Genomic DNA, 72,089 nt, shown 5'->3' with positions numbered 1-72,089 from the left:
GTCTTGTTCCTAATCTTAAGGGAAAAACATTTAGTCTTTCACCATTAAGCCTGGTGTTACCTGTGGGTTTGTGTGTGTGTGTGTATGTGTGTAGATTATTTTTACCAGTTGAAAGACATTCTTTGCTATTTCTAGATGCCTGAGTGAATAGAGTTGGAGTTTTGTCAAATTTTTTATCAATTGATAACATCTTCTGAGTTTTTTTCTCTAATCTTTAATCAATGCATGAACATCAGACTAGCCTTACGTACATTTCCAGAATAACTCCACTTGATGTGGTATATTATTCTTCCTCTCTACAACCTCGGTGAGTTTTCCTCACGGGATCCCCACTTCCCTGCTTTCTGGCTAGAAAACCAGGGCTTTATTTTTCCCATTCTGTTGCATACTTCTGATATTTGTGACTGCCTTTGAGATCAAGTGGTGAGAGGACGGAGAGAGAAAAGAAAGACAAGCAGTGAAGATTCTCTCCACAATGTTAGCACCATGGTTCTTCCGGACAGAGAGAGGGTTCATGTGTCTTAGAGTTTCGAGATTCTCTCCACGATGTTAGCACCATGGTTCTTCCGGACAGAGAGAGGGTTCATGTGTCCTAGAGTTTTTGTTGCCCGTTCAACTATTGATTCTATTGCTGCCACCAGTACCATGGGAATGCCTGGGGCTGGAGCAGGGGAGAATGGATGAAATAAAAATATAAGGGGTTTTCTTCACTCTCTCTTACCCACAGTGCCTTCCTTTCCTACTATTCAAAGAAGAAACAAAGGCTTCCTTGGCATTCTTTCTGTGTGCAAATAGTGAGCAGTTAAAGAGTTCAAGTTTCCTTTGAGTTCAGCATGGAAGACACCAGAACGTAAACTGGGAAGCTTCCACCCAGCGGTACCTTGAGTTCTGGTTTCCTTCTCCAACCAACTGCTCCCATTATTTTTCAGAGTCCTCAGAGGACCTCTGTGTGCATTGTATTCAGAGATTTTAGTTGCATTTAGGAGGAGACACAGAGTGGAATGTTCTTTCTTACTCCATGTTACCCAGAACCAGAACTGACAGGTTTGTTAGGTAAACAGTAAATGAAATACCCTTCATTCCCCGGTTAGAATATATTTGCTGTTAAGACTTTAACTTAAATACGTTTTGATTTTCAAAATTAAGGTGGCCATCACTCTGTAGAGTTGAACTGTAGAGTTGAACAGATTTTTAACTTGCAAACTTCAGTGCTCAGAAATTACAGTGGGGAGGGGCGCCTGGGTGGCGCAGTCGGTTAAGCGTCCGACTTCAGCCAGGTCACGATCTCGCGGTCCGTGAGTTCGAGCCCCGCGTCGGGCTCTGGGCTGATGGCTCAGAGCCTGGAGCCTGTTTCCGATTCTGTGTCTCCCTCTCTCTCTGCCCCTCCCCCGTTCATGCTCTGTCTCTCTCTGTCCCGAAAATAAATAAACGTTGAAAAAAAAAAAAAGAAATTACAGTGGGGAAAAAATGCATACCATAGATTTTTAAGTAAAGACTGAAATAAAGCCATAGGTTAGACTACATATGTAACAAAAAATCTGTCTACTTTGTAGTGTAGGAGTTTGAAAATAATTGAATTTCTCTGAATTCTCATCAGCTTTATGAGTCTGTCATCAGATGCAGCTCATTATGTGGCCTTGCATTACTTTTATCCACTTTTTCTCAGCATAACTTATTCTTAGCAGGGTTGGAGCTTTTGCATTGTCGTCATCCAAGTGCTCTGTGTGGGGTAGCAGGGTGATGGTGAAAAGAAGCAGTATGTTTGGAGTGTGAGCAAACACATAGACTTGAGTTTTACCTACAAAAGGACTTGTGTCTCATCTGGCACCTTTAGCTAAAAATATTAGATGCTTGTTTTGACTATTCCCTCTGTTGCTGAACATTGAGTAAAGAAAAAAGAAAAGTTAGGTATCTGCAAACTGGAGGATTTCTAGGTTCATGGGGACTACGAGTACCTGAAGAAATATTTGGTATTCCTCTGCCTAAAATGTCCAGGATCTATGAAATACCCATGAGCAAGACTTCCTGGATTAGGCAGCACACTGCTGGGCAAAGAGAATGGGACAGAAAATCCAGAACTTCTAGGTTTTAGACCTGGTTTTATCCTAGAGCAATATCTTACCTTTCTATCATTGGTAGAATTTTATAACACTTTAACTCTTCATTGTCTCATTTGAGCTGCCCAACCTGCTGTCCACTAGGGAGTACTCCTGTTATTTTCCCGTTTGTAGGCATGGGAAACAAAGACTCAAAGAAGTTAAGATCTTCTACTCTCTGTCAATATGAGATTCTTCCCACATAAATGTCATTAGTCAGCTGGGTTACTAGGAGATTCAGTTTCTTGATCTATAACATTAAAGATTTTTATTCAGTTTTTTTCAGGCATCTTTTCAAGTTTGATCTAGTCATATTTGCATATTTTATTTTTATTTTTTATTATTTTTTTATTTTTTTCAACGTTTTTTATTTATTTTTGGGACAGAGAGAGACAGAGCATGAACGGGGGAGGGGCAGAGAGAGAGGGAGACACAGAATCAGAAACAGGCTCCAGGCTCTGAGCCATCAGCCCAGAGCCTGACGCGGGGCTTGAACTCACAGACCGCGAGATCGTGACCTGGCTGAAGTCGGACGCTTAACCGACTGCGCCACCCAGGCGCCCCACATATTTGCATATTTTAGATACCTATCAACCATAATCAGTTACTATATAAATGATCTCTTAGGAAATTTTTCACAGTTCTTCAGTCTACAAAATAGTCTCTTATTCTGTCACTAAAATGAACAAGTATTTCTTTTGATCACACTCCAGTGCATAAGCACTGGCTCTGGATAATAGCAACAGATATCTTAGCATAGTTGAATAGCAGCTGATTTCTCATTGTGTTTATAGAATTATTTAATTTGGGAATTGTGATCTATTTTAAAGGCTGTTAAATTTTGTGGATTCCAACCACTCACCCAAATTCTTTCAATCTAATTTGTCTCATTAATATAAACATTCAATAGAGAAGCAAAGGATATAAATAGAGAATTCACTGAAAAGGAAATATAATTAGACAAGTTAAATAGATAGATATATAAATACTCAGCCCCATTAATAGCCAAGTAGATGGAAATTTAAATAATGAGACACCATATTACACATATCAGACTGGAAAAAATTATAAAAGATTAATAACATACAGTGATGATAAGGATATAGGGAAATGGAAAACCTCATATTCTAGATTACATCAGTTAATATTTGTTAAACACTTTATAGAGTGGCATGTGGCAAGCACTTAACATTTCTGCTTAAAAATCAATGAATAAATAATTAAACTATTAATGCAAGTATGAAGTGATTCAAATCTTTTAGAAAGGAAGTTATCTGGAAATACCAATCAGCATTAAAAATGCACTTAAACTTTGAGCACTGCTACTTTTGAAATAAGAGTACCAGTATTTAAGAACATATGTAGCAGGATGTTTCTTTGTGCACAAATACTGAAACCAAACTGAATGTTCATCAGCAGAGGAACAGCTGCATAATATTATCATAGTCCAAGGAAATAGGTAAAGTATGATAATCTGAGGAGAGTTTATACACAAAGGGAATATACATGTGTATATATATGTACATATATATGTGTATATATGTATATATACACATATATGTGTATATATATATATGAAAACATGTGAATATATTAGCTTTTTATTTTAATGTTTCTACAGAACATTTGAAATATGTTAGGATGACAAGATATAAAGATTGTGATAGTGCTTAGTGCACTTTGCATGTTCATGCCAGGTGATTGGTAATACAGATTCTGAGATGGTTGATATGGAAAGATATTTTGTGCATAATTTGCATAAACTAAATTTTGCTTTGTGATATGAGTAGACAAAACAGTGCACAGATACATGAACCTTCAGAAAGAGAAGATGGCAATTCTATTTTTTACATATCCATCCATATGCATACTAGGATCTCATATACTTTTGAGCCAGAGAAACCTAACAATCATTTGTAGGCAACTCCAATGTGATGGAACTCAATGAGGCCCTTAGCTCTGCAGAAACTTAGCTCAAAGTTAAAAAGGTACCCTAATGTCTGGAACATTTGTTAGATAATAACACATCTCATATCTTCTGTTCAACTGGGGCGTCCCTAAATATTTGGGAATTTTTCTTCTTTACCGAAGGATTTTTGTATAAACATCCCCTTCCCCATTTTTAATAGGTTCCTGTGTTTATAACATGTTTTCCCGTTTTTAAAGTTTTTTCAAATGTCATTGACTTTCAAATATTACCTTTTCACAAAGCAATTTACAGACCTTGTTGTTTTAAAAACACATGCCAGACTTGAACTTGCTACAGATAGCACACCACACTTGCACAGCTGTTTCATCAACCTTACCTGGGATCATTTTCAAAATTCCAGGGCAAGACAGGAGTCCCACAGCCAAATGCCTGGAACACAGCCAGTCTCACAGCACTGAGTCAATATGACACACAAACAGTGAGTCAAAGCTATATTTGTTTCTTTGGGTCTACAAGACATCAAACAAATCGTGTTCTCTCTTTTCTCTCTCTCCCTTTATCTGTGTTTCTCTGTCTCTGTTTCCTTCTCTCTCTCTCTCTCTCAGTCTCTTTCAGTCTTTCTCTCTCTTTGAAAGAAATATGGATGCTCTGACATTATGGGCACAGAGTCTATTGGAAGGCTCTGTGGGAAGGAATATAAGTCACACTTGAGTCTTTTTCAGGTATGGCTGTACATGTGGAGGGCATTGGCTGTCATTAATACTGGCTTCAGTTGGGAAAGGTAGGAATTATGTAGCTGCTTTTTAAAATAAAACAAATTTTTGTGTGGCAAAGAATTTGCTAGGAAGATATAAAAATATGACCCTTACTTTTTAATCCATAAGAGCGGCACCTTATGCTTAGGATGTTTTGTTAATATTTAAGCAATGACCTGTGTACATTAGCCCAAGGAGCATTTTCATTGAGTATAAATTATGATCATCTAAAGTAAATAATCTACCAGAGGGAAATTATACCCTTGACATTGCAGAATTATAACCAGAACTAAGTAGCTCAATATTAGTGAAATCTGAACATTGTTTTTAATCATAAATTCCATATAGCAAACTAAACAGCAGTAATATTGAACAAGCTAATCTAATAATTTCTTATTCTGTTTTCATAATCTATTTTTGTAACCTTGGGTTCTTGAAGATGGTGGTATAGGTAGGGGTTCATAAAAGTGCCTGAAAGATTTCAAGACAAAAAAAAAAACCAAACAGGTGATTATTACTGAAAAACTTGCATAAAGCAGGTAAAGTTTGAGAATCTCAAGGTCTTCCCAGTTGTCATTATTTTAGCACATAGGAGGCTTCTGTGCCAGTAGGAAATAAAGCAGGAAATAAAGCATAAAAACAGAGCAAAACTGAGCAATAAAAAGTCCAGTGAATAGATAACCAGTGAGGTAAATCAATGTCTATTTTGTGATGTTGGGGAAGGCAGAACAGATTGGTAACAAATGATATGACAGACTTGTGAAATATAGCTCAAAATAATTACAGGCTAATACTATAAGTGGGATGCTGGCCAAGGGATCTTTGCCTGAGCAGGAATCTTTCAGCTGGTTTCTAAGTACCTAGCGGATCTCAGTCCATTTTCCTCTTTGTTCCTACAGTGTCACTAGTAAAGAGACTGTACCAAGCAACAGTTTTAACAGTGTCATGTCACAGTATGTTTGCAGATTGGAGCCTACAGAAAATACTCTGTGAACTAATGATAAATCAGTACTGGTAGTCCATGACTTAATAATGGCCTCTGGATAATAATGGCCTCAGTCATTGTCCCTATTGCCTCTCAGCACCACTGGTTTTCTTTCACTGTCATTTGCCCTCTCCCCACTCCTTCATGCTGTGGTAGCTGTAAAGGAAAAGCTAAGCGTTTGCTACCCATTAGGGGACTTGTGGATTAAGAAATAAATATATTAGAGAAAGTAGAGTTTTGTACTTCTAGACTGGGCTGATACGCCTATTCAGTAACCTACTGCCAAAACTAACTTCTTCATGAGCTAGCTGAACTTTTCACTTAGCTTCATATTGGGTCAAAGTTCAAGGGCCTCTCGCTAGTTTCAAAAATTAGCAGAACTGCCTAATACCTGTTGAGTGGCTGCCAAGAAGCATTTGATAGACATTTTATTCTCGTAATCATCCTGTGAGCTATGATACTATTATTCAGATTTTAGATATGAAGGAACAAGGGCCTAGAAAAAGGTTCAGTAATTCACCAAAACCAGAGTGATGGAACCAAAATTCAAAAACAGGTATCAAGCCCCAGAGAGTATCTCTTCTGCTTCTTCTGCCATTTCACACTGCCTTCTGCATTGTTATCAGCACTTCATATTTTAATGTGATTAACTAAATCTAGCCTCATGCATTCATCCAGGATCCAGTAAGCATGTGTTGAACACCGTGTGGGGTACCATGTTACTGCCTGAAGCCTCATGAGATGAGGGGCACTGGGAAATTGAGTTTGATGTGGAGGTAGGTCAGGTGGCTGTGTGTTGACTATTCAGCAGAAGTATGGATGCGTACTGCCTAGGGTGGGCCCCTAGGGATTTTGTACAATAAGAACTTGAAAAGAACTAGATAACAGAAAATGAGTAGGTACCATTGACTAGTTTTACATTTTTTAAAAATATCTCCAGGTTTGATAGCTTTTAAATGTGTTATTATGACTGTATTTCCCAAAATTCTCTGTGTGTGTTTCCTGTTAGGGTGGGTAACAAAAATTATTTTCATGAGAGATTTGGAAGGCAAGAGTAAAGCAGCAACTCATTTTTTCTTCCTGCTCAGCTCAAGGCAGGTGCTTGTACAGCTCATGGATGTTGTCACTTACCCACTGGTTCACCTTAGGATCCAGTGGTAGCCAGGCCTACAACTGTCTCATCATCCTTTGATCCTCCCTCAGTTTCTGACTTCTGGGCGAGGGATGTGTTTGCTCCACGAGAAGGGATATCAGCTTCTCCCACAGGACACTTTATAAAGGTCAGAGGCAGTCCCACTCTGTCTTCGTAAAGGTGCAGCCAGCTGGTGCTCATAAATGCCAGCTTATCCTTGTGCTTCTTCACACCCATCTTCCCTTCCTATTTGTCTGTGGCCTATGCATTTCAAGCTTCAGCATCAGAAACAAAGGAAGTAGTCTTACTACCAGTTTCCACATTGTGTGGGGTCAAATGCCTATATTAAAACCTCTGATTGAACTTGAACTAATACACTAGGAAAGGACAGGTCTAAATGTTCTCCCTTCACACTTCTAGATTACATGACCTAACTGTATCTAATACTCTTTGAGCCTGAAATGTTGATGTGCCTCAGGGATCGCACACCTCTTTTCCTGGTTCATGCTATATAGGCTAAATTCTATATGTTGAAACAAAATTCATATATTGAAACCTAATCCCTAATGTGATAGTACTTAGAGATGGGCTCTTTGGGAGGTGATTAGGTCATTATGTATTACATGTTATGTATTATGGGTGTACCATTATTTATTTAAATTATACAAGTAATAGACACACATAATCAGGAATGTGTGCAGAAAGCTATGAAGTATAAAATAAATCAGCCTTTCCCCATAGCCTCGTTTCCATTCTGCTATTGCAATCACTGCTAAAAATTCATTATATTAGTCACACTGAGTTCAATATTACAAATTTAAATTCTGTGCTTTCCCTCTATTTTTTTGATTTGTCAACATTAAACAGTAACTAATCACTTCCTTAAATGAAGGATGAAAAATCACTGAATCTAGAACATATATTCCATTCCCTTGCACAAAGTAGATGTTTATTACTGATTTATTTTTAGCTTTCATGTTCTAATTTTAACTTTAAACTGTATTTTTAAGATTTTATTTTTCTACCAACTTTTAATAATATCTACTTATTCCCTTCTATGAAAGATGAGGAAATTAATTCACCCACTGACCTTTTCCTAGATCTTATATTTCACCATTCCATGCCTTAATTTATGTTAGCTGTAACATGATTATTACAACATCAGGATTGATAATATTGACTAGTATGTTCAGTCCCATCACTGTGGTTAAGTATGCTCTCCTTTACTTCCAGGTTTTTGTCCCAATAAATAACATTTATTATACCCACACTTAAACACACCTATTTACTGTACAACCAGATAAAATATTTGAACCAGAAAAAGGAGCAATAACATCCTATGTAACTGAAACTTCTAAAAGGCAAGGGCTAATGGTTTCTCTTTTATTTCCTTTTCAGTGTCCTTCATTTCTGGGTTGCTTTTAAATGTCTTTTTCTTGTATTTTATGTAATACATCCTTGAATCACCAGGGACACATTTGCAACTGAACAGAGTTGGATGTTCTACTTGTTGTAGCAGGGGAGACACACACAGATGGGAACTGTAAGTCATCTCATTAAGAGAGTGTTAGAATTCACTGACTATAGGATTTGGGTTTGTGTTAGATGATTTGGGAGATAGTTTAAGTAATTAGGGGTTGCTTTAGATTGCATACTTTCAGGAAATGAAAGTAACTCTATAATTGAGTATCTTGGTAAATTAAGGAGAAGATTTAATGGAGGTTAAAACCGTAATTGATAAAGAAGGAACAATCACTCTTATGAGGCAGGAAAGGAGGATGTTGGTCATTGTTGTGGTTTGGACATTGTTCATCTTTGTTTGTATTCAGACATTATGTAGTGGTCGTAATTTGCCTTGTTTTGTCATTGTCACAGAGTGGCCTTGTCTGGTGTTGATGATCTGTGAAATTGTTTATGTTCAACAGGAGAAACCAAGACTTAGCAGTGACTGCCAGGCCAGCTCAGCAACATCAAAACTTACCTGACAATGCCACCTGGATGTCAGGGGTTGCTAGCTAGCTGCCTTTCTATCTATCTATCTATCATCTATCTATCTATCTATCTATCTATCTATCTATCTACCTATCTATGATCATCATCATCATCTATCTAGCATCTATCATCTATCTACCTTTGAATCATCTATCTATCTATATATCTATCATCTATCTATCATCTATCATCTATCTATCTATCATTCATCAAGGGTTGCTAGCTGTCTATCTATCCATCCATCCATCCATCCATCCTATCTGTAGATTATGTGTGTGTGTGTGTGTGTGTGTGTGTATGTAGTTTGTACATATATATAGTTTATATATATATATAATTTTATATATACATATATTTATAGTCTTATACATATACATAAATGTGTGTATACCTGTTTGTGTATGTGTATATATACACATGTGTACACACACACACACACACACACACATAAAGATACAGGGGCGCCTGGGTGGTTAAGCGTCCGACTTCAGCCAGGTCACGATCTCGCGGTCCGTGAGTTCGAGCCCCGCGTCAGGCTCTGGGCTGATGGCTCAGAGCCTGGAGCCTGTTTCCGATTCTGTGTCTCCCTCTCTCTCTGCCCCTCCCCCGTTCATGCTCTGTCTCTCTCTGTCCCAAAAATAAATAAAAAACGTTGAAAAAAAAAAAAAAGATATCAGTGATTCCTAATTGTGGGATATTATGCTCCCCACTTTCCCACTTACTAGGGATGCTGCTGAGTATTCTGTAATGCACATGATATATCTTCAAAGCATAGAATTATCAGGCCCAAAATGTCAATAGAACTGAGGAAGTGAGGTTGAGAAATTCTGGTATATAGATATATGTATGTGTATATGTAAAATAACATATATACGTATATATTTTACATGTATATGCATGTACAGGTATAATAGATGAGAAATTTTGAGTCCCTACCTGTATTCTAATTTTTCCAAATTTATTTTCTTCTTGCACTTGATTAATAACGCGACTAGATATAAAACTGTAGGCTCAGGATTTGAAAATATTACTCCACTCTCTCCTATTGTTCAGTATTGCTGATGAAAAGTCTGGGGTAAATACGGTTTTTAATTTTTTGATGTTTTTTATTCTCCCTCTTTCTTGACTCTTTTAAGATTTATCTGTCTAGGTATGGGCTCTTTTGTAATGTTTCCATTAATTCTCTGAGTCCTTTTAATATAAATATCTATTCTTCAGTTCAGAAAATTTTCTCTTAGTTGTTAAATATTTTCTCTTCTTCACTAACCCTGTTTTCTATACTTTTTGAGTCTTTCCTCCACATATTATAAATCTTGCACTCTGTCATTTTATCATATAGCCTAGAAAAAATCTTTATTTTTTAATGTGTTAAAATTAATTATTTTTTTATTTTTTTTAATTTAAATCCAAGTTAGTTAACATATAGTGTAATAATGATTTCAGGAATAGAATTTAGTGATTCATCACTTATATACAACACCCAGTGCTCATCCTAGCAGTGTCCTCTTTAATGCTTCTCACCCATTTAGCCCATTCCCCCACCCAACACTCTATCAGCAACTCTCAGTTTGTTCTCTGTATTTAAGAGTCTCTTATCATTTGTCTCCCTCTGTTTTTATATTATTTTGCTCCCCTTCCCTTATGTTCATCTGTTTTGTTTCCTAAAGTCCACATATGAGTGAAATCATATCATGTTTGTCTTTCTCTGACTTAATTTGCTTAGCATAATACACTCTAGTTCCATATATATATATATATATATATATATACACACACATATATATATATATATATATTATATATATATACACATACCACATTTTCTTTATCCATTCATCCATCAATGGACATTTGGGCTCTTTCCACACTTTGGCCATTGTTGATAGTGCTGCTATAAACATTGGGGTACATGTGCCCCTTCAAGACAACACACCTGTATTCCTTGGATAAATACCTAGTAGTGCAATTGCTGGGTTATAGGGTAGTTCTATTTTTAATTTTTTGAGGAACCTCCACACTGTTTTCGAGAGTGGCTGCACCAGTTTGCATTCCTACCAGCAGTGCAAAATGGTTCCTCTTTCTCTGCATTCTTGCCAACATCTTTTGTTGCCTGAGTTGTTAATGGTAATCATTCTGACTGGTGTGAAGTGGTATCTCACTGTGGTTTTGATCTGTATTTCCCTGATGAGCGATGTTGAGCATTTTTCATGTGTCTCTTAGCCATCTGGGTGTCTTCTTTAGAAAGTGTCTATTCATGTCTTTTGCCCATTTCTTCACTGGATTATCTGGTTTTTATTGGGGGCGGCATTGAGTTTGATAACTTCTTTATAGATTTTAGGTACTAACCCTTTATCTGATATGTCATTTGCAAATATCTTCTCCTGTTCCATCAGTTGCCTTTAGTTTTGCTGATTGTTTCCTTCACGGTGCAGAAGCTTTTTATCTTGGTGAGGTCCTAATGGTTCATTTTTGTTTCTGTTTCCCTTGCCTCTGGAGACATGTTGAGTAAGAAGTTGCCATGGCCAATGTCAAAGAGGTCTTGCCTGTTTTGTCCTCTAGGATTTTGATGGCTTCCTGTCTTATGTTTAGGTCTTTCATCCATTTTCAGTTTATTTTTGTGTATGGTGTAAGAAAGTGGTCTAGTTCCATTTTTTTTTTTTCATGTCTCTGTCCAGTTTCCCCAACACCATTGGCTGTAGAGACTGTCTTTATTCCACTGGATATTCTTTCCTGCTTTGTCAAAGATTAGTTGGCCATACGTTTGTGGGTGCATTTCTGGGTTGTCTGTTCTGTTCCATTGATCTAAGTGTCTGTTCTTGTGCCAGTAATATACTATCTTGATGATTACAGCTTTGTCATATAGCTTGAAGTCTGGGATTGTGATGCTTCCAGCTTTGGTTTTCTTGTTCAGGATTGCTTTGGCTATTCAGGGTCTCTCTGGTTCTATACAGATTTTAGGATTGTTTGTTCTAGCTCTGTGAAGAATTCTAGTGTTATGTTGTTAGGATTTGCCATAACAGGTAGATTGCTTTGGGTAGTATTGACATTTTAACAATCTTTGTTCTTCTAATCCATGAGCATGGAATGTCTTTCCATTTTGTGTGTGTGTGTCTTCAATTTCTTTCAAAAGTTTTCTATAGTTTTCAGTGTATAGATTTTTCACCTCTTTGGTTTCGGTTTATTCCTAGGTATTTTATGGTTTTCATTGCAATTGTAAATGGGATCCATTTCTCTTTCTCTTTCTGTTGCTTCATTATTGTTGTATAAAAATGCAACTGATATCTATACATTGATTTTTATATCCTGTGACTTAACTGAATTCATGTATCAGTTCTGGCAGTTTTTTGGTGGAATCTTTTGGGTTTTCCACATAAAGTATCATGCCATCTGCAAAGAGTGAAGGTTTGACTTCCTCATTGCTGATTTGGATTACTTTTATTTTTTGTGTTGTCTGATTGCTGAGGCTAGGACTTCCAATACTATGTTGAATAAGAGTGGTGCGAGTGGACATCCTTGTCATATTCCTGACCTTAGGGGGAAGGCTTTTAGTTTTTCTCCATTGAGGATTTTAGCAGTGGGTCTTTTGTTTATGGCCTTTATGATCTTGAAGTATGATCTTTCTATCCCTACTTTCCTGAGGGTTTCTATCAAGAAAGGAAGCTATATTTGTCAAATGCTTTTTCTGCATCAATTGAGAGGATCATGTGGTTATTATCCATTCTTTTATTAATGTGATGTATCACACTGATTGATTCACCGATACTGAACCAACCCTGCATCCCAGGAGTAAATCCCACTTAATTGTGGTGAATAATTCTTTTAATGTATTGTTGTATCTGGTTTGCTAGTATCATGTTGAGAATTTTTGCATCCATGCTCATCAGGGAAATTGGTATGCAGTCCTCCTTTTTAGTGGGGCCTTTGTCTGGTTTTGGAATCAAGGTAATGCTGGCCTTGTAGAATGTTTGGCAGTTTTCCTTCCATTTCTGTTTTTTTAGAAAAGCTTCAAAAGAATGGGTGTTAGCTGCTTAAATATTTGGTAGAATTTCCTGCAAAGTCATCCAGCCCTGAACTCTTGTTCATTGGGAGATTTTTGATTACTGATACAATTTCTTTACTGGTTATGGGTCTGTACAAATTTTCTGTTTTTTCCTGTTTCAGATTTGGTAGTTTATATGTTTCTAGGAATTTTTCCATTTCTTCCAGATTGCCCAATTTGTTGGCATATAATTGGTCATAATATTCTATTATTATAGTTTGTATTTCTGCGGTGTTGGTTGTGATCTTTCCTCTTTCATTTGTGATTTTATTTTCCTTTTTCTTTTTCATTTCCTTTATCTTTTTGATCAATCTGGCTAGTGGTATATCAATTTTGTTAATTCTTTCAAAGAACCAGCTCCTGGTTTCATTGACCTGTTCTACTGTTTTTTTTTTTTTTTTTTAATTTCAATATCATCAATTTCTGCTCTAATCTTTATCATTTCTCATCTTCTACTGATTTGGGGCTTTATTTGCTATTCGTTTTTCAGTCTTTTAGATGTAAGGTTAGGTTGTGTATTTGAGATTTTTCTTCCTTCTTTAGGAAGGCTTGGATTGCTATATACTTACTGCTATATACTTACTGCCTTTGCTGCATTTGAGAGGTTTTGGGCTGTCATGTTTTCATTTTCATTGCCTTCTATATACTTCTGAATTTCCTCTTTAGCTTATTGGTTAACCCATTCATTCTTTAATAGGATATTCTTTAATCATCAAGTAGTCATGGTCTTTCTAAATTTTTTCTTATGGTTGATTTCGAGTTTCATAGTGTTGTGGTCTGAAAATATGCAAGGTATGATCTCAGTCTTTTTGTACTTGTTGAGGGTTGATTTGTGACCCAGTATGTGATCTATTCTGGAGAATGTTCCATGTGCACTTGAGAAGAATGTATATTCTGCTCCTTTAGGATGGAATGTTCTGAATATATCTGTTAAGTCCATCCAGTCCAGTGTGTCTTCAAAGCCACTGTTTCCTTGTTGACTTTCTGCTTAGATTAGCTGTCCATTGCTACAAGTAGGGTGTTGAAATCCCCTACTGTCATGATATTATCATCAATGCGTTTCTTTATGTTTGTGATTAATTGATTTATATATTTCAGGGTTTCATAGTAGGGGCATAAATACAATTGTTAGATTTCTTGGTGGATAGACCCCTTAATTATGATATAATGCTCTTTTTCATCTCTTGTTATACTCTTTATTTTAAAATCTAGTTTGTTTAATATAAGTATGGATACTCCAGATTTCCTGTGATGACCATTATTAGCATGTTAGATGGTTCTCTATCCCCTTACTTTCAATCTGCAGGTATCTTTAGGCCTAAACTGAATCTCCTGTAAGCAGCATATAGATGGGTCTCATTTTCTTATCCATTCTGATACCCTTTGTCTTTTGATTGGAGTGTTTAGTCCATTGGCATTTAGAGTGAATACTGAAGGATATGAATTTAGTGCCATTGTGTTGCTTGTAAAGTTGGTGTTTTTGGTGATGTTCTCTGGTCCTTTCTAGTCTTTGTTGCTTTTGGTCTCTTTTTGTTTTGTTTTGTTTTGTTTTGTTTTGTCTTTTCTCCACTCAAAGAATTCCCCTTAAAATTTCTTTCAGGGCTGGGTTAGTGGTCATGAACTCCTTTACTTTTTGTTTGTCTGGGAAACTCTTTATCTCCCCTTCAATTCTGAATGACAGCCTTCCTGGATAAAGAATTGTCAGCTGCATATTTTTCTGATTCAGCACATTGAATATATCCTGCCACTCCTTTCTGGCCTGCCAAATTTCTGTGGATAGGTCTTCTGCAAATGTGATCTGTCTTCCCTTAAAGGTTAAAGATTTTTTTCCCCTTGCTGCTTTCATAATTCTTTCCTTGTTTTGTGAATTTCCTTATTTTGTGAATTTTACCATGATATGCCTTAGTGGTGGTTGGTTTTTGTTGAATCTAATGCGAGTTCTCTGTGCTTCTTGGATTTTGCTGTCTGTGTTTCCCAGATTAGGAAGGTTTTCCACTATAATTTGCTCACATAAACCTTCTGGCCCATTTTCTCTCTCTTCATATTCTGGGACTCCTGTGATTTGGATGTTCTTTCTTTTTTATAAGTCACTGAGTTTGCTTAGTCTTGTATTGTGGTCTTTTGCCTTTCTTTTTTTCTGCTTCATTATTCTCCATGATTTTATCTTCTATATCGCTAATTTGCTCCTCTGCTTTGTCTGTTCTTGCTGTCATGGCATCTATTCAAGATTGCATCTCAGTTATAGCATTTTTAATTTCATCCTGACTAGATTTTACTTCTTTTGTCTCCCCAGAAAGGGGTTCTTTGTTTTTTTCAACCTCAGCTAGTTTCTTATTACTGTGGCTCTAAATTCTAGTTCAGACATCTTGCTTATATCTGTGTTGATTATGCCCCTAGCTGTCATTTCTTCCTGTTCTTTCTTCTGGGGTGATTTCTTCATTTTGTCATTTTGGGGGAAGTAGAAATTAATAAAATAAAAAATTAAAATTAAAAAATTACAAACAAAACAAAAGCTCAAATAAAAGAATCTAGATCTTAGGTGTGTTTTGCTCTGCTTGTTGGAAGAGGCTTGATAGAATATAGAAAAAAGCAAAGAAAAGAAAAAAGTAAGAAAAAATTTAAAAACTAAAAAAAATTATATAATAAAATAGAATAAAATTAAATAAAAATGAAATAGAATAATTTTTTCAAAAATAAAAAGAAACTAAAAAAGAAAATAATTTTCTCTTTCTGTATGCAAGAAAGAGGAAGAAAGAAAATAATTTAAACAAAAACAGAAGCAAGGAAAACAGACAAATAAATGAACCAGCAAACAGAATGTAACCCAAATGAAGTTACATCCAGTTTCCCCTAGAACTGAAACTATGAAGCACTCTATAGTCCATATATTAAGCAAGACTTATGCTGGTCTTCTAGCAGATGTACTTGGAGGGCGTAGTTGGGTAGGGCTTGGTGTAATTGCTCCATTCTCCACTAGGTGATGCTGCTTAGCTTACTGGGGTCGATCAGTGTGGTGCACATGTGTGGGAGAGGTGGAAATGGCTCTACCCAGATCCTTGGTCTCTGGCATGGGAACTTCCCGCTCTCACCGACTGGTGATCAAACACCCCTCTTTTGTCTCAGGCCTCTGTCCACCCCACACCTCTACCCTCTCCATATCCAAGCTCTGCCAGAGTTTTCTCTCAGATCGTGTTGTGTTCAAAATCTCATACTTCAGAGACCATGGAGGCTTGGACCCACACATCAATTCTCTTGGGGAGGTTGTCTCTGCTCAATGGCTGGGTGTTGAATTGCCCCAGAAAACGTTCAGGCAATTACACAGGGCAGAGGTTCAGATATTATGGCAAACCACAACACACAGCTGGTGCCAGGTTTCACTACATTCTGGTGTCTTTGTTCCAATACCAGAGAACATGGCTGCTCTCTGAGGTCTGCTGGGACCTTTGCCTGTGGGAGGCTGTATATCCTTTCCCAAATGTTTCTCCAAGCAGTGAATTACTTCTCTGTGTGGCACAGAAACCCCTCAGACCTTTCTTCCTCCTCCTGGGGATTCACCCTATTTCCTCACCAGAGCACAGCCAGGCACTGAGCTCCAGAACTTCAGAGTCTGTGCTCCATTGTTTATAGAATGCTGGTGGTATCAAAACCCTCTCCTTTTTATCCCATCAGTGGTTTTGAGGAACAGATATCTTGTTCAGTCCCCTGTGAGTGCTTACACTCATTCTCTTTCTCTCCAGCTACTTTTGGAGGAGTGCTTTTCTTGCACGATCCTGATGTGCTGTACTCTCCCCCTTTCTCTTTCTCTGTCCTCTCTCTGCAAAAACAGCCCCCTACCCTCTGCAGCTTTTCTCTCCCCCAGTTTATGTCTCACACCATGTACCTGCTGTGTTCTATGGCTCAAGTTATGCAGATTGTTGTGTTAATCCTCAGATAAATTCCCTAGGTATTCAGAATGGTTTGGTGTTGACCTAGCTGCATTTCAGGGATGAGACAAGGTCAGGGTCTCCATGCTGCTTCACCATCTTCCAGAGGTCTCTGAGGATGTCTTTAATTTGGATCACTTATTTGGCCTTAAGCTGTGTTTATTTTATTAATCAGTAAATGTATTGTTTTTGTTTTTAAAAATCATATAATTTTCAAGAATTTTTATTTTTCATAAATTTTCTTTTCTCTATCATGTTATCCAGGTTTTATTTTAAAAACACACAATCATTTGAAAATCTCTGAAGTTATTAATTATATATTTTAATTACTTTTTTTCTCTAATGACTTGTTTCCTAGGCACTTGTATTATTTCTGTCACCCATAGTGTTGATTGTTCTCAACTCTCTGTTCCATCTCAATTGCCCATTCATAATTAATTGAATGACTAGATTAATTAATATAAGCAAGGAGCCTAGAGACCCACACAATTGCCAGGAGGATGACTTCACTCTGGAGATGGAGCAGAATAAGTGATTTCCCTCAAGGGTAGATTGGATTGTCTGGTTTTCCCCACTTTATCCACTGTGGCAGTCAGGATTGTGCAAAGCTCCAGTGTGCTTCTCTTTTAGAACCTTACACCCTCCCCAGACAGATTATAGACTTTCTTTAATTTATGTCAGGATTTTACCATCAGGGCAAAATCCCTTTGTGTTAGTCACTATGTTTTCCTATGCAAGAAAGGAAGGGGTTAATCTCTCAGCTCTTTTGTTTTAAATTATTTAATTATTTTTTTCTGATGGCTGCAGGCCACACTTTTGGGAAAACTACTGATAGGTATCTTGGGCTTCTGTCTTCAAGGCCTTTCTGGATGTTGGGGCAAGACAAACAGGGCACGAGTCTATGTGAATGGAGACCCCTAGAGTTGCACAGTGCACAGCTGGAGAACTACAGCTCTGCTGTGTCACCTGCTCTGATTTTTCTGCCAGCCTCAATCTGGCTTGAGAAATATCTCTAAATTTTTATCTTCATGGATTCCCAATGATCTCATTTTTTTGTCTTACAAATACTATTTTAAGTATTTAATATGACTTTGGGAGGAAAGAAAAAAAACATGTATTCTTAGCCCAATGACTTGAATCAGAAACCATGCATTATATTTAGTTATATTATTTTTCCTGGGTATTATCTCTAATTAGATTAATTGCCTAAATATTATCATTCCAAAACTCATAGAAGAGGGGAAATAAGCAAGTTCTCATAACATTTATGTGCAAAATTTTCAATTTTATTTAGGAAAACTATGACTTCTTCAGAACAACATGGAAGTCACTGAAAAAATCCTTGGAAACTGCCTTTATTAGCTTCAGATACTTTAAACATAGAAACACATTAAACAAAGGTGTAGGTATATAAGTCGGAAACAGAGTCGTGAGAATGGACGTTACTTTTTTTTAAATAAATGATAATATTTATGTCTAAAAGTTCCTCTACTGAATATTTCAGGTAAGATAAGTAAATTTGATTCAAGGAGCAAAGGATTAGACAGTCTTGAAACTTCTAGTTTAGGGAGGAAGAGACTACAAATAGAAGGAAGGAATAAAAGACTGATTGTTGACTTTTCTTTCTTATTCTAACAAGTGGAAAATAATCAGTTGTGGCTCAGCTTAATATTTATCAACCAAAGAAGGACAAGCCATGTGTCACAAGTTGGGTTCCCTGAGAAGCTCTAAGATGGAGATCTGCATGCAGAATATTTATTAGGGAGTGCTCTTAGAATCAACACCAGGGAAGGGAGGAAGAAGAAGCAAGAGAATATAGTTGGACTAGGATGTTGCCCAACCAAGATCTCAACCCACCCTGCAAGAAGCTCTAGAACTCATCTGTGTTTCAGAGATGTCTCTAATTAGGATAAAGGAGGCGAGCCTTTGTATACCCAGATTGATCAGCCATTAGATATTGGAACACCTGAAAACAGGTGTGACTTACCCAAGGAAACTTTCTTTTACTGAATATAGCTTTCAAAAAGGCTAATGGTTGCTGACCATCTTCTGATATCACACCCAACACCCATGGAAATAATAATTCCTTTATTGCTGAAAGGCGATCCAGAGAGTACATCATGCATCAACCATAGTGCACCCTTTCTACCACTTGGATTCTCTTCTTCTTACAGGTTATGGGAGCACTTTTCTTCTCTTGGTGAAAGGGTAGTTTAATAAGAGAAAGGTTAGTGGAACAAACTAGCCCCAGCTACTAGTCCAGGTTCCAACAGCACAACAGGTGATGTTTCTCAAAGGCCATAGATACTGACTACAGATGCAATAGCCTTGCTCCAGAATCCTAGAGGACTGCATGACATTCTCCCACTGCAGCTTGTCATAAAGTCCATATGGTATCCTTTCCACCGCTGATATCTCTGGTACCACAGGGTCTTCTGAGCCATATGATTACAACTCAAGAGATGCCTGCACTGCGGCCAGGAATTGCTACAGAGCCTTTTCCTGCTCTGGGGCCTACTCATAGCTGCCAATCTTTCAGGCACTAGCTGTATCCCCAGGTGTGCAATATGCTGCCTCTGGCCCTACCAGTTGTATGTTCCATTTTTCTTGGTGCCAGGCACAAAATGCAATAATTTGTCCTTTACTTTGGAGAGAATGCCCTAGCATGCTGAAATCCTAAAATTTTTATTAACCTAGTGGGCCCCTGAACCTTCACAGGATTTATTTCACACTCTGTGGAATGCCTATGACTTACCAAGACTTTCATCATACTAGCCACTTCTTGCTCATCCAGTCCAATTAGAATAGTGTCATTTATATAATAGTAGAACAGTATGATGTTCTGTGAGATTGTCAGACAGTCTGGATTTCCTCAATCTATGTTATGTCAAGAGGACAGAATAGCTACTATACCCTAGAGCAAAACTGGAAATACATTCTGTTGTCTGTTCTTTTCTACTGACAAAGATACAAAAGAAAACATTTACCAGATCAAATCAATGGCCATTTACCAAGTTCCTGAGGTCATGCTAATCTGTTCCAGCAAATATGTCACATCTGGCACCACAGCAATAATTGGGGCTATTGTTTTCTTGAGTTTACAGTAACCAACTTTATCCTCCAGTATTTGTTGCTTTTTGGTTTTGCATTTTTTTTTTTTCAGGAATAAGATGGGTATTAAAGCTATGATGATGACTACCATTCCTGCATCTTTTAGGTATTTAGAGGTGATGTTAATTTCTGCCATTCCCCTGCAATGGGATATTGTTGTTTATTTACTATCCTAGCAAAGAGTTTAGGTGAAACAGTTTTAGAGATTTCTACTTGGTTTTAACAGTTCCTGTACCACAGGCCAAGAACTTAATGTATGGGATTGTGCCAAGTAGCAAATATAATCATGATACACTCGGGACTCTAAAAATGATCATTGGGTGAATCTGCAAATCCAGTGGGCCAACTTTGAACTATGTCCAGGCCAGATCCCCATTTATTATCTATCTTTATATGATCCCACTGTAATAGAAAGTCATGACATACTTCAGGTCTCAAGGTATCATCTCATCTCAGACCTGTGTCCAACAGTTCTTGAGATGTTTAGATATTCCTCTCTGCTCAGTGGACAATAACTTTAGTAAATACCTGAAGGTCCCTTTTGGGTAGGACTTGGAAATTATGGCCAGGTACAAACAATATGACTTTGGAGGGCTCTTTTTTCTGGTGATTTAACATCTTTTTCGAAAACCAGTGCATTTGAGGTGTAAAACCTGGCTCTGAGATGGAAGCTGGGTAAGACATTGTGACTTTTTACTTGAATATTTACTCTTACCCACAGCTCATTACCCAATGATTTTTTATCATTGGTTTTATAGATTGAGTAATATCCTTTTGCTACTTATTTATCATTCCCCTTGGGATGCTATGTTCTGTTAACCATCTCCATAACTCTGTGAAACTCTTGACCCCATGACTTGACTCCAGCCTTACTATTCATTATGGCAAATGCAGTCATCTGCATGCTTCTAGTTAAGTGCTGCCACCTTGGCACTATTGTGTTGGGCCCTGTAATCTTCATTGCTATTGGTGATCTCAGATCAGTGGTGATATTTTCCACTCACCTGGTCTAGAGAGAGCAATAGATAAACTTCTCAGTGATGTTGTAACCAGTCTCATCAGCATATTCATTATTGTTTTGGTAAATGGTGTATCCCTCTGACCTTCCCATGGAACAGAACAGTCTAATGGGATTTCTGACCTTATACAATACATCCCCTCTAACATGTGTGTGTGTGTGTGTGTGTGTGTGTGTATATATATATATATATATATATATATATATATATATATACAGATTTTCATCTCTTATTCCAGCATCTGCATGGCAATTCTGACATTGCCACTTCACTTAGAATGGGCCATCTAAAGGGCATGCTAGTAAATGCCAGCCTAACTATGTGTTCACATGATTTCCTGGTGCCCTTGCCAGAGTGGTACATGCTATATACTTGAAGAGTACTGCCCAAATTTATTTTCTGCCCTCCTCCTTGGTTCAGTGCCTTCAGAATCCAGTCCCAAGCATATGCTCACACCCCATGCTGGTATATGGCCAGGTTCTAGTGTTCCCTTGAAGTTTAATCCCCTTTTAGCCCTTATTAGGCCTAGCACCTCCCTGCCTGGGTTATTATAAAATTTTGCCTAATTCATTGTCCTGGTGGCCAAAAAGAGGAGAAGGTAGATCCTGGAGACATGTTGTCTTTTGGGATAGATGCCTCTGCATTTTACTTAGACAAAGGGAGATAGTTAATTCTAGTAAGGTTAGGTTACTTGGGTCATTTCTGCAAATTAAAAGGGTTCAGGGGAATCTGCAGGTTCAAGAGTTTTACATGTATCATCCCACATATACCGATTCCAGGTATCAGTGTTTCATTCTTTCACAATGAAGACCTGACCTGGGCATGGCACATCGACCTTGACTGGGAGTGTAATTTTATTCTGGAGCTCAGTACTCTTACAGCTCAGTTCTGGGTGTGGCCCTCAGCTTTCTCTGTCCTCTTGGGATAGGAGATTAAACCTATTTGACACCAAGAGCCTATTTGGCTTTCATACTTAGATTTTAGTAACATGTTAATCACTTTTAGCTTTAATAAAATCCCTTTTTAGCTTGTTTATTTATTTTTTTTGTATTTCCCCAGAAGGTTGATAAAGCTTAGCAAGAGCAACCCAATTCCAATATCTTTGGGGTTACTGTTTCCTCCATAATTCCCTAATTTGCCTTGCAAGCTAATGAAGTGTCTTCCACAGTATGACATTACGGATTACCACTGATGAAAGTTTTAATAATCCCATTGCTACCTTACACTCAGTGCTACTTGTGTTCCCGTGCTACCAATGACAACCTCCTTGTTTCCATCCCCAGACAGGGACAGATGATCTAGCTTCAAATCCCAGTCAGTTTCTGGTTCCTCTGATCACTGACCATATAGAAGATTGGTTTCCCTAGGAAGGTGACTCTTAGATATAGATTAACGTGCAGGAGCAAGCTTATTAAAGAGTGCCATTGGGATCAACACTTGTGGAGGGAGGAACAGGAAAGAAAATGTGACTCAGCACAGGGAGAAGTGAACTGGGATTAAATCCCAGCAAAGGCTTAAGCTAGTACCATGGGGGATTCTGGAAATGTAGTGGTCCATCAGAGGAAATCAGCTTGGGACAGAGGTGTCTTTTTACCCCCTCGTTGATAAATGTTGGTGTGCATGCTTCCCCTCGAAGGAAGCATGAAGTTTTCTTCAGCTAAGGTAATTCTAAAAGAGGACTGGCATATCAAGGCAGCTTCCAGCAGCTGGGGAAAATACCCTTCATTGGAAATGGTGATCTGGATGACATATCATAGCATCCATTACACGATCTAATCCATTATAGCTGAAGAGACACCTTACAAGCTAAGCCTGGAAACCAAAAACTGTGGCAAAATAATGCAAATAGTACCTATTCTCGTCGTTTTCAAAACGTTACTAGAAGAACATCATTTAAACAAGAAAGACTCTCATCTGTTATTCACCCATTTCTTCAAAAATGACACTTATTGAAAAAAACTTAATTTAGGCACTTGTTGGGATTCAGATGTGAATAAGATAGTTCTGCTTTCATGAAGATTACATTTTATAGGAAGGGACAGATAATAAATACGTAAGCAACAAATATACAAGATATTTCAGATAATTTAGAAATTAGTATATGTTAAATGGATAATTTAGTACACTTTTTTGGGCACTAGATCTATTAGTATACTAAGTACTATGTGGAATACAGAAAAGAGTATGTTCTCTCCACATCATCTCTTTAATTAAACAAGGAGGCTATTAGACTAATGTGCCTCTAGCGCCATTACAACATATATAAGCAAATTTAAATATAAACCCTTCCATGCCTCAAAGTTACTAAATCAAAATGCTAAAGGCAACCAATCACAAACAGCCAACTAGGTTTTAAACTATAGCCGATCAATTTCCTTTCCTTCTTGTACACTTTCTCTATATAGACAGTCTCTGACTTTTGAGGATTTATCTTACAGTTTTTCAGTGTTACGATGGCGTGAAAGTGATACACACTCAGTAGAAACTGTACTTTGAATTTTGAATTTTGGTATTTTCCCGGGCTCTCAGTATGTGGTTTGGTCCTCTCTCTTGTGACACTGGGCAGTGGCAGCGAGCTACAGGCCCCAGTCAGCCATGCTATCATGAAAGTGAACAACTGATATACTTACCACCATTCTGTACTATTCAACTATTCTGTGTTTCCCTTTAAGTACAGTATTCAATACATTATATGAGATTTGCAACACTTTATTATAGAATCGGCTCTGCGCTAGATGATTTTGCCTAAATGACACAGGCTAATGTTTGTGCTCTGAGCACATTTAAGGTGGCCTGGGCTAAGGTTTGATGCATTTTTAACTTATGATATTTTCAACTTACCATGGTTTTATCAGGATTTAATCACATCATAAATTGAGATCTTTGTAAGTCTTTACCCTGGCTCCTGTCCACATAGTGCTCCTAGCCACTTGTGGATCGATGCCACCCAATTTCAACGAATTTTTGCTCAAATAAACTCTCACCATTTTTAACGTGCCTCAGTTTATTTTTTAACACCTCAATGAACTGACAGTCCTACTGGGGCAATCAAAGAGGCAAGTAGAAAAAGTGCAAACCATAAATGAGTCTGATTAAGATTCAAATAAATCAGCCAGAAAACTGTTATGTTGTATTTTTAAAAGTGCTGTTGCAGATCCACCAGAGTCTGGATCAACTACAGTTTTTGCTAAAAATGGAGATGCTAGGAACCTGCCTCAGATTTATGGAATCAGAATTGCTAGGTTGGAGCCTGGGGATGTGCATTTTACAAGCATTGAAAGTAATACTGATGTACAGCTGTGTTTGAGAGGAACTTGTGAAAATGGCACCTGAGAAGGGGTTATAATAACTGCTTGCAGGATGAGAAAAAAGATCCAAGGAGCTAAGAATCTTGAGAAGAAACATGAAAATGAATGAAGTTTAGAACAGTGAAGAGGGGATAATGTGTTTCAGGTAGGGGAAACTAATTCTCAGAGATAAATATGTGAGCAAAAAATATTTAAAGAGATATTAAAACGATCAGATAGACAGAATGGCATAAAGATTGATGAACAGTAGGAAACGAAGTTGGAAAATGTTTGCATCGGATGGTGGGGAGCTTTGAATGCCAGACTTAGGGATTTTTACTTTATTCCAAAAGCAACGGGGAATATTTATTTATGCCAATGGTGAGTATTGACTCGTGCCAAGTTTTGGGAACATTAATTTGGTTATGGTGTATAGGATTGTCTGAAGTGAAGAGACACTGTAAAACAGGATCTCAGTTAAGATACAGATAAAACAAAGGTATGACTTCAACAGCCTAGGTTAGGAAGAGAAAGTAGAAGAGTAGATGGATGAAAGAGAGACTACAGAAAGAATACTTCATTCCCTTCTATTTTTTTGTGAAAGCTGACATTTATTATTCTGAAAGATGTGGAGAAGCTTAAATAAGATAAATACCTCACTTGATAAATGGATATGCATGTCATGTGCCAGGTCTAGTCACTGACATGGGACTGACACAATGAATGCCAGCTCCAATACTGATCATTCATATGCGACACAAATTTGTGCTGCCGTGAGAGGGTAACTGACTAGAATCTGGAGTTCTGCATCACATACTGGCAGGGTCTTGCTTTTAGGTAGGTTTTTGCTGTTTTGTCCAGGGTATGTGGAGAATTATGCATGATGGCTCTAATGTCCTTTGATGTTCTGAAATTCTACGATTTGAAGAAGTGATAATTTAATAGATGTTATAATAGACATCTTATATATGAATATGCATTTTATATCATAAATATAGTAGCATAAATATATCATAAATATACTCTCTTCCAAGCAGAGATAATTCCCTTTTTCTCACATAAAGTTTTTTTTTTTTTTTTTACAATTCCTTTATTTATGCTGTTTTCAGTATACAATATGGCATTTGAGTTTGAAGAGGAGACCTCTTACTTAAACTTTAAACAAAAACCAAGTTTTAGTGTTCCATGAAAAAATAAACAACGTGTTATAACAAAGGTTAGAACTGGACATCTTTCATTTGTCTACACTTGTAGAAGTACTCGTGGAAATCAATTTTAAAATCATGTTTCTAGGAAAAATAAAGAAACATAAAGGAATTTACACATGAACTTCCAAGTCTGAGAAATTGTAGAACACCCATGTCTGCAAATTGAGTTTAATGACCAAGAAGAATGACTGTGATGTGTCTTTCCATCATCTAAGAAGAGAATTATAAACTGATTTAGATCAGACTTGCTTTGTTGAAAATCTTATACTGCAAAGATAAATGCAAGTACTTTTAAATTGAGGGAAATTTCTTCAACTTTGGTTTAAAATAATGACAACTTACTTCCTGTGATATAATCTCTCAACATCAACAATAACAACAAAAGGTGAACAGGGGTGGGATATATGTCTTGTAATTTGCTTTAGGCAAGTATTTCTAGTCAAGCACATTTTTCTTCACTAATGTTGGTAGGCAATCTAATGAAAGAGCAACTTTAAAATAAATTTGGCTTATTTAGTAGCACTCATGATAACTATGAAAATTTGGTGTCAACAATAAGTTGTTTTAGGGGCGCGGGGTGGTTCAGTCTGTTAAGTGCCCAACTCTTGGTTTCGGCGCAGATCATGATCTTACAGGTTTGTGAGTTCAAGCCCCACGTCAGGCTCTGTTCACCCTGGGAGTAATTTAAACAACAAATTTCTCACATATATTAAAATGAATTTAGTTACCAAAGTGCATTTTATATTGGTTTTTGGTTCACATTTATTAAATTTATATGTACCTGTATATTGAATCCTATGTGTTGAATCTTGACAATTTCAATTAGCTGCCTGGTTTATCAAAGAAGTTGATTAGCCCTTATCTTATCCATCAGTGTAGGATACCGGCCCTAACCCAAGTAAAAAGTATGCATAATGCTGTTTTTATTTATGTATCATTTTCATAACATAATGGCAGTTATCTTATTTCAAATCAATTTTAAGATTCTTAGAATTAAATATTCTTTCTTTTTTTTTCAAATTTTTTGCACCTTTAAATGCCTAAATGATATAACTTAAAGATATAAATGTTAGGAAATATGAAAAAGAATTGGGGATATGTAATTTTGTTATAAGCTCTATCTTTCAGGGCACCTGGGTGGCTCAGTCAGTTGAGCATCTAACTCTTGGCTTTGACTCAGGGTTATCATCTCATGGTTCATGGGTTCAAGCCCTGAACTGGGCTCTGTGCTGATGGTGTGGAGCCTGCTTGGGATTCTTTCCCCTCTCTCTGCTGCTCCCCTGCTCAGTCTCTCTCTCTCTCAAAATAAATAAAAACTTAAAAAAAATCTATCTTTCAAACTTTCTCTAACAGGATCAATTGGCAGAGAGGGGGATGAGGGAAGTGCCAGTTCTGTTATGTAGTCACATGTAGGCATTGGCCAGGAAGCACAGTTATAAAGAACTGTGAACAGATCACAGAGCCATTCCAGAGGGGTGCAGAAGAAGCATTCAGGAATAGAAGGCAGGATTCAGGCAAAGAGTCTTTCAGTTATCCGTGGGGTAGCTTAAAGGTATCATAAGGACCCTTTCTGGGAGACTTAGATTTTTCAGACCTGGAAATTTGTAGATTTCCCACTCTTCTTTCCTGACCCACTTAAGCAGAATTACCCCCATCAACATTCTTCTGAAAAGAGAAAGGGAAAAATGGTCCAAGAGGGATTTTAGTAACAAGTCAAGCAGGTTTTGAATTTAGAAGGCATGCATGCGTCAGAACTAAATATTCCCACTAACCCCATAACTATTAAAAGCAATTCCTTAAAGAATAATGCAAGATGTCAGAAGATTTATAGAACGATTTCAAATTTACAGACCATTCTTGCTTATTTTTCCAGCAGTGTTCATTCCCAAATGAATATTTGACAAGGCAGGGAAGGGGAGCAGAAAGCTATCTTTATTTCATATTTTTCTTTACCAATTCAAGCTAAGAAACCATGGGAAAATGCCCGTAAAGAGCAAGAAACGTTAGTTAAACATAAATGCACAATAAAAAAATACCTGAAGGTGTTTGAATTATGGCATTCTGAATAGACTTTGGAAACAAGTTACTGGATATCAGTGTGCTTTTGCTGAAGCTTTAATTTGTCTCAATTTGAGATCCTAATTTTATACTCTGCTGCAAATTGAAAGTGTTATTTTCACTGCATTAACTTAATTAGAGAAATAAGTCCATTGATAAGCAAGATGAATAGAAACCCATGTATTCACAGCCTCTTATTAATATAACTTTGGTTAGTTCTCTTTCTTTTTTTTTTTTTTTTCTTTTTTTTGGGTGTTCACTCTATACTGAATGGTAAATTTCTTGAATATATTTTGTTGAATTTTTTAATGTTTAATTCAAAAGTTCTCTCGGTTTAGGGAACAAGTATTGCATAAATATGCACAACCTGTATTTAACATAGATCCCTGAGGCATGACCAGTACATTATCTCCAAGCCTATAGAGTGTAACTAGGGTTCCACGTTCTAATGGCTGAGGCAGGCATAACAAAATATATTTCAAATGTGGATAAAAAAATCCATTTGTTTGAGTCCTTTGTTTCTGATGAAACAACCAAATTCTGTTGAGTGTAAGATACGCAATCAAAATCTTGTTCCTCCTTAACTAGTTTGAAGATCAGTGAGGCTGGCTCATCTTTAGCCTGCCCCTAACTCCACTGACTCACACCAAGCTCCAAAAATCTGTAAGACAGGGAAAGGGTGCATGTGTTCAATATATGATCACTACTAGGAAAACAAGTAAAAACACACAACTTGCCGATGGTAGCATGACAGTAATGGCTTTCATAGGCAGTGCCACATACTAATCTATTACTACTTTGATTTCTATGACATTTTGAATTCCATATTCAAATATTAAACTCATTTGAATGAGTCTGAGAATATAAAAAAGAAAGAAAGGGTAGGAGGCCAACTGATCCAAAGGTATAATTCTCCAAATCTAGCTTTTAGGAAAAATTCACATTATCAATTTTAAGTTTGTTGTTATTGGTTGAGTTGTTTAGAGAAGCTCTTCTGGATAGGGATCATGTTTTATATTTAATTCATTGTTTACATCAGTCTCACTGTTATCCTACTAGCAGGAAGGCACAAATCAGATGATTTATATGGAATAAGGTATGGTTTTGAAGGAGTCAGATTTACCTGTAGGACTTTCCTCCTTCCTATCAGCATCTTTCCTAGCTCCCCAGTTTCTAGTTGCTGAATGCCTCACGACAAACGTGATTACCCAGTCTAAGTTTAACCCTTCATTATATCCTCTTTTCTTTTTCTCACCTAAGTTCTTCCAAAGCATCCCATGTCTTTTAACTTAGATTCCCACAAGAATATAATTTCCAAGAGAGCAGGACCTAGTATGTCTTGCTTATAATTTAATCCTCAGTCTGATATATATAAGAAGATTAATACATTCTTTTGGATACATAATTTATCCATTCACTGCAATTGATTTGAGTGTGTCATCAGAATAAATATTTCCAGTTCAACTCATTTCTAGCACCTTCTCAAATTCGGTGATAAAGCCAACTTCATTTCCTTAAGGTGTTAAAGAAAAAATATTCATGACCCATGACCCTTGTTAAAGAGAGTAAGGAAGACTTTATTCAAGGGGGGGACTAAGATAATAGGAATAGGGATTACTGCAATGAGGTCTTGCAGTGGGGGAGAGAGCTTGGGCTCAACTCCAAATAGAACAAGGAAAAGTGGGAATTTATAGCCAAAGAGCAGGGTAAGTGGGCAGTGGTTGGAAAGTTACTAAGTGGAAACATGAAAGGTAAGGAGAGATTCTAGCTAAACTGACCTAACAGGATTCTTGCTACAGGCAGGCCAAGGTGATCAGACATCACCTTGGAAATAGTAGATGAGGAACCTGATTAGATATGGAAGGTGATCAGATAGGGAGGATGAGGGATTATGGCTAAACTCGCTTAGCAGGATTCTTGCTAAAATTGGACAATCCAAAGATGAACACAGGAATCTAAAGATCAAGGCCTAGTTGAAAAAAAGTTCAAAGTAGCCTGAGTCTACTCAGGCTGGGTCAAGGAGAGAGTCTTTATCAAAGTCCTCTCTAGATAAGAGTCCGTTAATGCTTGCTGAATTCTACAGTGGGATTTAAAGTAGTATTTCCAGGTTTGCTTGATTTGTCTAAATTTGTTTATTATTATTATTATTATTATTATTATTACTACTATTATTATTATTATTATTATTATTATTTTGACCAAACATTTTCACATTTTGATGGCATTTACTATCAATAGTCTAGGGTCTGGGCTTGAGTTTTATCTTTCTCACTTATCCTGACTATCTATTTACATACTTCTATGGGTAGCCTGATGGTCTTACTGTATTATGAAGCTTTTCAAGTAGCAAGATTAAAACTTATAAACTATTACACTGCTTTTAAGTCTTAAGATAATTTATTCACAACTAAAATTCCAAAATCTGGGTCTGAAAGGGTCTCCCAAGAATTTAGCGGTTCTCACTTCTTGCTTGTTGTCTATTAAATGCCTAATCCAACATGCATGGATGACTTGGGTTGTGATTTCAAAATATTACCCTGAAACAGTTGCTTCTCTGTATGTGTGTAAACATTGCTCAAAATTGTTTATGAGTAATAAAGAGTTTTACGATTAATTTTATGTGTAAAATGTGTACATTTTCCCCCTTCTACTTTGATTACATATAAAACATTTATTTTGCCATTGTGTGGTAGTTGGTAAATCTAAAGGCTTAAAACATTAGCTTGAAATGAATAGGAGCATCAGAAAAGGTTTTTTTCCCCATGAGATAAATGCAGGCTTCATGAGAGCTGGTGAGCAATTAAATGTGGGAAAGAGAAGCTGTTGGATGAGAGAGAAGGAGGGTGTATTAGTTTCCTAAGACTGTCATAACGAGTGACCACAGACTGGGAGGCATCAAACAACAGAAATTCTCTCACAGTTCTAGAGGCTAGAACTCTGAAATTAAGGCTTCTTATGAGACTCTGGCTAAAATCCTTCCTTGCTTCTTTCTAGCGTCTGGTGGTGGCCATTGATCCTTGGCCTCCCTTGGCTTATAACTGCATCATTCCTGTCTCTGCTCCTGTCATCTCATGGCATTACCCCTGTGTGTCTCTATCCAAATTTCCTCCTTCTTATAAGAACACCAGAGATTAGATTAGAACCCAGCCCAAGGCCTCATCTTAACTTGATTACATCTTAAAAAACAATTTCCAAATAAGGCCACATTCTGAGGTAATTGGAGCTAGGACTTCAACATATCTTCTGGTGGGGGTAGGGGGACAGACATAATTCAACCTATAACAGAGAGTTCAAAGTAGGTTTAAGATATCTATCCTAGACCATTGGCATGCTAGTAAGGCTTATAATGAAAATATATTATATAGAAAAAAGGTGGGCTGGGGAAATACACTATTTATTGGTGGTATTTTCATTGCTATCATCTGTGCTTGCCTGAGAAAACCATGTAGGCTCTCAATATTCTATGGGTCAACAAAATTTTAATGGGCAAGAGGAGATAGCAAAGGAAGCTGAGAAAGAGTGGACAGAATCTTTAGAGAAAAATTAGGGACAGTTATAATAAATTAAAGGAGAATAGAATTTCAAAAAGGAGCGTAATCAATCATGCTAAGTTATTTTAGGAAAAGAAACCCTAAAACTCAAAATAGTTGATAGATAATAGACCATATACTAGATAATAGATCAATTTCAGTGTATTTAAATTACAAGAAAAATAGCAATGAATGTCACTCATATAACCTGAAGCCATATGCAGATATTCCTTCAATATTGCACTGAGTGAATTTCTACCCTGACCATCACCATGCTTGCTCCCATGATTGTTCAATATAAGGTGGTCAGAATGCAAATAACGAGGTCAGTTGTGTTCGTATGTGTTTGTGAATGTGTCCACTGTTGTTGACTAACTCCACATGACCTAGCCAGACCTAGGCCTGAGCAAACTGGCCTTCTGCCTCAGCCTGCTCTGTGGCCTCGCCGGCAGCATAGAGTGCTTGCAGATCATGTCAAAATAACATAGCCCAGAGTAATTATATTCATGAGATGAGTTGGTCCTATAATTACAACTGAAGTTGCTAACTATTCTTTGGATTGGGATTACAACCTAGACATTTCTGGGCTTTGTTCTTTTAATGAGTGATATTTAGAAGGCCCAAGTCATTAGACGTTAAGAACAAAGGCTATTCAGTAAGCATCCTCCCATGTCACTTTACAAATTAAATCTGGATTTTTTTTTTTGGTTTTCATCTTAAATTATTAATAAACAATGCTTTATAATTCATTGTGGGCTTCCCATTTGCACTGAGACAGTGGAGTATAGTGGAATGAACACTGGACTGGGAGCTGGTATTCCTGGGTTATGGGTGTGGTTCTGCCAGTAACTTGCCATATAAATGCAAGCTGGTCATTTACCTCCATAAGCCCCAGTTTTACTTCATTCCCCTAAAAAGCATGTTTTCAAATAAAAAATTAAAAGGTACAAAATTATTCTTATGTGGAGATAGAACACCTTTTCAAGGTATTAAAGAAAATAATTGTCAACCTTTATGCTAAACACGAACTGATTATTCCCAGAAAGATTTGACATACCTTTACGTTTACATGAGCTGTTGCAGCAATTTTGAGGCTACTTCTAGGCAAAGAAGTGAAAAAAAAAATATTTTGCATGGATGTAGTGACTTTTATATCCAAGAACTTAAAATCATTTCAGAAACTTAATGGGAAGTTATGACCAGAAGAGCAGGTTTTAAATGGTTTGGTAAGAAAGGAATTACATCTTACTGTCACTATGAGCAAATTGAAAATATAAAATTTACCAGTTCTGTTGGGAGCGGTAGGAGTAAAAAAAAAAAAAAGGGGGGGAAATGTAAAATCCTGTCAATTACTACAGATACTCGGTTGTACCAGGTAAAAAAGAATTTAAAATGTCTTTAGATAGAACAGGAAATAACTGGGTAGTAAATTTAATAGTATACCCCATCAAGAGTTAATAAGATTGTTTCCACCAATGCAATTATGGAGTTTTAAACAATGACAAATAATTAAAACCATCCATTCATTAATTCATCTCAAAATGATTCACTGAGACTTTTGATGAACCTAGAACTGTTTTGGGTACTGGGGATGAGAAAATGAGCAAGCAGAAAACATCTCTGTCTTCATAAAGATTATAATCTAGTAAAGTTAGATAACAGTAAATGAACAAACCAATGATATAAAGTCTTTCAGAGAATGACGTATCTGAAATAATTACACTACAAGGATGTAGTAGAGAGTGACATGATGTGGGTAAAATAATTTCTTTCTGGGGTGACATCTTGCTAAGATCCAAGTAATGGAAATAAACTAGTATGGGAAGCAAAATAATGGCCCTGAAAATGTCTATGGCCCAATCCCCAAAACCTGGGACAATGTTATCATACATGGTAAGAGGGACTTTGTAGATGTGATTATACATGAGAACTTTGAGATAGGGAGATTATTCTGGATATTTGGATGGGCCCAATATAATCATATGAGTCCTTAAAAAGAGGAAGGCAGAAGAGTCGGTCAGAGAAATGAGACAGGACAAAGAATCAGCCTGTTGTGGCTAACGACAAAGATGGAGGAAGAGGGTCAGGAACCAAGAAACGCAGCAGCTCCTGGAAGCTGAGGATGGCCCTCAGCTCACAAGTTGCAAGAAAGTGAACACCTTGGTTATACAACTGTAAGGAACTAAATTTTGTCAACAATACAAATGACCAAGAAACAGATTCTCCCCTAGAATCTCCAGAAAGGAGCACAGGCTGCTAATATCTTGATTTCATTCCAGTGAGACATATTAGACTTTGAACCTACAGAACTGTAAGATAGTAAGTTTGTGGTATTTTAAGCCACCAAGTATGTGGTAATTTGTTATGGCAATGATAGAAAATCCAGTTAGTCTCTTTGTTTGGGTTGCTATAACAAAATATCATAGGCTAGGTAGCTTATATACAACAGAAATGTATCTTTCACAATCCAGAACCTGGGAGTCTAAAATCAGGGTGGCAGCGTGATAGAGTGAAAGCCCCCTTTTGGGTTGCAAACTTCTGACTTCCTGCTGTGAATTTACATGATGGAAGGGTCTAGGGAGCTCTGTGGGATCTCTTTTATGCAAACACCAATCCCATTCATGAGGGCTTCACCTCATCACCTAAGCAGCTCTGAAAACCCACTTGTTAATACCATCACTTGAAGGATTGGATTTCAACCTATGAATTTGGGGAGGATGCATACATTCAGTTCACAGCATCTCACTTCGTAAAAAATAAAAATAAATTTGAGAGAAGGGTGGTCCAGGCAGAGGGAAAAACAAATGTAGAGGTTTCATAGTTGAAATGAGTTTACCATATATGATAATCAAAAAACAAACAAAAGTTGAGTATAACTGAAGAGAATGGAGTGAGACAGGGACAGTATTCAAGGACTTTATTGGCTGTAGTAGAGAGCTTGAATTTGCTCTAAATGAAATTCAGACATCAGAAGACTTTAAATCAGAGTATGACATGATATAATTTTTAAAAATGTATTAGTCTGCTGTAAGACTAAGTAAGATGATGGTGTATTGGGAAATGGCAATAGATACAGAGCATAGATGAATTTAGGGCATATTTGGACGTAAATTCAGTAGCATGAACTGGGGAGTTGGAGGCCAGAAATCAGTGAAGGAAAAAAAGTCAAGAATGACTCATGTTACTATTTTACAGAATTGGCTGGTTGGCAAGGGTATTTTTTTTATATGGAGGAAACTGGAGAGGAAAATATATCCCACATTGACTATTGATGATAATCAATCAGGAAGATGGAATCTCAAACATGAATTGACCAAAAGTAGTCTGGGAATATTTGGATATCATATTTATTCTTCAAGGAATGTGAGAGTCTCTTCTGTCACTTTCTCCAGCACCTTGGTGAAACTTTAGAACATTTATGCAAGTGTGAGTTTCACATAATTCAACTTAATCCCTTTAAGCATCCCTGACAATATGGCAACTGGAGCCTATATGTAGCCCATATGTTGTGGATACTCTTTACCTCCAGCAGCTGTGAAATTTATCTTAAGAATGTGGTATATATACTAGCAGGTTTCTTTTCCCTTGGGCTTGACTTTAGACATGCTATTATTAGGATGAAGACTGAATTGGCAAGACAGATTTTAAAAGTAATTTATAACTATGCTCTTTGAGAGGAATTAGAAATTACAATTACAATAAAATTATAATTTATTGAGATATTGTTGTATACCAAGTGCTGAACTAAGTGTTTCACACCTGCTGTTTATCTGAGGTACATACTACCTTTAACTAATTCACTCTATGCAATCCTGACGTTCAGGGAGGTTAAGTAACTTGAGTTCACAGAGCTAGCAAGGGTAGAGCTGTAATCAAACACAGGCTTGCAATTCTTCATAGTTCACATTCTTAACCCCTACACTAAATATGTTTCGTCCCTGATATCTTCCTTATAAATGCCTAAAATTCTATCAATTATGTAACAGATTTTACATATTTACACACACACACACACACACACACACAATGTACACACCCTGAAGTATTATTGCAACCCTTTAAAGAAAGTATCATTTTTTTCTGACAAGGAAAGTAAAGCTTAGAGGGCCTAATACATGTGTCTAAATTCACAGAGTTACCAGTTGGGATTTGTTCTAATTTTAAACCTCACCCAGTTTGTTTTCTAGGCTTATTTCTCCAGTATGGAAAGTAATAAAAATAGAAGACATTTATTCAAAAACTATGACTTAGTGTTTATGATATGCAGGCACTCTCTTAAGGACTTGAACATGATTTTTGAAAATTTTATATGCTAAGACTTCTGCTTCTCACTGTGATGGAGTAATTGGTACCAGATTTACCCTTTTGCGCTAAACAATACAAAACTGGACAAAATGTAGGAGTTCGTTGTTTGAGTATCAAGCAGTGCAGTATTGTGATTTTTTAGCAAGAAGAACCACTCAAAGCTCTGTATTTTTCCCACTTCCTGCCTGGGAGAATTTTCTGGATCACTTCACTGAGAAAGAATAGAAACAATAGAAATCCTAGTAAGTCAAGGAGTCAGACAGAGATTTGAGTTTGGACTCACTGAAGTGTTTGGAATTCCAGCAGGGCAATGGAAATAAGGGAGCAGCAGAGATGGGTACAGAAGCCTGCTTAGGGTTATTCTGTGGTCCTGGGTGAGGGCCCGGTTGTGCACGAGCAGGCCAAAACTCACTGTGGCTTACTAGAGTAGATGAATTGAAACCTGAATGGAGCTATCAGAAATCACACAAGGCTAAGGCTGATGAAATTCTGGTTCACCTAAAGTGGAGTGGCCTCACTGAGTACTTGGGCATTCAGCTGAGACCGCAGAAAGACTAGAGTTTAGGATTAAGTAAATATAATACCTCAAGTAAAGGTAATACCCAAGCACTGAAGACAAAACTGAAATCGTCCTAAAACTAAATAAAGCAAAACAAACCAAAGGAAACCTGACAGATTCAAGAGCATCTCCCATGATGTATCCATATGCCACACCTTTTCTAGGAAGGCAGCAGTATTTAGATTACCTATAATATATCACCTTTAATCTCTAGAATTGAATTAAAAAAATGACTAGAATGTGAAGGAACTGTAAAGTGTGACAAATAATCAAGGGAAAAAAAGTCAATAGAGATTGAGAGATGACTCATAAGTTAGAATTCAGGTAAGAACTTGATAACAGCTATTTCAAAAATGTTCAATGACCTAAAGGGAAGAACTAGACAAAGTGAAAAGATGAGCAGTCTTAGCAGATATACTGTTTGACCATATATATATGTATGTATATACATATACACACATATATATATATATATAATAATTATATATAGCATATACACATAAAATGAAATTCTACAGCTAAAAACTACAGTGTGGGAGAAGAAGAATCCAGTGGATGCACTAACCAGAAGATTGGATACTACAGGGGGAAGAGAAAAGGAGAATCAGTGAACTGTAAGACAGATCAATGAAAATTATTTCAAAGGAAAAACTCATAAAAAGATGTTCCACCTCTGGAATGGCAGCTGTGGAGCTCCACGGACTCACTTCCCAGCTAAACAATCATTATTAGTAAAAAGTATTTTTTTGAAAAACTATTTAACGTTTCTGCTAATTGTCATAAGGATATACAGAAAATGAAAATATGTTTATTCAAGAAAATCCACTAAATCTTGGGGAGAACAGTGATACTCTGTGGAACTTGAACCACAACCTGCTCCTTTCCTAATCGGTGTGCCAGATACCCCACTATGTGTGGATGTGACCAAGAAGATGGAGATAGGCGTTCCCTCTCTTCTCTCTCTCCAAGGGATAGTGTATCTCTCCAGGAGAGAGAGACGCCTCTTGCATTTCTCATCCCCCACTTTCAGCCTTGATTTGCAAAGACTAACACCATGGTAAATTTAATCAAGACATTGGTGATTCCCTTCTGCCAACTAGCATCCACTCACTCAAAGGATGGTTTTCCAGACTGAGGGTGCAGTTGCCCCAATCACCCTTACTTTAACTTCTTCATAGGATGGAGGTTGAAAGAGACAAGCCAAGAAAACCAGAGACTATCACTCAAACCCAGCATACTGTTTACAAACCAAGGGTGTTGCTCCTAGAAAAGCAGTCCTTTGTCCCCCCATTCACTACAGAGATTTTGCGCAAGAGGAGAGGGAGGACATAAGGGCAGAGTGCTCCAAAGCTCTCCCCAAATAAACCAAATTTATATGAAACAGAGTGTGAAAAAGTTCCAAGTCTAAGGACACTCTTCAACAATGAAGATATTGGTGGTAAGCAATTAAGAGGCTAGTAGCTCCATAAGAGCTAAATTGTGGGGTAGCTAGTTTACTAGAGAGAACCTCGAAAAAAATGTTGTTTTTTTTTTTCCTTTTAAAGGAAAAAAGATTTTTAGGAAGAGCCCTCCCACAGTAAGAAAAACTTCATTGGCCTTAAAAGCTACCCCTGCAAAGAGGCCTGGGTTTAATTGGCTCAGACTGTGGAGCAGTTTGTGCCCCAGGGCATTACTGAAAACAGTAGAACAATCATCTAGCAATTAGTGGAACCTAACAACTGCTATGATACCAACAGAAGCAGACAGCTTCACCGAGAATCAGAAAACAACAACAACAAAACTCTCAGAGACCCTGCTAAAACCATTTTCATCCTAGGATGACTGCACAGTAAAAATGTATATTTCTTTTCCTTTATTTTCTTAACTAATTTAAAAAGCAGTAATATAAAACAATATGTGTGTAATTAAATTGTTGTGTCTATAATGTATAGAAACGCAGTACATTTGGCCATACGTGCACAAAGGAGAAAGTGTGGAGCAAAGCTGTGCTAGAGGAAGAAAATGACATCAGATGGTAACTGGAATCCATAGGAACAAGCTAAGTAAATTAAGGTGTTAAATAAATATGTAAACCATAGCAAACTGTTAGGCGTGCCTGTGTGGCTAGGTCATTTAAGCATCTGACTTTGGCCCAGGTCATGATCTCATCGTTCCTGAGTTGGAGCCCTGCATTGGGTTACCTCGAGCGCCGCTTTGGGTGAGCTGGAGCCCTGCTTGGGGCTCCATGCTGACAGTGCAGAACGTGCATGGGAATCACTCTCTCCTTCTATCTCTCCCTCTCTCTGCCCTTCCTGGGGTTCTCTCTCCCTCTCTCTGCCCCTTGCTCACTTGCGCCCTCTCTCTCTGTCTCTCAAAATAAAAAAGCAATTCAAATGTTACACTGGACGTTACTTAATGAAAAAGAAAGCAGTAAAGGAAGAACAGAGGAACAAACAGATGTGAGACACATAAAGAAGTAAAATGATAGACATAAACCCAAATGTACGGACAGTAATATTAAATGTAAAATTATTAAACAATACAATGAAAATATAAAGATCAACAGACCAAATTAAAACCAATATTCTACTTTATGATGTCTATAAGAAACATTTTAGAGTCAAAGATACAAATAGGTGAAAAGTAAAAAGATGAAAAAGTTGTATCATTCAAACAGCAACTGTAAGATAGCTGAAGTGGCTACTGTAATATCAAATAGATTTTATTTTTTCTTCGTTTTTGACAAAATAGATTTAAAACAAACAAAAAAAGATGTTACTAGAGATCAACAAGATAAAGATAAAAAGGTCAATTCATTAGGAATATCTAACAATTATAAACATTTTTGTATTTCATATATGAGCCTCAAAATATATAAAGCAAAAATTGATAGACTTGATGGGAAAAAATGGATAATTCAATAATAATAGTTGGAAATTTCAGTACTCCAATTTCAAAAATAGATATAACTAAGCAAAAGATAAACAGGAAAATAGAAGACTTTAAGAACATTATAAACCAACAAGACCTAACATATCTAAAGAACACTTCCCTGAACAATAGCAAAATGCACATTTTCTTTTTTTTTAAATTTTTTTTTTCAACGTTTTTTTATTTATTTTTGGGACAGAGTGAGACAGAGCATGAACGGGGGAGGGGCAGAGAGAGAGGGAGACACAGAATCGGAAACAGGCTCCAGCCTCTGAGCCATCAGCCCAGAGCCCGACGCTGCGCTCGAACTCCCGGACCGCGAGATCGCGACCTGGCTGAAGTCGGACGCCCAACCGACTGCGCCACCCAGGCGCCCCAACAAAATGCACATTTTCTTAACTACACATGGATAGTACTTTGGAATAGATTATATGCCAGGTGACAAAGGAAGCCTTTATATATATAAAATAATTGAAATCATACAAAGTATATACTCTGATCACAGTGGAATAAGATTAGAACTCAATAACAGAAAAATTTGGGAAATTTACAAATATGTGGAAATTAAACCATACACACCTAAATAAACAGTGGATCTAAGGAGAAATCACAAGGGAGATTAGAAAATAATTTAAAATAAATAAAAATTAAAACACAACATAGCAAAGATGTGAGATGTAACTAAAACATTTTGAGCATTTTATACAGGGTAATTTGTAGCTGTAAAAGCCTATGTTAAAAAAAAAGTCTCAAATAATATCAAATAATAGCTGTAAACGCCTATATTAAAAAAAAAAAAAAAGAAAAAAGTCTCAATGTCAAATAATATCAAATACTTCTTACAACCATTTTAAAAAGAAAGAGCGAAAGCAAACCTGCTGGAAACAAGCAGAAAAAAAGAAAATAATAAAGATTAGAGTGGAAATTAATGAAAGGAGAGAAAAATGATAGAGAAATTCAACAAAATCAAAAGTTGGTTCTTTGGGAAAATCATCAAAATGACAAAACTTTATCTAGACTAAGACAAAATACAGAAGACTCAAAAACAAACCAGAATGAAAGAGGTGGTGTTATTACCGATATTGCAGAAATAAAGGGGACTATAAGGAAATATTACAAATGAAAGCATGCTCCTGAATTAGGTAACAAATTAAATGGATAAATCTAGAAAGACATAAACTGTCACAACTGACTTGAGTTCCCAAACATAGAAGAGGAGAAAACACTTACTTTCGACAAAGAAAGTATTTCCCTAAGAACGGTAACCACTATGTGTGGGCCAGTATAATTATATCAGGTCAATATTCAAAACCAGACAAAGACATCATGAGAAAACCAATATCTCTTGTAATTAGAGATGTAAAAATCCTCAGCAAATAACTAGCATATTGAATCTAGCAATAAATAAAACATATAAAAAAGGATTATACACTGTGGCATACCAGGAGTGAAAAATTGGTTAAATATGTGAAAATCAGTTAATGCAATATCCTGCAGTAATAAAATTAAAGATAAAACTCATATGATCATATCAATAGATGCAAAAAGAGGCATTTGACAAAATTCAGAAGCCTACACATGATGAATCAAAATTCCTTATAAAGAGATGGCCCTATGAAGACAAACACTCACAGAAAGAAGACAATGTGAAAAAAGAAGAAAATGGCCATGTGATTCTCTAAAATGTATGTTAAATGCATCTCTCTCTCTTTTTTAAATGTTTATTTGTTTATTTTGAGAGAGAGAAAGAGAGTGCATGCGTGAGCAGGGAAGGGACAGAGAGAGAGGGAGAGAGAGAATCCCAAGGTGGCTTCATGCTGTCAGCACAGAGCCTGACATGGGGCTTGAACCCATGAACATGTGAGATCGTGACCCGAGCCAAAATCAAGAGTCAGATGCTTAACTGATTGAACCACCCAGGCACCCCGTTAAATCCATCTCTTATAGATTGACGAAGTTTTGTTCTTTTTTTCTCCTCTGATAATTTCTACCTTTTATTTAAATTACACGGTCCACTTACGTTTAATGTAATTATTTATATTATTATGTTTAAGTCTACCATATTGCTCCTTTTTCTTTTTATCTGCTATTTGTTCTTCTGTTTTGTGGTGTACAAAATTATTGACTAGAATATTCTTTATTTGTTATTCTAATCCTATGATTATTATTTCTCTTTATTTCCTCAGATGTTGACCAGTGAGGATTCTTTCTTTCCCCTTTCTTTCCCTTTCCCTTTTCCCTTTCCCTTCTTTCTCTTTCTTTCTTTTCTTCCTTCCTTCTTTCCTTCATTTCTCTCTTTCTGCCTTTCCTTCTTTCTTCTTTATTATCCTGCATATATTATACTTACTGATGCACAAATTGTTTCATCTCTGGCCAATGGGAACATTCTCAAGTTGGTTCTTGAAGCTTTTTACATGACCCTACAAATTTTTGATGACTTCCTTGTTTGTTGTTTGTTTTTTGTTTTTGTTATGGTGAGATAACATTTCCTGTCGCAGACCTACCTTTATCCTCTTATAAAAGGAAATCTGATTATGTTCAGTGGTAACTGATATTTAGAGACCACAATCTAGACATTAGACATGCTCATTAATATCAGGTTTATCACTTTTCTAGGCCTTTCAGTAAATAGAGATAGGAAATAATTTGCCTTTCTTTTTTTTTCAAAATAATGTAGAACATAAATGTATACCGATACTTTCAACTAAAATTCAGAACATTTTTCATTTTTACCCATTTTCTGTCATACTGAAATTCACTTCCTGCAATATGCATATTAGTTTAGAGTAACAATAACTGTACTACCATGAAATATGATAAATAAAATTGGTTCAAACTTGATGTGCAGTGCTTTTGTCTTCAGGATACATTTTACTAAAGTCATATAATCAAATTACTGTGTATGAACATTTTATAGAATAAATCCCTTTGTTTGGTTATGTCACCAACTCAAAATGTAAGTTTGTTTCATTTTTTGTTTTCATTTTTTAATGTTTGCCTTAATATAGTTAATTCGGATTGATAATTGTGTTAATTTTTTTTTTTGTTTTCAAAGTCAAATATAGTATATTCAGAGACATGTAACTTCTCTCCATGTTTCTTCAATCTCCTTCTCTTCCTTTTCCTTTGGAAAAATATCTTAAAACATTTTTTCTGTTCTTTTTTTTAAATACAAGCAAATGCATGTGTATTTTCGTAACCTCCCATTCTTAAATAAATGGTAGCACACTAGACGTATGTTTTTCTTTCTTGCATCTGCCACTAATGTATCTTGGAGATCACTCCATAATACTATGTAAAGTTATTTCTCATTCTGTTTTATGGTTGCATAATACTCTATTTTGGATATATCACAGTGTGTTCAACCAGTCTTCTATTGATGGACTCTTAGTTTGTTTACATCCTTTATTATTACAGATCATGCTCTTTAACTACATTTGAAGAAAAAATCACTGATATAATCTGAGTTTTTAATCAAATTTTCAGTTTCAATATTATTAAAATCAGAATAAATGTATTTTTTGCACTTTGTTCTAAAACTAAGATAATTTTTTTTCCTTTCTCAATTGAACTTTTCCAAAGTGTAAAAGCTTCATGATGGCCATAAAATACCTCAAATAACCTTGATATTGGAAGAAATGTATTATTTTGCCTGTGTTGTCTCCAGTCTTTCCTCAGATATAGATACTTTAAAAAGTAACAATCACAACAGAATGAGCTGTACAGACATATACTGTCCACAGAAAGCGCATTGTTGCTTTGGGGAGGTTGAATTAAATGTGGGTTGTGGTAACATTTTCTCTCCTAATTATAATTCTAATATATGCTTCTATAGCATAGTTATTTAATAATTTAGTGAATGTTATACACTATATTTTTTAATAAAAATGTGCATACACACATACATATGTACACATACACATACACACAATCTTCTTAAAATTTCAGAGTGAGCACCAAAGCAATGAAGTCTATCCTTAGACACTGGGTTAGGAATCTACCTTCAAGTTAACACTACATGGCAGTGAGACAGTTGCTGCACACAGTGTGAATTTCTCTGCATACAGTGTAAGCTTCATGACAAGTCAAGTGCTTTACTGTAGAAATTATAGAGAAGAATTTACTTCTAAAGACAGATTTGTTTTTCTGTACAAATGATATTTTTACCTTTACAAAGGAATTTTGTAAAATTCTATCAAGTAGAAATGGAGGGAAATTAAAGCTTTTCTCCTAGAACTGGGAAGACAAGTTACTGTTTTTTAAACATATTTGTTACAAAAACCTAATATTATAATTTGTATTCCCAGTGATTGGAATGTTCACTCATTTGTTACATACATATGCGTGTGTGTGTGTGTGTGTGTGTGTGTGTGTGTGTGTGCAGTGATTAGATGTGCTAGGGAGTAGGTACTTATCAAAACTAGACATATTTTCTGCCACATGGAGATGAAAGTGAAGTGATAGAGATAGATATTAATTAAAGGCTCATTAAAATACAAATTATATTGAAGAAGTGTAGTGCTGTGAGGAGGGCTTATAATGAAGAAATATGACTTAATCCAAGAAAGCAGGAAAGTCTTTGTTTTAAAAAGAATACTGACTGAGCTGAGATATGAAAATAGAGAGGGAGAGATATTACATAGGTAAAAGGCAAAGGAAACATATTCCACCAGAAACATATTCTTCTATGAATGTTCCATGGCTGGATTATTCAGTTGAAATCTTTCACATATTATTATTTTTTTCTGCAGACATAGAAGCATCAATGGGCAATTAATAAACCTTATCTTAGTCCTATGTCTGTAGATTGATTGTTATTCTAGTTTGCTCAGGGCAATCTTGGTTACAGTCATGATAGGCAATTATTACTGTGGCTTTCATTCTCAAAAGTGTCTGTGGTTAGACAGTAAATAGCATGGACATCTATGTCTCTTCCTTGAGCATTGGACAACCTTGACAAGACTCGATCTGTGATCTTCAAGGCTCTTTTCAGCTATAAGTACTTTTGCAATAGTTTTGATAGCCATGAAATTCTGACTAGCTCCTTTTCCTCTTAATTTCAAAAGTAGTTTATTCTTTTGTACACTATGTGTAATCATTGCTGATGTGTTTACTGGCAATGATTCCACTGTCTAAACAGGAGTAAAACTATCCTGTCCTGCTTCTGCATGTGTTCATCCATGCATTTCTGTATATGTCATTGTATGTATAACCTGTTGACATTTTCTATATTTCCTCAGTATCGTTGTATTAACAACTTGGTTCTTGATGATAATTCAGTGGTATCTTCAGTCTTTCCCCCCCAACCCCATTTCACACTAAAATGTGGGAAATTACATGGTAACCTTATGTGTTGTCTCACTGCCACCTGGTGGCAAGAGTATAGAAAAGGCAGCAAAACAAGGATGGATGACTGACCAGTTGAGTCATTGCCCATAGCATAAAAATCACATGTTCTCAAATATTTTTCAGAGAGACCTAGCAGAAGTATTTTCCATATTTCTGGTTTATATCTTTCAATAAACTGTACAGAAAGCCCTGAGAAACAACAAGGGATGAAATTTTCAATGATTAATCAATATGTCTTTTTTGAAGAAAATATGAAAATAGTAAGATATTAAAAATCTACTTTTTCAACTATAACTTTAGAATGCTTTAAGTAATTTTTAACTTTCAAGGATAAACTTTCTTAAAAGTTTTTAATTTTTTGTGACTTTACTCTTTGTAAGTGAAGGAAGTCAAGCTCCCCAATATTTGAAAATATACTATAATACATATAATTTTTTAAATCAAATAGATATGGCTCATGACCTCCCTTTGTGATTTAAGTCATTTTTTAAAAATCTCCAGGACTAAAATCATTGTTTTTAGCTTAAGTGTCTTGTCTTCATTACTAGCTGCTCTATATTATTCTTCACATCAGAATAGAGACAGGTGTTGATTGGTACTTTTCAATGTCTAGAAATTTAATTATATCATCTGGAAAATATGTATTTAGAAAATAATATTGAATATCACTTTGGATCTTGCTGTTCATGTTTTTCTAATACATTATGCTTTAACTTTTTTTAATTTATTTTTTTTTCTTTTAGATCGAGAGAGAGAACAAGTGGGGGAGAGGGGCAAAGGGAGAGAGAGAGAGAGAGAGAGGGAGAGAGAGAGATAGAGAGAGAGAGAATCTTAAGCAGGCTCCATGCTCACTGTGGAGCCTGATGCAGGGCTTGATCCCACGACCTGGATCATGACCTGAGCCAAAACCAAGAGTCAGACACTCAATCATCTGAGCCAACCAGGCACCCCTAGTTCATTATGCTTTAAATGAATGAATCTTATGGAATACCAGTGTTGACATCTGTGGTCTACTTTTCCTATTTGAGGAATTTATCAGTTCAGGCTTCTACATTTGTCGCAATTGTATGTATGTGTCTATATAACATAGATATCCTATTTGAGTTATTCACATATACTGTAATGAATTTCTATATCAGAATTTTTTCCACAGTGTGTAAATAGAGTAGTAAATTAGTTCTTCATATTTTTCCAGCTCTATTTAGATGTAATCAACATATAGCATTGTGTAAGTTTAAGGTATATAATGTAATGGCGTGATATATATATATATATATATATATACACACATATATGTATATACACACATATATATGTGTGTATATATATATATATATAGTAAAATGTTTAGCATAATAAGATTAATTAACACCTTCTTCACCTCACATAAATACCATTTTGTTGCTGGTATTATTATAGTGAGAACATTAAAGCTCTACTCTCATAGCAACTTACATATTTTTTTATCAATTTTCTTTATATGTTCTACTGTATCTGATTCTAAAAAAAAAGACTCTTGTGGTGAATAAGAGAGAATTCACCTTGTAGAGAATTCTCTTGTAGAGAATAAGACTAATTATCCCTATTTCATAAATAAAAAAACAAAAACCTTAATTAGTGAAGGATTTGTTGAAACTAGGAATTCTGGTTCCAATGCCAGAACTTGTTCCTATACATCACAATAAATTCTTGTTTTTAATGTCCACTAACATCCACCATCACTAAGGGAATTTGATATGTTCGTGAAAACACCCCCAAGGAACTGTGAAAGAGTGAAAGAACATCACCTCATGTTTTACAAGATACATGATTTGGCCTCAGTTGAAAAATTAGAATTATAACACATTCCTTTCCAATTTCAAAAGAGGATTAAAGCTAATTTATGCAAAGCCCCTGGCACAATGCTGGGCATATAGTAAGTTACAAATAGCTATTATTAAGAAGAAAATATAAAGCTGACAAGATCCTTGTGGATCATCACACTTGCACTGAAGACAGGCCCTCATAGATATACTGAACTGACAGTGGATTATCTCGAATGGACCACCAGATATTACTGCTGAATTCCAAGGCTACATACACCATCTCCTTTTAAGTGCCCAACAATGACTGTATTGCTGCCATATTAACACTGATTGAGGAGAATATATGTGTTATTAATGTTTGCAAGTCTAGTTCCCTTATCTGCAGTCTCATATAATTAGTTTGCTTCCATCAAGGCAGTACATGAAAGTCTGTCTTACTCCTGGCAGTGTGCAAGACAGTTTTAATAAGCAAACAAATAAAACGTAGGTAAGGCTGTACCAAATTTAATATATGCAGCTAACATAGGAGAGAAGAAATTGTAGAATAAAGAAACACTCATAATTATATGATCACTCCTGGATGTCGTGGGTATGTTTGTGAACGTGTACATGCCTGTACATGCATGTGTGTATGTTTTAATGAAACAGCATCATGCCCCGATCACATAAGCAAAATCAATCCAAGTAACACACTGCTTGTAGGCAAGAAAAGTGAGTGAGTGGGTTTTGGCCAGGACTCAGAACTGAGAAGACACTGCCAGGTGCCAAGAGATTCTAACCAATTCAGTATCTAAGAAAAGAAAGAGAGGGCAAGAAATGGTCTAGAGAGAAACACAGAAAGTGTCACCCTAGTAACCACTTTACAGTAACATGCTTGGGCCAGAATACTCTCAAGACAACAGTGCCTTATGCAAAACTAGGAAAAAGACGTGCTAAGCTGGGGGCTAATGTTTTAGAAGAAAGGATTCAGAGGCAAAAAGGAGCATTTATGTAGATAGATAAAAGATAATCTGGTAAATGAGTGAAGTTATTTTTGAAAGCCCAGGAAATTATTAATATAATGAAAATAAACTTCATATTTCTGTTCAAATACTGAGATGGTACACATTTCAGTATATTTTTTAAAAGATTTTATTCTTTAAGTAATCTGCACCCAACATAGGGTTTGAACTTATGACCCCCAGATCAAGAGTCACAGGCTCCACCCTCTGAGCCAGCCAGGTGCCTCTCAATACATTTATTTTTAACTCTCATAAACAGGTATAATTATCTTTAAGCAAATATATGATATAGCAACTACAAAAAAATAAATTTGAAGATAATCGTTTCCTTTATAAATCACAGAACATTTCCTTTACAAAGTAAGTTCCAAGTGTGCATTTAAGTTTAATTTTAATTTATTTTGATTTTTTTAATGTTTTTATTTATTTTTGAGAGAGAGAGAGAGAGCAGGGGAGGGGCAGAGAGAGAGAGAGGGAGACACAGAGTCTGAAGCAGGCTCTAGGCTCTGAGCTGTCAGCACAGATCCCGACACGGGGCTCGAACTCATGAACCATGAGATCATGACCTGAGCCAAAGTTGGACATTCAACCAACTGAGCCACCAAAGCACCCTAAATTTAATTTTTAAAAGATGGTAATTTACAGATATCTGTGGTTATGGCATACAATGAAAGGTCTACCATAGTCTCAGGCATGAGAAGTATGATAAAATAGAACTGCACACTAAGATCATGATTTTAAGTATCACAGAAATTCAGCAATATAATAGATAGTCTACAAGTTAGACAAGGAAATTGCCTTACTAAAAAGAGAATATAATATATCTTCAGGCTGATAGAAAAATGGAAAAAAATGAAAAAATCCAGTCTTTAGGAACATGAGTCATCAAATGTTAAATTGTTGAACTATGATTCTTCTCTGATTCCATAATACAAAGACAGGAGTACTCAGTTCTTACTCAAAATTGATTTTTAGAGAAAAATAAACTACCAGAAGATTGAAAAGTGATTTCTATGGTCTAGTTATGACGAACAAAATACTTGAACAAGAAGTGAACAACTTCATGAGAAAAAAGGACACCTAATTGTAACTCGATCCAGAAATACATGGAAAGTGATAGGATGGATAAGTAAGAATTAACTCATAAAACAGTTGTCTGGCTTTGAGGAATGGTTGATTTTTTTTATGAAGAAAATATGTGGGATGGGAGTGGGAGTGTGGTGTTTATTTCTCCTACAACTATGATTTTCTACCCTGGCTTCGCATTATAGCACCTGGATCACCTGGGAAGCCATTTAAAAAGAAACATGTTTGTGCCTTACTCTAAAGTAATTAAATCCAACCAGGAGGTGGAACCTAGGCATTTTTAAAACGTTCTCTAGATGACAATATGGTGCAGCCATCCTTAACAAACAGTGACAAGGGCACCTGGTGGCTCAGTCAGTTAAGTGTCCAACTCTTGATCTTGGCTCAAGTCATGATCTCACAGTTGGTGAGATTAAGTGCCATGTCAGACTATGCTCTGAGGGTGTGGAGCCTGCTTGGGATTCTCTCTCTCTCTCTCTCTCTCTCTCTCTCTCTCTCTCTCCCCCCTTCCCTGCTCTCTCTCTCTTTCTCTTTCAAAATAAATAAATAAACTTGAAAATAAAGCAAACAATTCAACAATAATTAACACTAATTTAGTCTATATTTGCCAGGTGCTCTGTTATATGATTAACTTACATTCTCTCATTAGTCCTCACAACACTATGATGTTGGTATGATTTTGTTCCCAATCACAAAAGAGAAAATTGATTCTTACTAAGTAACTTGCTAAAGTTATAGGGATTAGAAGAGAAGGAGAAAAGGATTATCTGACTTCAGGAACTTATAATTGACTTCTATTATGAAATCTACAAGTTCATCCAATTGTTTTTGAAAACATTCATCTACTCACCAATTATATATTGACTGCCTATTGTGCATTAGAATTTGGAAATACTACAGGTAAATGCACATGTCCATGGCCCATGCCCTTGGGGAGTTCATTCCTAGAATATTCTCACTCCTATGCCTAAAATGTAGCTGTGAATACTGATGTCCCTATGACTTTCAGAATATGTTCCCATCTGTCTTTAGCAGCTCTTCAGATAGGAATTTTACGGCAGCTGTACAAAGGAATTTTAAGTTGGTACATACACAACATTCTTTGCTTTGACCTTATAATTCTAAAGCTATGGTAGGTTGCTGGCTGGCTGGTACTTAATACAAAGTTGGGTTTTAATGGGTTAAACTAGTCTTTCAAAGAGGTGTATTTGGCACCTGTCTCAATTGGTCATATCTGCTACCTTTTATATCCACTGTCCCTAGCATACTTCCTATCTCGCACATAATAGATATTGAATAACTTTATTTAATTGAAGTAAACCAAACTGAATGCCAGTCTCAGTTCCAAAGGATTCATTATTTTAGGATTCCTTTTCTACCTTAGGCTTAAACCTTTCACTCCCAGACCTCTGTTATTGATGCTAGGTATCCTGACAGAAGAAGGCCTTATTTAGATAAATAACAGATCTGTTTTGTCTTCTGCTGGGATCTATTTATTCTTGTGATTTGTGTTCACTGGGATGGGAGGTTTCTAAAAGTCCATGTACCCTACTGAGTCCTTCATTAAATATTAAGTGGATATTAATGGAATTAAACATTAAACGGATTCCAGAAAATTAAAATAAGCAAAGTCATCATTTGATGGTGAGGTTTTGTACTTTAAAGTTTATGTATACAATTACAGGAAAGACTTCCGGCAATGAGAGCTTTTAACTTTGGAAGAGAAAAAGTTGTAGTAAAGTCTCTGATGTAAGAACACAAATGTTTCTCCACAGAAAGATGCACTAACTCTTGGGATTTAAATGTCGAATTTTGTGTCCTGTCAAAAGCTTTCAAAGAGGAATTCTCTCCAACCAGACACAAACTGAAAGAGAATAATCTCCCTGTCGTGAACCACTGCTTTTCATGCGCTTTTTCCTAGAACCCAGGTGTGGAAAGGAGCCTGAAAATGAAACTTAACCTTTTATGTTTGCATAAAAATGACGGCTTCAGGGTTTTACATAGAAAGGTGCGTTGAAGGGGGAAAAATAAACTAAGCCATTCTTACTTGTGCAGACCTTTTTGAGCAGATAGCATCCTCAGTGGAAAGCTGTCAGAACTCTCAGATCTGATAGTAAGGACTGGCCACAAGCCTTAATGGACAGTGAGCCGGCCAGCACATTCAATTTTAATTAAGTCCCCATGCCAGGAAAGAAGGCTTTGGGGGGAAAGCAAGCTTTGGGAATGCCATGTGTTCGCAGAGTTGCTCTATATTCATGGAACCATTTGAAATAATTGCAGCTGGTGTGGACATTTAACTGACCAATTAAAAGAATTTTATCATTTGACTCCTGCCAAGCATTTGACATAAGTACAAAATGATCTTTGAATTATGCACACCTTTATGGCTGTTTGTTCTCCTGGGAGGCGAGGCTTTCATCCAGAATTGCTGTCTCTCTTGAATTCAGGCCAGCTCTTCCTCTTAGAGTGTCCTGTCACAAGTAATAAGTGAAAAATAAACCATTCCATTCTTCTTGCAAAAACACCAAGGACTCTGAGTTAACGTTTCCAGCCCAACTCCAAAGAGGCAGAGGAGGCCAATTACAGCTGTCGAAGGCAAGCTGGACGTGGTCGTCGCAGGTAATAAGATCTGCCTGACACTCACCATCTGCACCTTCATGGCAGCAGTTGCTATCAAATTACATTTCCCGTAAAGAAATTAAAGAAAAATCGAATCACACACCATATGTAGATCCAGCTCTCTGGTGTTATTTACATTTGCCTTTGCCATAGTGACTGTTAGGAGAAAGGGTACTTGTGACCTGTTCTACTACTAAATTATGGGTGGATGATTCTACTGCTGAAATATGGCTTTATGCCTGTAATGCCACCTTCACGTATTATGTTAACATCTTATCAGTTGCCTTAGGTACAGGGGGCCGGCTGTAGGTTCAGTTTCAGTGAGCCATTTTTCCTCAATCTGGAGTGCAAAGGGGGACTGTTTGTTGTTGCTGTTGTGGTTGTTTGTTTTTTTAATGTTTATTTATTTTTGAGAGAGAGAGAAGACAGAGCACGAGCAGGGGAGGAGCAGAGAGAGGGAGACACAGAATCTGAAGCAGGCTTCAGGCTCTGAGCTGTCAGCACAGAGCCCACTCGAACTCACGAACCACGAGATCATGACCTGAGCCTAAGTCGGATGCTTAACTGTATGAGCCACCCGAGCACCCGTGTTGTTTTTTTTTTTTTTTAAAGGAAAGAAAGAAAAGAAAACGCATCCAAGTTGGTAGTCTTATCACCAATATCTCTTTCTGAACCCAAAGTTGGTGCTATGGATAAAGAATGGGAAGCAATAGTTTTTCTTAATAGCAGTGGAAAGACTCAGAAAATTTCTCTATTAACGATAAGGCTACCGTTGACAGTATAATAAGGAGAGGAGAGAAAGAAAGTGTGTAAATGGGGAAGGTGCTTAAAATGAAGACTTACCTCTTCATTGTTGCTATTTATTTGGTCTATTGTTCTTTAACCTCTCCCAGTACACTGCTTGTTTTCCCTAAGTATATTTACATGGTATAATTATTCTCATCTTAAAAAAAGGTTATTAGGTCACCTCCAGCTCCTGTTCTGCTGTTGTATTCCCTCTTTCCTTACCTTCATCATTACAGTTTTGAAAATTTCCACCTGCTCACTTCCCATTAGTGCCTCAGTGCACTGCAACTTTGCTCAGCTATCCTCAGCATCCCACTAAACTGGGACATCCCTAATTCATTGCACAGGCTTTAGTCCTCAGGCTCTAACTTTCTGCCCCAGAAACATTTTACTACTTTTTTTTTTCTTTTTTAAAGTCTAGCCGCATGCACTGCCTCATTAATAACTTTTCCTGGTTTTCCTTCAACCTCTGGTCTCCTCTCTTACTGTATCAAACTCATCCCTTTCTTATCTGCACTGTTGTGACCTTAGTGCAGGACGTTAGCATTTTTTGTCTCTATTACTTAAAAACCCTCTGGATTAGTATCTTTCCATTGATTTGTTGAACTTTAAATCCTTCTTTCTTCTTGCTGCCTCTCCTATCATTTTGTAACAACACTCATTTCTTCTCCCTTGCCTTACTAAAGTTTTGCAACGGTCATTAGGATAAAACCCAGACTTCTTACCATGTCCTGCATATGTCCTGGTGACTGCTTCCCAGCTTTGCCCAACACTCATCCACAAACATGAAGCCATACCAAATTGTTTGCAAGTTACCTGACTACTGAATTCTCTTCGTCATACCTTAAATGTTTTATCCCATCTCCTAGTAAGGCCTCTCGTCTACTTTTTCGCATAACTCCTACTCATATTTCATGACATATTTCAAATCTTATCTCCCTGAAAAATCATCCCAGACACTGTATGCAGACAGCCCAATATTCCTCCTCATTGCTTTTGTTGCACTTTGTGCATGCCTCTGTAGCCACTTATACTGTTTTGCAATGGTCTGTATCCTGCCACTTGACTCATCTTTATCTAGTAGTGGACTGCTTTTTTAATTGGTATAGTCCTATTATTTAGAATAGAGCTTGACATTAGTCATTCAGTACTTAGAAGAATGGAAGGAAGGAAGGAAGGAAGGAAGGAAGGAAGGAAGGAAGGAAGGAAGGGGAAGGAAGGAAGGAAAGAAGGAAAGAAGGAGGGAGGAAGAAAGAAGTCCAGAATTCATCCATCTCTTCATCCATCCTTCCAGTAGTAGATTCCATAGGAACCACCCTCTTCTACTCTTAGTTTGTGTGATTCAGGTGGAGTTAATTCCACATTTGGCTTCAAGGGTGGACATATGGATTTTGAAAATACAAGTATAAATTTGAAGCTTTGAAAGCTTTGAAAGCTCAAATATTTCAGACATAGAAAAAACTGTGTTGTATGTTTTCCAAGAATACGTCATATTGAAAGTGAAGTTGTATACTCCTTTATCATATGTATCAACAAAGCTGTCTACTAAATATCTAGCAGGTGTTATATCCCAAAAGCCTAATCTATGAATGAGCTCATTACTTTCAGAGATGAATAAAATCATTTATCCATGCAAATGAGTCCTTGGATGCAAGTTTACATACTTTTTGTGAAAACTTACTTGAACTTTTGCCTAGAATATCTTTATGCATATCCTATATGTTGATATTCTTTTGGTGTTTATGGCAGAACAACTATTTTTGACTCTTTTTTTTTTTTAGCAGTCATACAATCCTTCCTCTGAGATGTCGCAACAATTCCATTTTTCCTCTCCATTTCCAAATTCTTATTTTCCCATCGCCTGTCTTAGTTCTCTGTGGTACCAGTTTCTGGAGAAAATACAGGTGTACCCCACCTCTTCACACTCTCTTTACCAGCAACACAGAAGTGGTAAAAGGTGCAAGACAAAAACTGTATCAAGCCCACAGAAGTATTTTTCAGAAACCAAATTATAGCAACTCGATCTAACATAAAAGTTAAATTTCTGGCTTATCTTGAAAATAAGTTCCAACAAACCTAAAGCCCAAGGTCTTTTATGGTAACCGTTGTGAGTTGAATTGTGTCCTCACCCTCCACCCAAAAGATACATCAAAGTCCTGACTGCTAGTACTTATGAATGTGATCTTATTTGGAAGCAGAGATTTTGCAAATGTAATCAAGGTAAAATGGTCAGGTAAAACTGGATCAAAGTGGGCCTTAATTTAATGACTGGGTGTTCTTGTGTGTTTTTGTTTGTTTTTGGTTTTGGTTTTCGCTTTTGTTTTTTTAGCAAGTCCCTACTCTGTCCCATTACCTCTTGTGCTTCATCACCTCCTCTCCTCTGCAAACTTTTAATTAATTAATTAATTTTAGTGGGGAGAGAGAGAGCATGTGTGAGCACGGAAGGTGGCAGAGGGAGATAGAGAAACTTAAACAGGCTCCACATATAGCACAGAACCCGACGTGGGGCTCAATCCCACCACCCTGGGACCATGACCTGAGTGGACATTAAGAGTTGGATGCTTAACCAACTGAGCCACCCTGGTGGCCTTTTTAAGAAGAGGGAAATTTGGACAGAGACATTGATAGAAGGGAATGCTGAGCAAATATGCACAGATGTAGGGAGAATACCATGTGGCAGAGAATGGAGTGGTGCATCTACAGCTAAGGAACACTAAGGATAACTGTCTATGAAGAGGCAAGGAAGAGTCCTCCCCTAAGAAGCACATGGCTTTGCCAGCACTTATATTGAGAACTTCTAACCTCCAGAACTATGAGACAAGAATTTTCTATTGTCTTAAGCCACTCAATTTATGGTATTTTGTTATGCAGCATAGGATACTAATACAGTAACAGTGGGCAAGAAATGAACAAAGGCTGCTCCCTTTAGATGGGGCTTATGATCTTCTGTTCCAGGAGTTAAGGATAGACCCTGTAACCTCCTATGGTTTCTGTGTCATCAAGGCTAAGTGTTAATGTCATCTGCCACGTTACACTCAGCCGATTTCCGTTATTCGCATTACGTCTTTGGTCCTTGTAAGGTTTAGAATTTAGTATTTGTATGTTAATATGTTCATTTTTATTTCAAGTTGTGTATCTTCTTTAACACAACTATCAAAAATATCATTTTGTTATTGCTGCTGCTGCTGTTATTGATGTAGTTGTTTACATTTAGGATATCAGCTTCATCTTGATCAAAAAAAAAAAAAAAAGGAAAGAAAAAAATATCCAGGTCTTCACCTAGATATTGGTATTTTGTGGTGGAAAATTCATTGTTTCAGGGGTACTCCTGTGCCTTGTAAGATATTTATTGGCATCTGAAGCCTCTACTCAGTACATGCTAGAGACACCCCTATAGTTATGACAGCCAAAAATGATTCCGGGGATTGTCAGATATTATGGAGGGGGTGAGATTTGGGGTGAGGGGTGAGGGAAGAGGTGGGAGCAAAATGATAAAATCTCCCTCAGTAAGAACCACTGTCCTAGACTGTTTATCCCATCCAGTCTCATAAAAATAAACACATTAGCACACTATAACAAATGTTTCAACATAACAAATGATTTCAGAAAATAATGCACATGGCCAGCACACTTTTTTGTCTTGTCACCTTCCATACATCTAGCTCTAAAAATTTTCTTCCTTTAGTCTTGACAAAAAGTGTGAGCTGTTTATTTGGGCACTCTGCCATGCCGATAAAAAACTTCATTCCCGAGCGGAGTGTGGCCAATCAAGATATGTAAATAGGTGTTGGCCAAAGACATCTGAATGGGAGGGCTGTGTGAAACTTTCAGAAAGTGCCATTAAAGAAAGGGCTTACTTATTTGCTTTCTGCTGCATGGAATTTAATGTGATGGTTGGGTCTCTGGCAACCATCCTGAGACAATTCACTAAAAATAGAGGAAAAACAAATCAGAAGTCTGGGTACCCAAAACAGAGGAACTGCCATATCATTTCAGGACTGCCTCCCTTAGAACTTCAATTCAGGAGAGAAAAATAAAATTTTATCTTGTTGACATCATTCTTATTTCAGACTTCCTGCCACATGGAATACAGCCTACTTGTAGTTAACAAATAGCCCATTCCAATTCTAAGAAATGCTCCCAACGTTTATTTGATGATAATCTGCACCATTTCCATATTGGTTTATGCATAGCTCAGTTTAAAGTTAAAAAAAATTGTCCAAGCATTTTTTCGTAGTATGGCAATAATAATATATATCTTATGAGAGTTTGTTTTAGATCAGAGATAAATCAACTAACACACTGTGCGATAGATATGTTGCTATAATCAACCATGAGGACAATTATAACTATTGTGATTATTCTTAGATCTAAGAATGTCTTCATTTAAAATTCCTATAATCTAGGTAAGTGATTCTATTGGTCTTTACAGTGTCTTTTTTGGGCGGCTAGGATACTTGGCTGAGTGAAACTTACATATACGACTTAACTGTTTTCTTTTGTGTTATATATAAGTATGATATTAAATACACAAATTAATATTTTAAAAATGTTTTGGGGACACCAAAATGTTATGATATTTAGTCTCTTAATTTCAAGTGCAGTTATTTCTTTTAAGACTAGATCTGACATCTGGAATCACCAATGGTATTTTAAAACTTATGGATGCCTGGGTACCACTTCTAGAGATTCCGGTTTAATTACTGGGTCAGCTTAAACACTGGAATGCTTTTACAGCTCTCCAGTTGATTAAAATTCTTAGCGAAGTTTGAGAACCACCATTTTACACAATAGTCAGGACAGGTATTTTCTCTACTGTTACAGTTGTCAGAGATCAAGAGCCTGGCACCTGAAAGGAGTGAGAAATGTTAGCTCTCCAGTTGTCAGAGTGCTAATCAAAGTAATTATAAGATTTCCTTTTTTTTTTTCCTCATAGTCTTCTCTTCTGATATCCTTATCTCCCTGTCCATCACTGGCCATTCTAAAATAGGAAAGAGATAATTTTTTAAAAACTATGTATATGAACCCTTAGAGTAATGGTTGAAGAGAGATCATCAGAGTGGTTTGGCATCAGGATGGATTCCTCGGCAATTTTAGCCACACTTGTTTTGACTCCCAGCCCATTGCTTTCCTTACTTCTAGTATTGCCCTTTGCCACTATTACCAGTTTCTTCACACTAAACTGAAGGCAAGTTAGGGAAGCAAAGGGGGGAAAATAATAAATTACCTCTTTTTCTTTCTACCTTGGAAACTGTCTCATAACAAATTTCAAGGTGAAATAAAGCAATATAAAATGAGGAGGTGACATTCTGTTTTTTAAAACCGTTTGATATTTTCTAATGTCCGTTTTCTATGAAAAATAATTTATCAAACCTTTGTTCCACCTCCTTCAAAACTCAGCCTGCTAAGAAATTATAGCTTATAGCAATCCAACTTTTATGCCTGGAGGTTGGTTTTAAAATGTACAGAAAGCATATTAGTGCTTGTACTAAGTGGGTATTATGATCTAGGATTTAAAAGAAAGCATTGTTATATACCCCATTGCTGATGTCAAACAGGTTTTAAAGCGGGTCAATTCTAATGATAGAAAATTGAATTTGAAAATTGAACACAAACATTTTTATTTGAAAAAGCCGAGAGTGGTATTCCTGTCACTCAGTTGTAAATACACTTTTAACTTTTGGAAGGAAACTTTCATAAAAAATATATTAGTGTGGTTATTTATAACAAGGAAACATCCATGTTAACACCTTCACAGGTCAAGAAAATAGGACATTGTCAGCATCTAGAGTACTTCTAGATGTCACTTCTCAATCCCTACCCTTCCATCCTGCAAATGGCAATCAACACCCTAAATTTTGTGCCAAATATTTCTTTACTTTTCTATATAGATATACTAAGTGAGCATGTATCCATAAACACTAGAATTAGTTCTGACTTATAAAATTTATATATATGTATTTATAATTTATATGTATGTATATAAATTTTATATAAATGAAACTATAAAGTATGTGTTCTTTGAGGTCTGTCCTCTTTCAGTCTATGTTATGCTTGTGAGATTCATTCATATGATTTCCTGGAGTTGTAGTTCACTAAATTAATGCTACACATGATTTCATTGTGTTTATATGTCACAATAAATTCATTTACCCTTCATATACATTTGATTGTATTCAGTTTGAAGATATGATAAACAAGACTATGGTGACTATTCTTGTACATTTCTTTTAGAGCATCTGACAAAGGTCAGTGTGATAGTTAAAGAGCCTGACATGCCGAGAACTGGAGATGATTAATAGATGGACAGCAAATAAGAATATTAATTCATACAAGGGTAAATGTCCAGGAGACTGAAAAAACTCCTATCACCCACCACCAAGAAATCACAATTCCTTACCCAGTTTTTGCCCCTGAGCTAGTTAGTTCTTCGACCCCAAATCCATTGACTGGAGGGAAAGCTGGGCCCTCAGGAGGCAGAAGACACCAACATGATGTCAAATGTATGCAGTAATGATTCTCTGAGGCTTTCCTCAGAGCGGCATATATAAATTTACTCAGATTACCCTCCAGCGGCAAAAGAGGCATGCCCAAATATTTTGAGGACTTTTGAACCCAGATTTCACGTTGATATTGACACCAAGGAGTCTGAAGCATCATCATAGTCTTCTCATCAGGGTAGAGGTTTATGTGGGGACAGGTAATAGCGTCCTGACCAAGCCCCAGCTCATAGTAGGTCAGTTGAGTCCACCAACTGGTTATCATTTTTATGTTTCTGAGCATATAATTGTAGGCACATCAAATGGGAGTAAGCAGAACCATAACACTGGTTTCTTGACCTGTAGGGTAAGAGCTATCATATGTGGGGAATTCAAAGTGGCAGCTGCTGAAACTGCCAACACCCTTCTGTGTCAAAATAATAAAAACAATACTCCTCCAAGAGATAATGAACATAGATTATCATCAACTTTAAAAATCTAAAGGATGCAAGGGTAATATCCTCATTGTACACCCATTTAATTTTCCAGTCTGATTCCTATATGGACCAGACATATCTAGGATGATATATTAGATTACTCTAAACTTGCAAAATTAATTGTTTACAACTGTGGTGCTTCATGAAGTATCTTAGCTAGATAATAGATTCACTGGACCAGATGAACATAGTGTCAAGTATATGGCCAATGATCTGACAAATGCATTGTTTCTCATGTCTATGGGGAAAGGGAACTAGAAATAGTTCACATTCACGCGAGATGGATAAAGTAAATATTTATTCTCTTGCACAAGGGTTCATGTTAATTTCCTCAATCTCTTTTATAATAGAGTCCAAAGGGACCTGAAGCATTTGCACATTTTACATGAATCCCACATTGCACCATATATATGACATCAATTAATCAGACCAAATGAACAGAAAGAGACAAATACATCGGAAGCTGTGATACAACACACGAACTTTTGCTACTTTGGACCCATGACCCAGCAGACCCTCTAATGTAAGAGGTACCTATGATGAGAAAATATACTGGGTAGAGTTTATGGTAAACTCCTGTAGAATTCCAACACATAATCCTGGGATTTTGGAGAAGGCAGAATATTGTATACCAGTTATGAAGTCATCCCCCGGTATGATGCTGGGCCCTGGTAGAGATTGACTAGTGGTCTGACTAGGAGCCATCAGGCAACCATGTAGCTCATCTTCAGCTGAGTTCCATCAGACCCACCAAGTCATAAAATCAGGTGGAATCTGCACCCATTCACAAGTGAAAGTGGTTCATTTCGAATCAGACAGAAGAAGGGCAGAGAGTATGAGTTGCAAAGCCAGGCTATCTAGGCCTAATGCCATATCCCATTGTTGCACCTAAACCTCTCCCTTGGCTCACTGTATGCTCTCTAACAGGAGAGAGATGATGAGCATGGCAGGCAGAATAATGGACCCCCAAAGATATTCATGTCCCAATCTTCAGAAACTGTGAATATGCTAGGTTATATGGTATAGTGGGTTGCATAGTGTCCCCTAAAATATTCGTTATCCACCAAGAACCTCAAAATAAGACCTCATATGGAAATAAAATCCTTACATATATAATTAAGGTAAGCATCCAAATGAGATCATAATGGCTTTGGGTAGACTCTAAATACAATGTAGTGTCCTTGTAAGAAACAGAAATGTGTCCTTATAAGAAAACACATTGATCCAGAGAAGGTGATGTAAAGATAAAGGCAGAAAATGTAGTAATATATCTACAAGCCAAATACCAAGGATTGCCATCAGCCACCAGAAACTAGGAGAAAACCATGGAATTATTTTTCCCTCAGAGGTTCTAGAAGGACTCAACTCTATGGACATCTTGATTTTGGACTTTTGGATTCCTAAACTATAAGAAAATAAAGTTCCTTGGTTTTAAGCCACACTGTTTGTGGTAATTTGTTATGGCAGCCCTAGAGAATTAATACACATAGCAAACAAGAAATAAGGTTATAAATAGAAATAAGGTTGCTACTCAGCTAACCTTGAGGTGGAGAGATTATCCTGGATTATCCAGGTGGGCCCACTATCCTCATCCAGATCCTTAAATGTGAAAGAGGTGGCAGGAGAGAGAGAAGCAGGTAGATGGCAACATGAGAAGGAATCTGCCCGCCTGTGATGGCTTTGGAGGTAGAGGAATGAGACCGTGAGCCAAGGAGTACAGGTGGCCTCTAGGAGCTGGAAAAGGCAAGAAAGTGGATACTTCTCCAGACTGCCTTTATCTTTACATCACCTTCTTCTCTGGATCAGTGTGTTTTCTTATAAGGACACATTTCTGTTTCTTATAAGGACACCTGCACTGGATTTAGAGTCTAAGTCCCAAGCAGAAACAGATGGCAGTGGCACACACAGAGTAGGATAAGTTGAAGAGCATTTATTTACAAAGGGTCTATGTATACAGTTGTGGATGTAGGTGAGGGATAAGGGATTGTGGAATAACCTGGATATGGTATCAGCAAGTTAATGCCATCCCTAAGCAAGAAGGCATAAGAGGAAAGGACTAGATACCAGAACCCAGAAGGAGAGATATTATTGGTTCAAGGAAGCAGATAGTCTTGCATGGGACCTGGGAAAGGAATAAATACCTTTGTCTTAGTCTGGTTGGTCTCTCATTGACAAACTCAGTTAAAATCGTAAGGCATGGGGTGACTCAGTATGTTAAATGTCTGACTTTTGATTTTGACTCAGGTCCTGCTCTCATGGTCCTGAGATTCAGCCCCTGTCCGACTCTGTGCTGAGCATGGAGCTTGCTTGGGATTTTGACTCTCTCTCCCTCTCCTTCTGGCCCTTCCCCACTTGCATGCATGTGCACATGTTTTCTCTCTCTCAGAAAAAAAAATCATAAGGTAAAGGATTCCTGTTAACACAGATCCCCTGCCTCCTGGGGTAAAGAGCAAGGTGGAAAACATTGGAGAATGGACTATTAGAGGCAATAGAATAAGGGCTTTGGTATTATTCAAAGCATTCAGAGGTCCTGGCAGGACTATTGAAACACTATACAAATACACACTTTATAAATACTTGTTAATTGTATTTAATGTAATACAAGAAAAAGAAGCTATGTGACTGTGTTAAGTAAATGAATGTTAATTAAATACTTACCATGTGATAAACACTCTTCTCTTAGTCCTGAGGATACAGTGGTAGACATAAGAGAAAGAGAAAACAAAACAAAACAAAACACTGCTTCTTCATGAAGATTGCCTAAGTCACGTAGCAAGAATATGATAAAGCTACAAAATACTTTGTTATATGCCAGCAATGCACTCAAATAGATTCTAAATCTCATGATCAAAACCTACATCTGAATATTTTATTGATTTATAAAAGGTCATCTATGAGGCAAAGTATATAATGGATGAATGTCTTTAAAACTTATAGGTAGACTTTTTAAAAATTAATGCTGCAAAATTGCAGTAAATTATGTTTTAAAATGTTACTGTTTGTATACAGATTCCCCATTGTGTTTGGTTACTACTAGGTAAACAGTACAGATTTCGTATGTAGGTTAGAGCCCTCAACCCTAAAGTTCAAGTGAATGTAAGTGTACTCTGATACAAACAGACTCTGAGGAAAGCACGGGTGGGGAGAAGCTGACGGTAACTCAAGGCAAAATGTAATTCTGAGGTCCCTATACATTGAAGTTTAAGAAGATATTAACTATACAAACAAGAAACCCTTCAGGGAAATAAATATATGGGCTGATCCCTGCAGAATGAGGTTTTGTTTGTTTTTGTCTAATATGGGAGAAGATAACATTTCAGAAAGAGAAAGTGACGTAACAGAGAAGTGGATATTAGAAAACATGTGACGTGCCTGGATGACTCAGTCCATTGAGCATCTGTCTCTTGATTTTGGCTCAGGTCATGATACCAGGGTCTGTGGAAATGAGCCCTGCATCGGGCTCTGTGCTGAGCATGGAGCCTGCTTAAGATTCTCTCTCTCTCTCTCTCTCTCTCTCTGTCTCTCTCTCTCCCCCTCTCTGTCTCTCTCCCCACCTCTCTTAAAAAATAAAACATGAGGCCTTTGGTCATCTAAGTTTTTTGTGTGGACAAACATATTTGTTTGCTTTAGTCCATTAGGAAGACATTATGAGGAAAATTTCCAAGACCACTTCCTTTCCAATGTGTCTGGAGGTATTCATATTATTTGCAGCAAAGATAATTATATTCACTTGCTTCTTCTTAAAAGCAGATTCAGATCATTGTTTACAAGATCAATCATTTACAATTAAATGTAATAGATAAAAAGTCTTATGAATTATGAAATGTTAGCGATTTAATCAATTATAAAAACTTTCCCCTTCTCTATTCATCAGACATTCTATTAATTCTTTAAGGACTTATTTTTCCTTCTTCAGACCAGAATTTCCCTCTCCTTATTTTGTGTTTCTATAGCCACTTGTATGTGTTTCTGTGACAAAGCAATTTTAAATTCTTTTAAAATTTACACCCAATTAATATTGATTTACTATCAAATACTGACTTATCTAGCAAACAGTAAACATTATGTAACAGGTCACATTTGTCTTCCCTTTAAGTGCTCAAAAGTATAAAGCTAACTTTGATACTCAGTGATAAGATTTACACTAAGCTAAATAATCAGTGTATTTGTTTCTCTTTATACTTACAAAAACATAAATAATAAATCGCTTAAAATTTTGTTTTTATTTTTAAAAGTACTGGTTCACGTCATATGTTCTTAGTACAAGAATGTCTCCCATGAATAATTTCTGCACATATATGAACTATTCTTTCTCAAGTAATATATTTAAGAGGTAGTTAAGAGTTATGATTCTAGTAAGTAATATATAAAACAAAGAGGTGGGAACAGAGAAAACTATTTATTAAAACACATAGCTTTGTAAAAATTATAACTTAACTAAAATTACAGTGACATGCTGCCCAGTTAATCTCACCCAGCAACTCATTGGAGGAATTGGCAAACATGCTTTATAACTTTAATTGAATTTGTACTCACTGCAAAATTAATAGCTCTTAAAGCTACACAGCTTAACAACTAAATAGGTTAATGTACATGTACACATGGTCAAAATATTTGTGCCTGTCAATACTGTTTTCTCCATTTCCAAAGTTATAGTTTTCTGATTAGCAAATCATAGACTATATACAATCGTGTTCAATTTGTGACATAATCGACAAGGCAACAAAAGTACTGATCCTATTGTTGAGTCACCATATGGTTGACCCTTGTCTGATTGACTTTGAGTTTTGGTGACAATAGTAGGAAATCATAATGCTTCTCTGGTATAAAAGAATAAAAGAAGGTGAAATTGTTGGGAAATCAAAATCTAGGTAAAAGGTAGTTCTCTGTGTGTATTTGTGGGTCTGTTAATGTGGTTTGAGCTTTATGGTAATAGGATTTGTGGATATTGGAAAGAATTTCCTCCAACTAATTTCCTATTATATCCCTTACATTTTGCTATTAGCAATTATATTTTTGATTTAGATATTGGCCATCTAACTATTTCTGAAATGTATTGGGTCACCAAACATCTTGTAAAAATGTGTTTGGCAGGATGTTCTCTTTGGGGAATTATTTGAGGAAGATTATAGAATGAGCATGTTGTATAACTTGGGCATGTATATATTTTCTTCAGGACTTTGCTTTTGACAGAGAAGAGTAAAACTCTGTGGTAGAAATTTCAGATATCAAACACAACTTGTTAAAGAATCTTTCTAGTTACCTTCTTGTTGAGAGTGGCCATGGTACATGGTTCTGCTCGAAGAGTCATAGGGAGTAATTTGCTAGGTGGGATTTCTGAGATTATGAAGGCTTTTTTAATTAAGAGAGAGAGAGAGAGCAGACCCAGATGGAACACCCCTTTATGCATTTTTTTGGTCTCTTTTTTCTTCTTCCCCTAACTTGTCTTGCCTAAAATACTGATCAGAGGCTATGTTGCAGTCATGAAGAAACAAACATGAGAAAAATATTAAAGCATAAGATAGGATAACTCTATGCCTCTAATGGCATGTGCTTGAGCTGTCCTGCATGGAACTCTCTAAGAAAGACTTTTTATGGCTTGAGACTAATAGACTTCTGAGTCAAGCACATTAATATAGAGTTTTCTGTTGCTTGTAGCCAAGTGAAATTCTAACATAAACTTTCAATCTCACCATGCAGGGAACTGCCTCCTCCATCACTTACTAATCTTGTTTCAATGCCAAAGCCAATTAGATAACCCAGGAGAATGCCAGTGTCACATTGCTTAATACACCGTTAGAAAGTTTTTGTAAAGGAGAAGGCTTCTAAAACTATCCTGAATGATTATTATGGAAACTTATTCAACATAAAAAATGCCACACATGAACAAAATAATGCCCAGGGTGGGTTTTTTTGTGGAGTATTTAAACAATCATTTAGAGCAAAGAATTCCCATCTGTATGTCTTTTTTCTCCTAGGTTTATTTTTAGCAGGTTTCATAATGTAGTGTCTGCCAGAATAGGGTAGGAGAAACCCTATTTTGGCCCATAATGGTGTATGACAAAATATCATGAAACAAAAAGTAAAAAGAATTGAAAGAGGAATCTCTTGACCTGAATTTATTCTTTAGATTATGGTTGACAGCATAATGAGAAATGATAGTGAAAAGCGATCTGTCAGGGAAAAAGATCCAGATTTTTTGCTGCAATGTTGCATTATACTATGAAATAATAATAATTTAGATTAAAAAAGGTAAGAAATTAAATATTTAAAAATAAAGTAGGAAGAATGTATTTAGCAGATGAGAATTATTTCCAATACTTAATTCTATCCAGGACTAACAACGTTAATGACTAATTTAATGGAGCTACAATTTTGTTATTTAGATTAACTTTCTGCATAAGATATATTAACAGTATTCAGCAAAAGAATTTAATGTGGAAGACTTGAAATAAAATATTAGCATGAAGAGTTTCATAATTATATTTTGTCCAACAAGAGACAGAATATTCCGTCAGGACAAATTAGAGCAAAAGAAATGGAAATTTGTCTTTGAAAAGATTAAATATGTCCACATTGGGCAAAAGCATCTCAAAGAATCTCAAAATCCAAAGTGCTGTAAAACATTACCAAAATGTGCTTGAATATGCAGTATGGCTTACATATGCAGTGTTGGTTAAAAAGAAACATTCAAATTAGTTATCAAATTTAGAAATTTAACAGATTTGGAAGAGGGAGTCTGTTTTAGCAGTTAGTAAGGGCATGGAATTCATGTATTAGTTACAAGGCTGGGAAATAAACTGAACTGAACTCATTTTGCGACCTAAAGCATATCTCCTCTCCATCTTGATTTCCTTTGCTGTAAAATTGTGCTGATAGAAATCAGTGGTCCTTGTTTCCTTAACCTGCCTCACTTCATGGGCAGGAAGTTCCCTTGAAAGTTAGTACAGAGAAGGTTACACTAAAAACAAACATTAATGCACATGCAGTTGTACGTATAAGCCCTAGATTTTACTGTTATAGTAATAGCCACTTGCAACTATGATTATCTTTGATTTATAGTCAAGCACAGCTATTTAAATGCAAATATGTGTTTTCATTTGGCGGTTTCAAGGCAGAATTGATTTTATATTGTCAATGAGTATTTTACTTTACTTATGCACATGCTTATTCTTCTTTATAATGTCATTAAACTAGATGGCAACTTGTAGTAAATTATTTCTAGATACCTTTATAGTACCATGCATATGGTATAACTGTATAGCAACCTGAATAAAACATGTCTATATTTATTTAGAAATAGAATCTTATCAATACTTAGAAATAAGGTATTTCTTTCACTCTCTGTGGGGTGGTGTGAATTTTGATGACGCTTTTAAAATGATTGTTGATTGGTGTTGTAGTTGGGATGCCCATCTTCCAGAAAGGTGATGGTGAACTCGTGATTACCTTCCTTCCTCTATATCCCTCTTCCCTTCTTTCTACTATTCCTTCTTTTCTTTCCATTCCTCCTCTTTTCCTTACTCCCTTCCTTTGCTTTTCCTTTCTCCTTGTCTTGCTTCTTGTATCCATCCCTACACGTCTTCCTCTATCCCTTCCTTCTCTTTCTTCTCCCGTCACCTTTTCATCTTCTCTTCTTTTTATCCTCATTTCCTTCCATCTCTTCTCTTTCTTTCTTACTTCCTGACTCAATTCCAACCATCCATCCTACCTGCTCCTCTTTCTTCCTTTCATGCGTCCTGCCTCCTTTACATCCATACATTCATATATTTATCCTCCATGCTTTGCTTTCTTCTTTCTTATAACAAATATTTATTGGATACTTACTACATGCCAGATGGCATGCCCAATATTAGGAACTCCGAAATAAATAACACTTGATCACTAAGGAACTGAATGTATACAAGGAGGAAAGAAAAATATCAAATTATTAGTAAAATCATGTAGCGGGAAGAGGTATGGGTTGAAAAATGAGGATTGTGCACAGAGTTCCATTTCTACCCTCCATTTCTACTTTCAGAGACCACTTACAGATATCTAGTGCAGAAAATAAGCACCCCCCTACTGTGATACACTGTATCACAACTCTTAAAAAAATTGCTCTCTGCAGATTTCAGTTATTTATTTCAATAGCCCATCGTATTGTCCTAAGAAAGTTCATTCTGGAGAGGCCTTGAATTAGTCAAGCACCAGAAATTGGGCTTCTCAAACCTTTCACATTCTCAAGAAAGACCTGTTTTTATGCCTGGACCTTGGTTCAGCTGGGAATTGACCTGAATCCTTGGAGTAACCTGCCTGATAAGAATGTTTTTGTTTTCCTGAGGTCTTGGGCTATTCTGTATCAATTTGACATCTTAGGGGCCAGGAGACCGAATAGCTGAGGTCAGTTAGATGAGCATTGCATGCCTGATGTGACTGATTTACAACAGAAACCTTGGACACCAAGTCTCAGGTGAGCTTGCCTGTTTGGCAGCACTCCACATGTGTGGTCACATGTTGTTTAGGGGAAAGTTAAGCCTGTTTGTATGTGGCTTTATGGGAGAGGACACATGGAAGCTTGTATCTGGTTCTCCTGGGATTCACCCATGTGTCTTTTCCCTTAGTCGATTTTAATTTATATCCTTTCACTGTAATAAGATATAACAGTGAGTATAATAACAACTTTATGAGTCCTAGGAGTTCTAGTAAAACAGAGCCTGACGGTGGTCTTGGAGACCCTTAAGACGCCAAGAGATAACTGTTCCATTTACTGTACTTTCTATAGATGACACATAATACTGTAGTTATGCAGTATAATACCATTGAGAGCAATTAGGTGAAAGTGTATGGGATCACTCGATTCGTGTTTCTTACAACCATATTTGGATCCACATGTACAATAAAATGCATCTCAAGATCTCAAAATAATTTTTTATACAAGTTTTTGAGCTGTACCCTTAAAATCGGTGCATTTTATTTTATATCAATTTACACCCCAGAAGTTGATTTTAAAATTTCTGGATTCTGACACACATATTCTAAGAACTGGGAGAACGTGTCACTACTACGAGTTATACTGATTGAAAAAAGTTCCAAATTGCTTTATTTATTATAAGATCCCGGTCCTTGCCCTTCGTATAGTAGCCAGAAACATTTATGCATTCCCTTGATGTTGGTTTTTATTAGTAAATCAACTTTTCATGCTTTTCTACTTAGGTTTAACGTTTTCTCAAGAGGCTCCTCAGTCCTTCCCACAAAGAGGCTTTTAGGGGGCAACCTCATCTTTCTGCCAGAAGTACTCAAACACACTGTAAAACCAGTCAGACACAAACTGGAACCCCTCCTTCAAAATAAAGACAAATTTAATGACCCTACTAAATCAACTCCAAATAGGTTAACTAAGTGTTTATTTAATGCTAATGTTTTACCAGGAATTGCAGAAGTTGTTAAATTACACAAAACAAGATTCATACCTTCAGGGACATTAAGTTTCTTCTTTGAACTTTAGTTTTCTCAAGTATAGAATAGTGAAAATAAGAGTATTTACCTTATAATTTATGAGAATTAAATGAATTTCAAAGTGTTATGTAACAATACGAAGAAAGTGGTCGAATGGGTGGAAAAGAGTACATACACTATGAGCTTCAGAAGAGGAGCAAAAACAATGATGTGTCAGGGAATTTTAAAAATGATGGGACTTGAGTAACCTGTAGAGAAATTCGGTGGAGGTACAGGAATATAAAACACTAATAACAAGGGTGGATGTTTGGCATTGGGCTAGAAATGATAATGAATTTACAGGGTTATGGTGGAACATGAGGATGGATAGATGAAGAGCACAATTGTAGAGAACTTTTCATAATAAATAAAGGTGATATTTTTATCCGAGAAGTAATAAAAGGCTATTAAAAATTTCTAATTGGGCACAATAAAAAGTTGGTGTCTCAAAGAATAGGAATGTGATCTTCATCAGTAGGATGGTTTACAATTACATAATCTCAATATATGGGAAAGATGTAGGAGACTACTTTGATGACCCAGATATGAAGTGATAAAAGTCTGAAATCTTGAAGTCTGGACCCAAGAAATAGAATGAAACAAATTAAAGTAAATTTTTATAGTAACATAATAATGTAATCTAATAACATTATTTTTACTGAAGTATAGTTAACATACAGTGTTATATTAGTTGTAGGTGTACAATATAATGATTCAGCAATTAATTAATTATAATTTTATTCTTTGAATTTATATCCAAATTAGTTAGCATATAGTGTAATAATGATTTCAGGAGTAGATTCCTTAATGCCCCTACCCATTTAGCCCATCCCCCTCCCACAACCTCTCCAATAACCCTCTGTTCTCCATATTTAAGAATCTCTTATGTTTTGTCCCCCTCCCTGTTTTTATATTATTTTTGCTTCCCTTCCCTTGTGTTCATCTGTTCTGTCTTGAAGGCATCATGAGTGAAGTCATATCATATTTGTCTTTCTCTGACTGACTAATTTCGCTTAGCATAATACCCTCCAGTTCCATCTACATAGTTGCATGATTCAACAATTTTATACATTACTTAGTGCTCATCACAATAAGGATACTCTTGATCTCTTTTTTCTATTTCACTCATTTCCCCCCCCCCCCACACACACACACCTCCCCTCTGGCAACCATCAGTTTGTTCTCTATATTTAAGAGTCTGGGTTTTTTGTTTATTTGTCTCTTTTTTTCTTTGTTCATTTATTTTGTTTCTTAAATTCCGCATATGAGTGAAATCATATGGTATTTGTTTTTCTCAGTCTGACTTATTTTACTTAGCATTATACCCTCTAAGTTCATTTATGTTGACAAATGGCAAGATCTAATTCTTTCTATAGCTGAGTAATATTCATTGCATATATATACCACATCTTCTTTATCCGTTCATCTATCGATGGACATTTGGGCGACTTCCATACCTTGACCATTGTAAATAATGGTGCAGTAAACATAAGCGTGCATAAATCTTCCCAAATTAATCTTTTTGTTTCCTTTGGGTAAATATCCAGGAGAGGAATTACTAGATCATATGGTAAATCTATTTTTAAGTTTTTGAGGAAGCTCCATAGTGTTTTTCACATTTGCTGCGCCTATTTGCATTTCTTCCAACAGTACACAGGGGTTCCTTTTTCTCCACATCCTCACCAACGCTTGTTATTTCTTGTCTTTTTATTTTAGCCATTCTGACAAGTCAAAGGGATACATTATTTGCAAATATCTTCTATTCAATAAGTTGCCTAGTTGTTTTGTTGATGATTTCCTTCACTGCAAAACCTTTTTATTTTGGTGTAGTCCCAATAGTTTAATTTTGTCTTTGTTTTCCTTGCCTGAGGAAACATATCTAGAACAATATTTCTACGGACAATTTTCTCGAATTTTTATGTTTTCTCGAATTTTTATGATTTCAGGTCTCATATTTAGGTCTGTAACCCATTTTGAGTTTATTTTTGTGTGTGGTGTTAGAAAGTGGTCCAGTTTCATTCATTTGCATGTAGCTCTCCAGTTTTCCCAGCACCATTTGTTGAAGAGACTGTCTTTTCCCATTGTATATTCTTACCTTCTTTGTCATAGATTAATTGACCATAAGTATGAGTTTATTTCTGGGCTCTCTGTTCTGTTCCATTGATCAATGTGTCTCTTTGACGTAATACATTATTAAATGGTAATAATTAGGTCTGCGTGCTTTTTGCCTTTATCAAAGAGACTATATGTTGATTTAATGGTTAATTAATAGTCTGTAACTATTATACTTTTCATTATTTCTTTTCAGTGGGAATTTGCTGTTTTCTTCTCAGCATATGGATGAATGACTCATTGTTAGTAACAATATATCGAGTATACACTGTGAATTATTTGCTAAATTTGTTACACAATCTTCAGACTAATCATTCATTCAGCATATAATTGGGTCTGTATATTACATATTATATTAGGTATGGATAAAATATGATATTTTATTTACAAGATAATATTTTATGGCTATGAAGCTGGAATGTCTTCTATTTTCATTTTCATTTCTGCAATTAGATAAATATAAACACCACAATCCTGATAAAACATACTTCCCTCATCTCCCAAATTTCCCTCTGGGCCTTCTGTATTCAGTCCTCTTCCTCACTCTCCACACACTGACAACCACTTCTCTGTTAATATAGTTCTGCTTTTTTAAGAGGAATTTTGTTTAAATGGAATAACATAGTTGATATACTTTTATGACTGGCTTCTTTCATTTAGCTGAATGCTTTAGAGATTCATGCATATTCTTGAATGTATCAGTGTAGATTCTTTCACTTTGTTCTTAAGAGGTATTCAGTTGTATGAATAAACCACAATTCTTTCATCCATTCACTATTGTTTGGACATTTGGGGTTATTATGAATAAAGCTGCTATGAACACATATACAAGACTCCGTTTGGACTTATGTTGGATCATATGGTAGAATATATGCTTAATTTTTTTTTTCAACGTTTTTATTTATTTTTGGGACAGAGAGAGACAGAGCATGAACGGGGGAGGGGCAGAGAGAGAGGGAGACACAGAATCAGAAACAGGCTCCAGGCTCTGAGCAGTCAGCACAGAGCCCGACGCGGGGCTCGAACTCACGGACCGCGAGATCGTGACCTGGCTGAAGTCGGACGCTTAACCAACTGCGCCACCCAGGCGCCCCTATATGCTTAATTTTATATGAAAGTCTTTATTTATTTATTTAAAAATTTTTTTTAATGTTTTTATTTATTTTTGAGACAGAGAGAGACAGAGCATGAGTGGGGGAGGGTCAGAGAGAGAGGGAGACACAGAATCCGAAGCAGGCTCCAGGCTCTGAGCTGTCAGCACAGAGCCCGATTGAACCCACAGACCATGAGATCATGACCTGAGCCGAAGTCGGAGGCTCAACTGACTGAGCCACCCAGGTGCCCCAATATATATATGAAAGTCTTTGTAAGAAACTTTGTAACTTTTATAGGAAACTTATTTCAGTAGTGGCTACCTCATGCTTTATTGCTACCAGCAATGTATGAGAGTTTTATCTGTTCCACATCTTCATCAAAACTTGGCATTGTCAAACGTTTCTTTTTAAATTTTAGCCATTCTGTTGGGAATGGAGTGGAAATTAATTTTGGCTTTTATATTTGTTTTGCTAATGATTAATAATACTGGACACATTTTAAAGTGCTCACTAACATCATTATATCTTCTTTAGCATAGTGTTTGCTCAAATACACTATCCATATTTACTGATGTTTGTCTTATTATTTCACTTCAAAAAAGCTTTAAATATTCCAGATACAGGTACTTTATTGGATATATGCATTATACTTTTCCCCAATATTTGGCTAGCTTTTTATTTTCTTAACAGAGCAAGTATTTTAATTTCATTGAATTCCAACTTATCATTTTTTTTTCCTTTATAATATGGGCTTTGTTTCTGTGTGTTCTCTTTAAGAAATCTTCACCTCAGTCAGAATCATTAAGATTTTTTTTACTGTTTTATTTTAGAAATTTTATAGAATTAACTTTCATATGTAGATATAGGCTCTATTTTTAGTTAATTTGTGTATATAGTGTGACATAAGGGTCGATTTTTTTTTTCATATGGCTTAATTGTTTACTG

Source organism: Lynx canadensis, chromosome C1, assembly GCF_007474595.2.
Source record: "Lynx canadensis isolate LIC74 chromosome C1, mLynCan4.pri.v2, whole genome shotgun sequence".
NCBI classification, from domain to species: domain Eukaryota; kingdom Metazoa; phylum Chordata; class Mammalia; order Carnivora; family Felidae; genus Lynx; species Lynx canadensis.
Note: the sequence above shows the minus strand (reverse complement) of the source record.